Source organism: Dreissena polymorpha, chromosome 2 (assembly GCF_020536995.1).
Source record: "Dreissena polymorpha isolate Duluth1 chromosome 2, UMN_Dpol_1.0, whole genome shotgun sequence".
Classification (NCBI taxonomy): Eukaryota; Metazoa; Mollusca; class Bivalvia; order Myida; family Dreissenidae; genus Dreissena; species Dreissena polymorpha.
Genome location: NC_068356.1, coordinates 90,251,492 through 90,314,228, shown reverse-complemented (window position 1 = coordinate 90,314,228; position 62,737 = coordinate 90,251,492). Strand labels below are relative to the sequence as shown.

Below are 62,737 nucleotides of genomic sequence, written 5' to 3'. Positions count from 1 at the left end.
ACAATAACATAAAATAGGCAAGAAAAATTATGCATGAAGACGAATTTCATAAAATGTAGCAAAGACAAATTAGCGCCCCGAGCCGATTGTGACGAAGATGTTTCGTACATATTTTCCTACAATAACCGAAGCATTCGTCTTTTTATTAGGATCGGAGTTAGTGTTCGTGTGTCGTTTGAATAGATATCGTTGCAGGAATTTAAAATGATCCGTAAAACTAAATTTAGATTCACATCGCAAAAGCATGATATACATGCTGGCGAATTCGACTGTACATACATTTTCGATTTCAGAATTAAATATCTAGCTTATTTCGCATTTTTCGACACATGTTTTTCTTAACTTTTATCTTAATTTATATTGAAATATATGTATAATAAGTTTTTACACATTTTATATAAATTCTGAAATATTTGACAAAATCGTGCATAATCGCTGTTGTGTCATAAATTAAATGATAAAGATGCGAAGTAAATATATCTTGATCAGAGATACCTAATGTCTTAAAAACAATTCTAATTATTAATGTCCGGGTTGTTCAGGCCTTACAGCAGAATTGTACAAGGTTTGTAAGCAACAATTGGTACTTTTGTAATCTAAGTAAAGCATTTCAACGTTCGAATGAACTGTTGGTCATACGCAATGGACAATTACATGCATTCCCAAAGGTAACAGATCGTTATTATGATAAACGTGAGAAAACACAAGGCTAATATGTGTTATAATGAACTTAACTGAAGAGATTGATATTCCATTTTCGCTTTAAATTTTCTTGAAAATGCTTATGTTTTTCTTTCGTGGTCATTCTGTCGTGAGCCACTTTCTTTCTTTAATATTGGTCCCAAATTTGGGTGCCAACATGCAGAGTGACTTGTCATTATACTTTTTAAATCTTTTTTTCACCGCAGATTTTTCTTTCTTCCTTTTCAGTTGTCTGCTGATGACGATTTGTTGAAGAACGTCAAAAAGACATATTTTTGTAAAATAGTGCACGTCTTTTTAATTGTATATCATCGCATGCGAATGATCAATGCCCTTTTTGTAAACATAAACGTTTTAATTTTCTAATACGGCCTTTGACAGTTCGTAAATTATCTTCTAAACAACGGGAACATAAATGGAAAAGGTTATCTTTTTGAGTTATACAAATAAAAATGGCATAAGGCAATTAATTTAGTTTTCGGCGTTCGTAGTGACCTTCCTTCACATAAATGACAGACAGAAGAGGCAGAGGAGATATCACCAAAGTTGATACTGATAAGGCGCATTGAACAGGGAAATAGGGGACGTCGACGTTTCACAGAGACGTAGCAAGTTTAGTCGCAGTGACAATTGGGCTGGCGTGACGGGAGTTCTTTCACTGAGTATCCTAAATGGTTTCACGTTAATATATGGAATGCCTTCAGTTATCGGAAGCATCATTTACGTCACGCAATTAGTCTCTACAGATATTACATGCTTTAAAACTACTAATTTTCTCTGCGTTCTACATGCAACGTCTTTTCAGTGTTGTATATAGATCTGACAATCACTTGGCAATGAACTTAGCATAATTTATGACAAAACTTTGCCACTTTGCTTTAACCTTATGAAACTGAGTTTTCTACTACATGCGTACTTGAATTGTGCGCTTGCTTGACCATTTTTTGCGCATGTCAACCACTTTGATGACCATCTGGTCGCCACTTTTTTACGAGATAGGAAAAGAACCGAACAGAATGTAAAATATATGGCATACATTATAATTAGTCATAGTTTTCTGTTAAAAAAATTATCTTACTAGTGATTGCACATTTTTAACTTTTCCCCAACATGTCGCTGTTTAATATTCACGTTTTCCTTGAAATGCGCGATCGAATCCAGAGTTTGAGTAGCAATAAATAACATATGTTGTTATCACCAAAACAATTGAGCCTCGTTTTGAGAAAACTGGACATAATGCATGTGCGTAAAGTGTCGTCCCAGATAAGCCTGTGCAGTCCGCACAGGCTAATCAGGGACGACACTTTCCGCCTAAACTTGATTTTCAGTAAGGAGGGACTTCCTTGAAACTGAAAATACCATAAAAGCGGAAAGTGTCAGCCCTGATTAGCCTGTGCGGACTGCACAGGCTAATCTGGCAAGACACTTTTCGCATAGGCATTAAGCCCAGCTTTCTCAGAACGCGACTCAATTAGTAAGATTCAACAAAGCTACGTCCACGCAGCGTGAACACCAAAGCACCTGCTTGTACGTACGTTATCTCAAACGTTCTGCAGACCACGGACAGATCTCTAAAAGGTAGGGCGACTTTGTCTTAATTTCAAGTCTTTAATTATTCAATCTTGATATTTGAATCTCTCATGCCTTTTTTCCGATGACCATCAAACGAGCTTATTGTACAATATACTTTTTTTACATTCAAAATTAAACTGGCAAATTTCCAGGCTCATTTGTAACATATGTTTTGATTGGTCAGCTTTTTTTATAAAAAAAAACTTTGTTACTAGAGCCGCAACGATATTTAAATTGAACGCTTGCGCATTATATAGATGATATTTGTTGAATCGGAAATTTTATAGATTTTAATTGATAAGTGATCAAAGAAATTAATATTTTAACGAATCGCGATGCAACGAGTGACCATATTTCTTTTCTATAATCAAAATCGATATTCTACTTAAAGTGATATTATGGGCATGTTTCACTGTTGAATTGAGCTGAAAAGAATTAAACAGGTCAAAAGAGTTAGTTAAAATGTGGTTACTGACCACAATGCAACTCATCTTGCTACCAGTTGTTTATAAAAATATATTTTATATTCGATATTCTTACGTGACTCACCCAGTCCTGTAAGCCGAAATGATCCGTAAAACAAAATTGTGTCTTAGTGTCGTATGAACGAATCTGCACTAAAACTAAATTTAGGTTCACATTGTACATGCCTGATCAGTTGTCAAACGAAAGTGCGGTTGATATTCAAATGCATTATTTTTCTCTTTCCGGGATAATGTTTTAGTATGCTGATGCTGCATTAACAAATACAAGTGTATATGAAGTGAAAACACCAAAAATAAACATCGGTTGCGATAGACACTTATAAACTGTTAGATGCCCATAATATCACTTTAAACCACTACATTTTTTTTATTTCATGCTGTTTTCTGATAGTTGTACAATATTACAAATACAAGAAATACATTTGAGATTTTGGCGAGCACAATAATATCATGACATCAAATACGATGTCATTTCACAGTAAAACAGTGAACATTATTGATAATTTTCATGGATTTTGTTCACAGTTTGTATAAAAAATATTCATCTATTAACCACAAAAAAGTTAATCACTTGCAGACTGCCACATTTCAAAGTCAACTAGCTAACTAAAGCAACAAAAATAATGTCATGACCAATATATATACCCCTCTACAACAACATGAAAAGATATCGATTAATATATTTATTGAAACGTTATTTACCAGTTTAATATACTCGGTAGACTTAATCGATTCCGGGCATTATAAAATAATGCATCAAAAAGAATCGTTGGAGCTCTCGTTGGTATAATATAATTCCCTGATCCTAAAATTAGAAAACGGCCCAGCACACAAAAAACAACGGTTTTGCATTGCTACCGGAATGCATATGTATATGACTATGGCTGCTTAATTATTTCGCTTTAATACGTGATTCAGTCCTTTGAGAAATATTTTGCGATAAATGCGTAATGATAAGAAATGTATTGCGCATGAAGAAAATGTTATAAAGGACATCAATATATCCATTTACGTGTACAAGATTATTCGACATGATGTCATATTATTAAACCGTCGAACTTGCTCTCTGATGTTTCGTATATTTTACAAAACATGGCGCCATTAAATACCCTCACTGCGGGTAAAGTATAAAAAATCTTAATCAAATAGTTGCGATGATAAAACAGAACAATAAAAATAAAAAGTGATCAAACACGGCATCACTAATATAACAAGGGCTGTTTGTAAAACATGCAAGCTCCCCATATGGGCTGTCAGTTGTAGTGGCAGCCATTGTGTGAATACGTTTTTTGTCACTGTGACCTTGACCTTTGACCTAATGTAAGATATCATCCGGAAACCATTGTACTATTTCGAGTCACTGTGACCTTTGACCTAGTTACATGAAAATCAATAGGGGTCATCTGCCAGTCATGATCAATGTACCTATGAAGTTTCATGATCCTAGGCGTAAGCATTCTTGAGTTATCATCCGGAAACCATTTTACTATTTCGAGTCACTGTGACCTTGACCTTTGACCTTGTGACCTAACAAGAGCTGTCAGAGGACAGCGCGCCCAACTATTCGAGTGCTTGACAGTATAACGTTAGCCATCATGGGAAAATTGTTCATTTTCAATAATTTATTAGACGGTCTTTCAAAAATAAAAAAAATAAAAAATTGGGGGGGGGGGGGGTAGGAGGGGGGTATAATGTGGGATGTGGTAATTTATAAGTTGTTTAAAAAAAAAATTGGGGGGGGGGGTAGGGGGTGAGGGGTGAGAGGCGGTTATAATGTGGGGTGTCTGGTTGACCGCCCCTTCAATGCTGTTGGGGCTTAACACGTACACAATTTACTGAAAATGGTATTGCTCCTTTTAATACTCAACATTTAGGCCTATTATGAAAGTTCATTTTCATCATTATAAGCGGATGCATGGAATAGATACTCCGTGTCCGCATACGGAACGCAGACACGGAACGCCGACGCGGAGCGCGGACACGGATGCATGGAAACCCGGCCTTAAACTAACCAGGAATAAAACATTTTCTTTCATACCTAGTGATAAAACAGGACATTTCTGCAGTGAACAGCATTAAGTGGGGGTAGGGGGGTGGGGGGTGAGAGGGGGGTATAATGTGGGGTGTGGTAATTTATAAGATGTTTAAAAAAATGGGGGGGGGGTTGAGGGGGTAGGGGGGGGTAGGGGGAGTGAGAGGGGGTATAATGTGGGGTGTGGTAATTTATTAGATGTTTAAAAAAAATCTTTTTTTTTGGGAGGGTGGTTGGGGGGGGGGGTAGGGGGGTAGGGGGAAGTGAGAGGGGGGTATACTGTGGGGTGTAGTAATTTATTAGCTGTTTACAAATAATAAAAAAAAATTGGGGGGTGGGGGGGTAGGGGGGTGGGGGGTGAGAGGGGGGTATAATGTGGGGTGTGGTAATTTATTAGATGATGTTTAAAAAAATTGGAGGGGGGGTGAGGTTGGGGGGGGGGGCGGAATATAGGCTGGGGTGATGTTGTTGGGGGGGGGGGGGGAGTGAGAGGGGGTTTATAATGTGTGGTGTGGTAATTTATGAGATGTTTAAAAAAATAATTTTTTTTTTTTTTGGGGGGGGTAGCGGTGTGTAGGGGGGGGGGGGGGTGAGAGGGGGTATAATGTGGGGTGTGGTAATTTATTAGATTTAAAAAAAATGTGTTTTTTTTGGGGGGTAGGGGGGTGGGGGTGAGAGGGGGTTATAATGTGGGGTGTGGTAATTTATAAGATGTTAAAAAAATCATTTTTTTTTTTGGGGGGGGGTTGGGGGGGGGTAGGGGGGGGTAGGGGGGAGTGAGAGGGGGGTATAATGTGGGGTGTGGTAGTTTATTAGATTAAAAAAAAAATTGGGGGGGGGGTAGGGGGGTGGGGTGAGAGGGGGTATGGGATGAAGTAATTTATGAGATGATGTTTAAAAAAAATATTTGGGGATGAGGTTTGCGGGGGGGGGGGGGATATAGGTTGGGGTGATGTTGGTAAACAAGTATGCAAAATATAAAAGCAATATTTCAAGGGACAATGAAAAAAATAACATATGATCTCACACTGACATGAACAAATATCCTCTATTTATTAAACATGAAATTTAAACTTATTGCATTTGTTTCCCCTGTATATAAGATAGATATAATAGTGTATTACCTCCCCTGCCCTGCTTATATTTATATTAATCAACAAAATTAAACATTAACACAATATTTAATATACAAAATATACAAAATAATCTCATATTCTGATAATATTTTTACTGATCCACTTTATTTTACTCAAATGATGATTTTTCATTGGACTGATAATTATAGATTAAGGATTACAGACCACTTGCTTCAGTTATATTGTTCAGAGTTCGCCCGGTTGGCCGCGTATGCGTTCTTGAGTTATCATCCAAAAACCATTTTACTATTTCGGGTCACCGTGACCTTGACCTTTGACCTAGTGACCTCAAAATCAATAGGGGTTATCTGCGAGTCATGATCAATGTACCTATGAAGTTTCATGATCCTAGGCCCAAGCGTTCTTGAGTTATCATCCGGAAACCACCTGGTGGACGGACCGACAGACCGACAGACCGACATGTGCAAAGCAATATACCCCCTCTTTTTCGAAGGGGGCATAAAAAGTATTCAATAGTTAATATATGTTTCTTTCGGAAAATGGTGTATTTATTTTAGAAAGATAAATGGAATACATATCTAAGTTACAAGGATTACAATTATTTTACCCGACGACACATTCGCCCAGTTGTACAAAAAACGTGATTATATGGTTCCAAAATTAATGTATTATTCATCTTCGGAATGTATAACAAAATGTTAACAAATGGCCACCCTTTGATGAATGCTCTTGAAATGTGGCGAAAGAAGGTCGAATTCTGACAAGTGTCGTGAATTATTTGTTTCACAGAGGACATAAGTGACGTCAAAAGTCTTGTTAGTTCAGGGCAGTCTAACCATTAAATTCCACTTTAAAATCGATTATGTGGGTAGCTCCTCATTTCATTAAAGTAAATCAGAGTAAAAAGTAACTTTTTCAAAACATGGTAGTTTGACATTTACTCCGATAATTTGTTTTAATGTTTATTAATCTTAAATTCTTTTTTATTTACGATTGTTTACCCTTTCTTTCTCGATAACGCTTGGTAAGAACAAGATTTGCAATATACGTCAATGCTTTATCATTACCAATCACTCATTAGAGTGTGGCATAGACAAATTAACAAAAAACTTGATTACAGTACCTATTTCATTATCAACAATACGTCCATTTGAAACGGTTTCTGAAGGGGTAATCATTATTATTTTAATGTTTAGGAGTATTGTTGAAAGGTTAACCGGTTAACGGTTAAGAAATGGGTCAACGTTGCATTGAAAGATGTACATGTATCCAAGTTGGCAGATATTGGCAGATGTTGCCTATCAGGCTGTATGACGTAACGGTTTGGGTGTACTTAAAACCACTCGACGACCTGAGAAGGTGTAAATTAATGAGTTCTTGACACAAATAAAGTACTGTTTCTACCTCTTTGTGGTAAAGTCGATCATTTAATCGTTTCGTCACATTACATGGCAGTTAGGTTGCAACTGTTTCAGCCTTAAGATAATCATGTGTGCAGTTGTCATGTCTTATCAGGAACTCTAAAATGGTCTCGACCGAGTTCGATTGCAGGTCACATGCGATTAATTGAACGATATAAAGAGTCATCAGTGCTAGTTTTTATGCATACTTTATTGAACGGGCGTCTGCCAGGTGCATTTAGGCAGCGTTGTTAGAGGTATTTAAATAAATAATGTAATAAGTCAATAGAGCTCTTTATGTTATTTAGATACCATATAAATATATTGATATGACTATGGCTTCGTAATTATTTCGAAATATATATATTCAACTAAATGTTTACCAAAATATAACAGTATGATAAAATTGTAAAATGAACTTATGTGAGAGTGTACTTCCAAATGTATTATACCTGATAGAACGTTGTTGAGTGACTAATACGTAGATTTCTTTATTGGACTCGTTTGAAAAATAAATTTTCCTTCAAATATCCAAACGATCTTTTTTCTATTATTTTCAGATGTCCAAGTTAACTCTTGCAGTTTTGGCAATCGTGGCTATTGGGTCAGCTGGTAAGTTTTCCCGTGCAATATTTTGGTCCATATTCCGGAAATATAACTAAATACATGATAAACAACCCGAGACAAATCTGTCCCATAACCTGGCCAAAATACGCACGACAACAGTATCGACAATGAAACGTGACACGAAAGTCCGGGGTCTTACTAAAATGCTTTTGATTTGAGGTTTGAGGAAATATGTAGACATTCGCTAGCTTGTGGATTTATAAGCAAACCACGATATGCTCTTTGTCACGTTATGAGAGAGTTTGTGTTGCGGCCGATTAAGAAACACTTGTATAAATACTCAAGATCATACAGTTTATTATACCTCAGTCACTAAGAGGGACCGATCTCCGTCCGATCAGCGACCGACGTAATTTCCGCTCATCGGACTGAACGGCCGGTAATCGCACAGACACCGGGTCATTTTGTAGCATCGGGCGGCGTCCTGAATAATTTGAAGTCTCACTTAAAATTTTACCCGACGTCGGGCCCGGGAAGGAATCGAGTTGAGATCGAAAAAAGATCGGACAATAATGGCACGGTCATCGCCCGGCGATCGCCCGATATCGGATTCATTGTACGTGTATCGGCACAATCAAGGTTTTTCCCAGAGACATATACATCGGGCGGAGCTCCTCGTGCTTCACGTACAATGAATCCGGTGTCCGTGCGTTTATCGCCTGGGCGCAAGCCTGATGAGCGGAAAATACGTCATCCGCTAATCAGACGGTAATCGGTCTCTATTTTTGACGGAGGTATTAAACTGTGTCACTCATCGGACGGCGGACGGGTCCGACGTGTCCAGATGCCTTTAGATCGAACACATCGACCGGCGACCGGATTATTTGTGACTGAAGCATTCATGAAATGTCGTCCGATCGCAGTTTTCCCCGAAAAGATGTTATAAGAACATCATAAAAGTAGTTTTTCGCCCTCTTCTATAAATTTTACTCTTGATCTCACAAAAGCCCCATTTGCTTTAAAGGTGTAAATTTCTTTAATATAATTTTCCAATTCGTTGACTCTAGTTTTATCATGTGCGTATAGATTTCTTGCGTCTAGATAGAAATAGCATTCCTCTTCTACATTAATGTGATATAAGACCTGCAATTATTCAATCAACTGATCATCTGGCAATACCTATCAAACTTAAAAGTCCATCTTAACGTGGCCAAGGTTTTTGGAAATTAAATAATTCAATTTTAAGTGAACCTGATTACTGTACTAAAGTAAAGACCATAATCGAACAATGTATGCAGTTACATATAGATAGTAAACAAATTATTTGGGATTTTTTTTAAATATGAATTTAAACAAATGCCAAAAGAGTTCTCAAAGAAAAAATCACGTGAACGCAAAAATACGTTACATCTGCTGGAAACAGAGTTAAATAATTTACTTTCAAAAGAATCGTATACCGCACATGATAAAACTAAAAATAGTTTTTTTATAACTGGTTATTTAACAAAAGTAAGTGGCATTTATAGCATGTTCATAGCGCCTGTTTGCTAAAAAAACTAGCCCGAAAGCATTAGTGCTAAGAATTGTTTTTCAATTAAGCCGAGGACGCAATTACACGAATATATCGTGTATTGGCACACCGTGTACTTTCGCTTTTGGTCTTAATGGTTATCGTGAGGGAATGTGTATTGTTATATATCGTTTTGACGTGTGCAATTATTTGTATTGATTCACCGATCTTAATGGGTAAAGAATTCGTCTCATTTTAACCACAAGCTTTTGCTAACTTAAAAGCAGTTACTTTAAAGTTGCGTGTGTTATTGCTGGTATAATTCATTTTTTGTGTTTAATTATTTGCGATAACATTTTACGTGATTCTATTAACCATTTGAAATGCAATTTAAGTGTTTTACACCACTATGCTTGTTTTCGGTGATACAGTAGTTTATTTGTTTATTTTTTAAAATCGATACTTTAAGTTTTGATGTAAGTTTTATTGCTGCCAAAAGTTTCGAAATATGTATTCCCATTGTGTACACTATCAGGGAAGCGACTGTTGTTGATTTTAAGAAATGGACAGCGCTAGTTGTCTCCCTTTTGTGCTTTTTTTCTCAGGTGCTGTTTTTTTCAATTTAATGCTACAATCGATTAAATACTTTATTTTGCTGCTCATCAATACTGTCTAAAACTGTTTTTGTTTTTTTATTTGGATATACAGTAATCTTTTTGTTAGTATCTGATGCTTTAATTTTGACACTCAGTGGACTAATGTATGATTAATAACTTAATGAAAATGTTTCAACTGTCCACAGCGGCGATCCGGCGGGTATGTTACCATACGAACTGGTCACAGTACCGGAACGGGCCGGGCAAGTTCTACCCAGAGAACATTGATGCCAGCCTCTGTACGCACATTATCTACTCGTTTGCTAAGATGACCGGTAACCACTTGGCCGCCTTTGAGTGGAACGACGAATCAACGCCCTGGATGAAGGGAATGTACGTGCACTTTTAACATATATTAACCGTGCTCATGGAAAATGGGGCTTTATGCATGTGCGTAAAGTCTCATATAAGATTAGCCTTTGTAGTCCGCACAGGCTTATGAGGAACGGCGTAAAGAAGAGACTTCCCTCAAATGACAAATAATATAAAAGCGAAAAGTGTCGTCCCTGATAAGCCTGCGTGGACTTTAAAGGATTTTTATGGAACGACACTTTTCGTGAATGCATTAAACCCCGTTATTCCGAGAGTGAGGCTCATATTAAGGCTCTGTTCAAATACAATTTGAGACGCGTTATGAGAAAACTGGGCATAATGCTTGTGCGTAAAGTTTTGTCCCAGATTAGCATGGGCTGATCAGGGACGACACTTTCCGCTTTTATTAAATTTTTCGTTTAAATGAAATCTCTTTTTAGCAAAAATACAATTTAGGCGGAAAGTGTCGTCCCTGATTAGCCTGTGTGGAATGCAGAGGCTAATATGGGATGACACTTGACGCACATGCATTAAGCCCAATTTTCTCAGAACACGACTCAATTTGTATTTAGGCAACCGTATTGAAGCACATAGTACGGGTTGGTAGTTGTAAGTCTCGAAAATGAAAAGAATAATTTATGCGGCCATCTTATTGTTATATATTCGTGGATATTTAAGATCCTCGATAATTTTGAAGATCTTTCGGTCCGACCGTTTTTCCATTATGCATGTATAGACAAAATGCATATATTTGTACAATTCCATTATTTGCTAATGGAAATAAAACATTTTTTAAAGTAATAAGTGTGTCTGGACGCTCAATTAAATTGATATACATGTACATTACATATTTGACATAAATTATCTAGACTTCTTCACGACCGTATTAACTTACATCGACATCAATCAGAAAAGGATCTTTTATAAAAGCATATTGAGTTTTTGCTAGTTATAATCGAATCGCCTGAAACAAAACAATCCATTTTTGTTCGGGCCCACATTGACCACAATCAATAATTGCTGCTCGCGTTGTATTTGTTCATCGGAATATTCATCTATCTGTCTTTCTGTTGTATATCTGATCCGTCTGTTTATCTCGCTTGCCCAATCGATACGTTTCTTTGTTAATTGCTTTGTGTGTCTTGCTTTTAAAAGATCCATTTTTGGCACGAAGATTGTTGTCTAATGAATATAAATGAAATTGTTAGCTTGAGTCGCTGTTTGAATTATCTTCTTTCTAAAATCATATACGAATTGTGAGCTTATGTGATCACTATGTCCGGGGTCCTTCCCATGAGTCATGCGTCATGCGATTCGCGGTGTGCGTCATGGAACTCTTAAATTGTTACCATTTTACGGGATACATTTGTTTATAAATCTTGTTTGTTCATCGCGAAAATATCTAGAACACGTTTGAGTGCGGGTCTTGTGTGCCTAGAACGATCTTTTAGAAAAAACAACATATTACGGATCTCTCAGCAAATGCAATACTAAATATGATAAAATTTGGTCAGAATGTTGCTCGTAACAATATCTAAGCTATATTTTGACTCTGTGCATCATGTTTCAAAAACTAGACCATCAGGTCGAATTAAAAAATTAATAATGTTCAGCTCTTAAAGCCTCATTGATGAATCAATCTTGCTGATATTTGTTCAAAATGTTTAACTTAACAGTATTAATTTAATGTCTGAATCTGGGTGAGCGCTTTATGGCCATAATGACACTCTTATTTTTTTATCAACAACTAATGAATTTGACTATTTCTTCTTCAGTCAATAAAAGAGACATTTAATTGTCAGGTTGTGTGTTGCAAATGTAACGCTGTCATAGGAGCAGTGTAGTAAAAGCATGTAAAAACAGCGATGTGCATGTTTTGTTAGAAAAGACGTCAGAGCTTTTTTTGTTTTATGAATGTACGCGATTGTTTTCTAACGAACTTTTTAAGAAAGATACGCCTCGTTCTTGATGAGTTAGTGTCGTATCTAAGTTACAAGTAATATTTGAGGACCGTTCACGCTTTGTTTGAATAGTCGTTAAATATTATGGTAACAATGCTGTCAATGTTGCGTTCTGACGAAAACATTTTTCCTCGATTTTTAATTGTCATGTCTCTTGATATCGACATCACGAAGTATTTACATGAAAAGTAAATTATTTAATATATTCTAAAATATCCTACAAAATATTAATTATTTCTTTGAAGCAAACAACTAGTGAGCGGCAAGTGTTTGTGTTATCGTTCATACGTTATTTTCAATATGCGTAAGATAAACAATTATGATGACACGTAACAAGTTATCAATATATTTTATTTAATGATGATGACGATTTTTACTATAGCAATGCTGCGTATGACAAAATTACCACAACTGTGTAGAGGTTATTGTCTCGCTTTGTGAAAGGGAGGTCCCATGTATGATTTCCAATAGGCTAATCAGGGACGACACTTTCCGCCTAAACTTGATTTTCGGCAAGGAGGGACTTCCTTGAAACTAAAAATACCATAAAAGCGGAAAGTGTCGTCCCTGATTAGCCTGTGCGAACTGCACAGGCTAATCTGGGACGACACTTTACGCACATGCATTAAGCCCAATTTTCTCAGAACAAGACACTTAGATGTTTCCAACAACATGCACAAAGTAATGGCACCTTGCAGAGTCGGACTCTGCAGCCTCTAATATTAACGCATTCCAGCTTACCTTTAAGACCTTACAATCGTTAAGTGCTTCAATGTTTGACGTTGCTCGTGATGATGATGATGATGATGATGATGATGATGATGATGATGATGATGATGATGATGATGATGATGATGATTATAACGAAGATTTCGATGAAGATGGTAATGATGAATGTTATGTTGATTTGAGTGATGATAATTATTCTCATGCCCCAAGGTACGATCGATTCGCCGCTATCAAGCAACAGAACCCCAGCGTGAAGCTGCTGCTGGCAGTTGGAGGCTGGAACATGGGCTCGGCGCCGTTCACCGCCATGGTGGCCTCGGATGCCAACCGCCGCGACTTCGCCACCACGAGCATTGATTTCCTCCGGAAGAACGGCTTCGACGGCCTCGATCTCGACTGGGAGTACCCGGCGAATCGCGGAAGTCCGCCCGAAGACCGACAAAGATTTGTTGACCTAATCATGGTAAGTCGTGCCTCAGTGTATATATATGTGAGTATATTTCGTTAGTGTATTCGATTAAATAAAATGTTAACTATGCAATGTACGCCCTTTACTAATAAAAAATTATATGTTGGTTCCATTTAAGGGATAGATCTTGATTGGCTAATGTACCTTTCACTAGATATGACGCAAAGACGGAAACGGGAGTTTTTTTTTCAAAATGGTGTTTGAAAATACGTTTGGTAAAATTTATACCAGGTCGAATTTTGATAAGTGTGTTGAAGATGTTGTTGTCCCTCAGACCCTAAGACAGACGTTCGACCAGGAATCCGTACCTGCCGGCAAGGAGAGACTGCTGCTGACGGCGGCCGTCGGTGCCGGCAAAGACAAAATCGACACCGCGTATGACGTCCCGAAGTTGGCACAGTAGGTTTACGGTTCATAGTATATATGAGTCGCGCCTTGAGAACATGGGGTGTAATGCATTTGCGTAAAATTTCGTCGCAGATTAGCATGTGCAGTCCGAACATGCTAATCAGTGACGACAATTTCTACTTTTTTATTAGTTTTTTTCGTTTAAAGAAAGCACGTGGTTGCAAAATCCAGTTAAGGCGGAAAGTTTCATCCCTTATTTGCCTGTGCGGACTGCTCAGTCTAATCAAGGAAGAACCTTAACGCATATGCATTCAACTCCGTGTTCACAAAGCTAGGCTAGTAAACGCTATATTAACATTTACTATTTCGAATGAAGAATCCGTGCATATATGAGTCGCGTTCTGAGAAAACTGGGCATTATGCTTGTGCGTAAAGTGTCTTCCCAGATTAGCTTGTGCAGTTCGCACATATTAATCAGGGACGACACTTTCCGCTTTTATGACATTTTTCGTTTAAATGAAATCTCTTCTTACCAAAAAACAAATTTAGGCGGAAAGTGTCGTCCCTGATTAGCCTGTGCGGATTGAACAGGCTAATCTGCGACGGCACTTTAAGCACAAGCATTATGCCCAGTTTTCTCAGAACGCGACTCATGTTGTCTAATTGCAGTTCTAGATATGCAATATCAATTATTGATTTAACTACATTCCACTGTCTTAGTGGATTAAATTGAACATTAATTAATAAGCCGGGTCATTAAATATGGATATTAATGTTCACTCGGGCACGTTTCAATGTGGACTAGCAGCATTTTACATGCCCAGCGAGTGTTGTGAGATATGCATCCAAAAGACATCCGTGTACATAGACTATCAACTGTATGTATCTTGTATTACTTGAGGCGTTTTAACGATTCGTAAGAGATATCGACTAACTGCGTTACCAATGTAGTGAACTCATTTTCATTTAATAAAAATAACAAACGCTGTATTTCTAGTATCTGCCTTGTTCGAATATAGTTTTGTTTCTCGAATTACTAAGTCCTTTTCTTTTTTATAATGTTTATAGGTACACTTGGAAATAGGCCAATTCTTCCATTCTTGAACAAACCATTTATAAATTAATACCTTTATTAATTAATTCAAGGTCGCGATGGCGTAGTGGATGTGGTGTCCGCCTTACGACCTGGCGGTCACCGTTCAAACCCACGGTGGGAGCGTTCTTAAGATATATCTCAAAGACGTGTAGTACCAGTTTTACCCAGGAAACGGACTAGATAGGATGCTATCAATCTAATGCAATCGACCTTGAATAAATAGGTTACAATTAACTAAATGTATCATGTATCTCAGGTACCTGGACATGATTAACTTGATGTCCTATGACCTGCATGGTTCCTGGGAAACATTTACCGGGCACAACTCGCCTCTCTTCGCCAGAAGCAACGAGCAAGGGAACCAGACCTACCTCAACGTGGTGAGTACCTATCGTTCCCACTCGGCCCATCCCTGCAAACCCAGTTGGCGATACACTTTGTTTGATAATTATATTGTTGAGTACCACTCGTTAGCACTCGGACCATCTCAGCAACTGAGTTGGTGATTATGCTTGATATATTTAAGGTAAAATGCATTCACGCAATGAAATAATAAATTCGTTTGTCCGTTCTGGGCATATTTAATATGTAGATATAGTCTTCTAACTCTTTTTTTGTCAGTATGTTTTAGTATAGTCTGATATTTTAAATTTCAAATTTTAGTTAGTACTTAAATTTAACTGCACGTTTAGAATAAATCACCACAAAAAACGTAAGTAATACACTAAATTTTTCAATGACGAGAGTTGTTAACTCTTGCCAATTATACTTGCTCACATGTAGGCTAACTTCTGTTGAATTGATCCGGTGTTTTGTTGGGTTTGCATGATGCCAATACGAAAGAACGACACACAGTATAATACATGCCAGACCAAACAAAGGGCGATAATATGCCCCCTTTTTATCGTTCTGCATGATATATTTCTCCATGATACAGTTTCAATAAGCTTTCACACGTCTCGCACAAGGAACGACTCGGAAGCTAGTTGCGATGCAATTTTATTTCTCAAAAAGTCAATAAACTTGTTAACGAATCGTACATTACGTTTGCTGTTTTTAAGAGTACTGTCTCCGGGTTGAATGCATGAATACTTTTGCTACAGTTCCTGTTCTCGTCTCTTTCTCAGGACTGGGCCGCCAAATATTGGGTGTCACAGGGAGCACCCAAAGAAAAGATGAACATCGGTGTGCCACTGTACGGACGGACTTTTAAATTGCCCTGGGGGCAAACCAGCAATCAGATCGGGTGCACCGCTAACGGCGCTGGACAGGCCGGACAGTACACGGGAGAAGCTGGCTTTATGGCTTATTACGAGGTCTGTAGACAGCCGTTGGCGGATTACATATTTCTTTCAAAGCAGTGTATGCCCTTCTTAATAACTTTAAGTCCTTGGTGACTTAGTTGTTAATTTGGTAAATTCGACATCTTAAGCGTTGTTATCTGTCTAATTATAATAATCAACGGTAAAAAAAATATGAACGTCAGTAGAAGGATCAGTTGCAACATTTCCGACTCGCTCCTGAAAAACCGGGCGTATTGCATGTCCGTTAAGTTTGGTCTCATATTAGCCTGTGCAGTCCACACAGTAATTAGGGACGACTCTTTTAGCCTGAACTGGATTTGCAGTTAGAAGAGACTACCTTTAAACGAATATTTCCATAGAATCGGAAAGTGTCGTCCAAAAACAGTTGAGTCCAGTTTTTTCTTCAGAATAAGGCTCATCAATATAATGGGCCGTGCTCTGTGAAAATAGGTTTAATGCATGTGCGTAAAGTGTCATCCCAGATACGCATGTGCAGTCCGCACAGGCTAAACAGGGACGACACTTTTCGCTTTTATGATATTTTCTGTTTAAAGAAAGCCTCTTCTTAGCAAAAATCCAATTTATGCGGAAAGTGTCGTCCCTGATTAGCCTGTGCGGACTGCACAGGCTAATCTGGGACGACCCTTTACGCAATGCATTAAATCCCTTTTTCACAAAGCTCGGCCCTAATAATCTAATAATTTATACTGCCATCACTAACAGAAGTAGTATCACCAGCAGAATAATGAGCATCATATGCAGAATTATTAGAGCGGCGTTCTACGAAAACTGGGCTAAATTCATGTGCATAAAGTATCGCCCCAGTCAACACAGGCTAATCAGTGATGACACTTTCCACATGGACTGTACCTTTGTTAAGAAGAGACTTCTTTTAAACAAACAATTGCTTAAAAGAGTAAAGCGTCGTCCCTGATTAGCCTGTGCGGAAGACTGCACAAGCTAATTTTGGGTGAAAATTTACGCTCAAGCAGCTTTGCCAGAATGCGGCTAATTTACACCATCAGCATCATATGTATGATCATCAGTACCAATGACACCATCACTATTAATAAAAAAAATCATCATTAGTAAAAGCCTATATAAACACTATTATTAATGTTTACGATAAAAGAATTAACATAATAAAAAACATTTCATCATCGACAGATTGATTGGTATCAACTTAACAGTCATCATCGTTATAACGATTTGAATTATCATCAACAGCAGCAACATAAGCAGCAATATAACTTGTGCAGTATTGACATATTATATATATATATGCTCTGTGAAAAGGGGGTTTACTGCATCTTCTTTAAATGTCGTCACTAATTAGCACAAATTGCAGTTCGCACAGGCTAATCTGGGACGACTTTTTACGCACATGCCATAAACTCCATTTTCACAGAGCACGTGAAAGCAGAGTGTAACGGCCTATATATTCTGTCAACCCTTTTAGTGTCAAATTTACATTCACACAAACGTTTCCCACCAGTGTCTGCAAGATGTATATTTCTGCTTGCTCTTACTCGGCTTACACTCATGACGGTCAAGTGCATAGGCCAACTTTAAAAGAAAGCGGACAGTGGTCTAGTGGTAGGATGCTGGTCTAGGGATGGGAAGGTTCCTGGTTGAATCCCGCCCAGGGCACTGGATTTTTTCTGAGCAAAAAATTAATCCCACGCTTGCTCCTCCACCCAGGTGTATTAATGGGTACCTGTGAGGGAAATAAGTCAATGTGCAGTGGCTGCCTTGTGCGCCATATGTAAACGGACGACTTAAATCCCAGTGATCGGGGGGTTAATGTCGAAGTCGGCTGAAGATGCATATCGAAGCAGACTATAAACCCTTTAACCTTTAAAAGAAGGGTCGAGTTCGGTCGTTGCACACAGATGCGTATGTTGGAAGACGCGGAAATAAAGTTTATGACATCAATACCAACAATTTGATTTCGCATCGATCATTTGTGACGTCTGTTTTCTTTTACTTTTTCAACCCATGATATTTAATAATCGTAATTCATCAGTCATATTTATGAGAATTAAAAATGATTAATACAGGTCGCTTAGTAAATATCAATATTTGATCCGGGTCGAACCTGTTAATAATTGTGTTTTATGCAAAAGTGTCGCAATGATGGATGTGTGGTTACACTATTTATTTAATTTAATTAATCAAAACCAGCCTCTTTTGACTTAAGTACGTGTCAAATTGTGATCTACTGTTCCCTCTGAGTATCAATGACGCAAAATGTATGACTTTTATATTTCAATTAATTGGGCCATGCAGTGTAAAAAGGGTGTTTAATGCATGTACGTAAGTGTCGTTCCAGATCAGCCTGTGCTGTCCGCACAGGCAAATCAGAGGCGCAACTTTCCGCTTTTATGATATTTTTCATTTCACAAAAGTCTATTCTTAAAAAAAATCCATTTTAGACGGAAAGTGTCGTCCCTGATTAGCCTTTGCGGACTGCGCACTTTACGCACATGCATCAAACCATACTTTACGCACATGCATCAAACCACTTTTTCCACTGAGCGAGGCTCAATTAAATTCTACTTTCAGTGCTTGATCAGTGTCCAATGTCCTAGATTTAAAACAATCGACGTTCTTGTGTTTTATGCGTAAAAACAAAAAGATATGACACTTAACTTATTATAATCACGTTTAATTTACCTTTTTTTCAATATAACCCTAAGTTTGATATAATTATATTTTTCATAATATTATGTCATTATATGACAATGTATTGTCTTTGATTGTAAACCAAACAAGAGCCATTTTGTTTTGCTTTTCGTGGCAAATGTGTCAACATAGTTAAAACGAACCAATTAACTGGTTTAAATGGTCTCCGTCCCTTCATCTTTTGATAGCTGATGGTAAAAGTATGACTACTATAAGAAGGCAATTTTTATTTGACCATTCCCGTCTGTTCCGAAAAGGTTTATGATAGTGTACATTTGATATTTTAATAAAAAAATCAACACAAATTTACGGAAGTTTTGAACAAGTTTATAAAACGTGAATAATTGTAAAAAGCACGAATGCCGCCATGCATTTGATAACGACTCATTAAGATGATTTAAATCTCCGGCAATCGCATCTACAGTTGTTGCAGTATTGTCTGGGTTTTATTCTAGGTTGTCACTATAAAAATTGGCGTAACGATTGAAATCGTAGTCTTTATCCTAAACAAATCATCTACTCTATTATTTATAAACGTGTTGGGGCATATCACGTCGTATAATAACGCCACAGTTCGTGATCAATTCCATAATCGTGTTAGATCTTGACCCAACCGTGGACTGGTTCGAAAGATATGCAACCCGTATGTAATCGAATCTGAATTGGATATAATTCCGTGACCAAGCGTGGCAACTGTAGTTGGTCACCGGTGAACTGATTGTAACCGGTCGCAAAGCAGTGTAGCATTACGTAATGACACGTATCACATCGTCTTAGTCTCGACGACACGATTTATAACGTAATATCAATGGCGGCGTTCTTATCGGATCACACGACAGTAAGATCCAATCATCACAACAATTCTTCTTATAGTGATCAATCTAAGAATCGTGATAGCCTGATCGATCACTAATTCCACATGTTAAAAGTTATCTGGTATTTCCAATTTAGAAATGGATCTCTAATTTCCTATTAGAAAGTGGCGTCTTAATTCACATTTTGAAATCGAGCTCTCATTCCTTTTTTTAAATGACATCTAATTTCCCATTTTGAATTGCTCTTTTATTCCCCATTATAAAATTGACCTCTAATTCCCCAGGTTTGTGAGAAGCTACGAGGCGGCGCCACAAAGTACTACGACCAGGAAGGGAAGGTGCCATACTTCGTGCTAAGTGACCTTTGGTGTGGATACGATGACCCCGACAGCCTGAAAATTAAGGTACGTTACCATATGATCCTTTTTACTAACAACACTGTGTGTAATGCACATGCGTGAAGTGTCATCACATATTTATCAGGGTCGGTACTTTCCTCCTCAGCCAGATTTTCGCATAGAAAATATTACGTTTAAACAAAAATTAAAATAAAGGCATCAAGTGTCGCCCCTGATTAGCCTATGCGGACTGCACAGGCTAATTTAGGACGATACTTAAAGCCCATGCATAATGCCACGTTTCCGCAGATCGAGACTTATATTTAGTGTAATAGACATTTAACATGAATAATTATGTTTATTAGCAAGTCTCACAACGCCTAATCAAAATGTCTCAATGAGTGGTTCACTTTTTTGTGTGGTGCAAATTACAAACATGAAGTCATTGCGTTGCTGGTGTTTTGTTTTTACCATCTTCATATGTCTTTGTTTCTAAGAAAACAATAACAGAGTATTAATTGACGTACCGATAAATAATCAGTTTGCGGTAGTATTCCGCATCTTCAAACTACCATTTGTACTAAAAAGCACATATTAACCTTCGTTCATAAGAGAGCCCGTGGCGACTGCGCTAACATTTATGATTTTGTGTGATTTTGTACGAGTTAAATATAATTTTTAAACAGCTTCATATATTTTTTGAGTAATGTGAAAATAATGGGCACTGACTATGTCAATAGTTATACCGAAACGGGATGACCATGGATCTACGGCTAAAATGCAATACACAAATGATTAATATATGTCAATTTATGGTATTGATAGTACACCGTTTGGCTTCTGAAGTGGCCAATCAATAAACCGATCGGTTTTTGCATTAAACAAAAACAACATTGTTTTTATTTCCAATTCGAAATCTGCCATGCCGGTTATTGAGCTGCCAATTAAAACTATTACAGACGTACCCATATTCAAACCCTAGTCTGTTCCATTGGATATCATTTACCTCTGTGACAAATTTAAAGTAAATGAAAGCATTTAGCTGTGAAAATTTCTTTTACATGTATCTATTAACACACACACACACATATATATATATATATATATATATATATATATATATATATATATATATATATATATATATATATATATATATATATATATATTTTTTTTTTTAAATTACATTCTGTGAAATATATTAAACGAAACAAAATGTCTGTCGTATAAATCATGGTCACATAAGTTTCGAGGGGAATTGTCAAATCCTGAAATGTGGCTTTTGTCTGATTGATTATCGCGAGTGTTTGTTCACCACATGTTAGACAACATAATTACAGTTTTTAACCATCTAGTAAACATTGAGTAAGCGCCCATGGCGTTTTTTTTTGTGTGCAAAGCACGATTTATACAACTCATGTGAATGATTAATTTGTTTATTTCGATGAACACTAATGACGCATTTACGTTATTTGGTTAAACACGCGCAATTTCGAAATCAACAATAAAAAAAGAATAACCACACACGTACTTTAAATCTCCCAAGCCCTTGAAATGAATCAATGTTTCCGTAAATGTCAAATGCAAATGACATTTAAGCAGGTAAATAAATACCTCAAACAAAGTATTTTTTTGTTTGAATGTCGCACGGTTATTATATCTATTCGATGTACGGTAGTGCATTTGTCAATAAACAATATGAGTCGCGTTCTTAGAGAACTGGGCATAATGCATGTGCGTAAAGTGTCGTCCCAGATTAGCCTGTGCAGTCCGCACAGGCTAATCAGGGACGACATTTTCCGCCTAAACTAGATTTTTGCTAAGAAGAGACTTTCTTTAAACCGAAAATACCAATTAAGCGGAAAGTGTCGTCCCTGCACAGGCAAATCTGGGATGACACTTTACGTGCATGCATAAAATCCTCTTTTTACAGAGCACGGAATATATAACAATCTCTTGCCATGTTGGGAAACGACTGATATGTAAACACAGTTAATGACGTAGTAAAGGTGATTGAATACTATGCTTGTTTTGGTACCTATTTCTGTTGACTAGCTATGTAATTTGAATCAATAATTGTCTTTAACATTCAATACGTCAACACATTTATTTAATTTTGTATGAAAATGCATGGACACAACTGAGGTCTTGTCGACCACCCGTGTCTGCAGTCAGAAACAATTGAGTTGTATCATTATATATAGTTAATAGTATGGTATATATTCGATGGAATTCCCTGTGAACCCGACTAATATTTTGTGGCATCGAAAACATGAAGACGTATACACATTTTGTCCCGAATGAACAGTAATCGAACAGACATAACTTTGCCATTGCCGGCGTGAATACCAAACACATCCACAGCACTCTAATAGCCGCACTCTCTACTGATATTTCACAGGTAGACTATATAAAGAGTGAAGGATTCGGCGGTGTCATGGTTTGGGCCCTGGACCTGGACGACTTTTCCGGCATGTGCGGTCAGGGCAAGTACCCTCTGCTGAGGGCAATCAACGATGAACTCAACGCAGGAGCACCCGCCTCTACCCCTCCCGCAGGCAACACCTACCCACCTACCAACCCACCAACAACACCGACTACCACGGCGTAAGTTATGACGTCATTAAAAAATTAATACGTCTACATAAGCGCCTTAATTTATAACCTTATTTAATTTTGTCGAAGGACGCTCTGACTAAGCATGTGTACACTGTTCGTCCGTCATAACGTCATTTTTGCACCTGCCGTAAGCCATGGCAATATTAATGGACCTGCCATAAGCCATTGCATTACTTATGCATTTGCCATCGAATGATGTATTCATTTGCCGTAAGTTATGACTTCATTTAAGCATCTGTCGAAAGCCATGGCATCATTTATGCATTTGCCGGAAGCCATGGCATTATTAATGCATTTGCTGTTCATAATGGCGTCATGTATGTAATTGTCGTTCAAAATGACGTCATGTATGTAATTGTCGTTCATAATGGCGTCATGTATGTAATTGTCGTTCATAATGGCATCATGTATTTATTTTATGCTTTCCGGTCGTTAATAGAGAAATATCAGGGAATTAAAACTGATAATTTCACGGTTTCAAACAGTGAACATTAACAGTGAAAATTATCGATACTGTGAAATGACGTCATTTTTTTACGAAATGACGTCATCAACCCAGCGAAATTCTTTAGTTAAATTCATTTACAATTTATCTAAACGGTGAAAAAAAGGCATGAAATAAAAAGAAAATTTGCTGGATTCGGTGGAATATCGATTTTAATGCACTCGTGATCATAGAAAAAATATATATATCCATAATGGCATCATATATGTAATTGTCGTTCATAATGGCATCATGTATGTAATTCCCGTTCATAATGGCATCATGTACATTGTATGTAATTGCCGTTCATAATGGTGTCATGTATGTAATTGCCGTTCATAATGGCATCATGTATGTAATTGTCGTTCATAATTGCATCATGTATGCAATTGCCGTTCATAATGGTGTCATGTATGTAATTGTCGTTCATTATGGTGTCATGCATGTAATTGCCGTTCATAATGTCATCATGTAAGTAATAGCCGTTCATAATGGTGCCATGTATGTAATTGCCGTTCATAATGGTAACATGTATGTAATTGCCGTTAATAATGGCATAATGTATTTAATCGTCGTTCATAATGGCATCATGTATGTAATTGTCGTTCATAATGGCATCATGTATGTAATTGTCGTTCATAATTGCATCATGTATGTAATTGCCGTTTATAATGGAGTCATGCATGTAATTGCTGTTCATAATAGTGTCATGTATGCAATTGCCGTTCATAATTGCATCATGTATTTAATTGTCGTTCATAATGTCATCATGTATGTAATTGTCGTTCATAATGGTATCATGTATGTAATTGTCGTTCATAATGGCATCATGAATGTAATTGCCGTTCATAAGGGTGTCATGTATGTAATTTCCGTTCATAATGGTGTCATGAATGTATATACCGTTCATAATGGTGTATGTATGTAATTGCCGTTCAAAATCGCATCATGTTTGTAATTGCCGTTTATAATGGTGTCATGTATGTAATTGTCGTTCATAATGGTGTCATGTATGTAATTGCTGGTCATAATGGCATCATGTATGTAATTGCCGTTCAAAATGGCATCATGTATGTATTTGCCGTTTATAATGGTGTCATGTATGCAATTGCCATTCATAATTGTGTCATGTATGTAATTGCCGTTCATAATGGCATCATGTATGTAATTGCCGTTCATAATGGTGTCATGTTTGTAATTGCTGTCCATAATGGCATCATGTATGTAATTGTCGTTCATTATGGCGTCATGTATGTAATTGCCGTTCATAATGGCACCATGTATGTAATTGCCGTTCATAATGGCATCATGTATGTAATAGTCGTTCATTATGGCGTCATGTATGTAATTGCCGTTCATAATGGCATCATGTATGTAATTGTCGTTCATAATGGCATCATGTATGCAATTGCCGTTTATAATGGTGTCATGTATGTAATTGCCGTTCATAATGGTGTCTTGATTGTGATTGTGCCATTTGTGCACATTAAGTAAGTAAGTTGGTCATTAATATTCATGTATTTTCCATATGCCGTTTCGTCATGTATACCGTAGCCTTGCATCCTAAAATCCAATGCCGTACGTCATGTTGTCTTTTGTCGTACTAAATTTCGGCACATTCAGTGTGTTGTGAGGTCATTTGTTACGATATTACGTTCATAATGGCATCATGTATGTAATTCCCGTTCATAATGGCATCATGTACATTGTATGTAATTGCCGTTCATAATGGTGTCATGTATGTAATTGCCGTTCATAATGGCATCATGTATGTAATTGTCGTTCATAATGGCATCATGTATGCAATTGCCGTTCATAATGGTGTCATGTATGTAATTGTCGTTCATTATGGTGTCATGTATGTAATTGCCGTTCATAATGTCATCATGTATGTAATAGCCGTTCATAATGGTGCCATGTATGTAATTGCCGTTCATAATGGTAACATGTATGTAATTGCCGTTAATAATGGCATAATGTATTTAATCGTCGTTCATAATGGCATCATGTATGTAATTGTCGTTCATAATGGCATCATGTATGTAATTGTCGTTCATAATTGCATCATGTATGTAATTGCCGTTTATAATGGTGTCATGCATGTAATTGCTGTTCATAATAGTGTCATGTATGCAATTGCCGTTCATAATTGCATCATGTGTTTAATTGTCGTTCATAATGTCATCATGTATGTAATTGCCGTTCATAATGGCATCATGTATGTAATTGTCGTTCATAATGGCATCATGAATGTAATTGCCGTTCATAAGGGTGTCATGTATGTAATTTCCGTTCATAATGGTGTCATGAATGTATATACCGTTCATAATGGTGTATGTATGTAATTGCCGTTCAAAATGTCATCATGTTTGTAATTGCCGTTTATAATGGTGTCATGTATGTAATTGTCGTTCATAATGGTGTCATGTATGTAATTGCTGGTCATAATGGCATCATGTATGTAATTGCCGTTCAAAATGGCATCATGTATGTATTTGCCGTTTATAATGGTGTCATGTATGCAATTGCCATTCATAATTGTGTCATGTATGTAATTGCCGTTCATAATGGCATCATGTATGTAATTGCCGTTCATAATGGTGTCATGTTTGTAATTGCTGTCCATAATGGCATCATGTATGTAATTGTCGTTCATTATGGCGTCATGTATGTAATTGCCGTTCATAATGGCACCATGTATGTAATTGCCGTTCATAATGGCATCATGTATGTAATTGTCGTTCATTATGGCGTCATGTATGTAATTGCCGTTCATAATGGCATCATGTATGTAATTGTCGTTCATAATGGCATCATGTATGCAATTGCCGTTTATAATGGTGTCATGTATGTAATTGCCGTTCATAATGGTGTCATGATTGTGATTGTGCCTTTTGTGCACATTAAGTAAGTAAGTTGGTCATTAATATTCATGTATTTTCCATATGCCGTTTCGTCATGTATACCGTAGCCTTGCATCCTAAAATTCAATGCCGTACGTCATGTTGTCTTTTGTCGTACTAAATTTCGGCACATTCAGTGTGTTGTGAGGTCATTTGTTACGATATTCATGTGTTGATAATAATATACACTAAGATTCGCCAGTAATCGATAGTATCAATTCACAATTACGAAGTATCAACCAGTTTAACCCGCGTTATGGCTTCACATAACCCTACTATACTATTTTAATACCAGACGTTACTTTAAGGCATATATGCATCCGTGGCTAAAATTCTTAACATGCAGGACCATGCTATTTCGCCATGCATATGCTGTATGGATTTATGCGATTATATGTCTTGACTCCATATGAATGCATTTTCCGAATTAAAAAAAAAGTTTTGAGTAAGTTTGAGTAAGTATGTTTAGTAAGTTTCCGGAGTCTATGAGATGATGCTTAAAAATTGCTTAATGTTTTTTATTGCGCAAGCTTTTTGTTCTCGTTACGTATTTATTATGTATTGCAAAATACTTGTTTGTTGAGAATGTTGTTGCCATGTTTACCTACCTACCTACTGGTTTCAGATTATTACTTCTAAAGTTCTGTTTGAATCTTTTGCCTTTGAGTGTTTCAAATACCTATTTGTTGGAGTAAAATGTTGAATAAAAGAGCCGCGCTGAAAGAACCGGCTTATATAGATTTCTGCTAGTATATGTCTTGACTCGTTATGGATGTATTTTCCAATTTAAAAAATCCAAGTTTTGAATAAATAAAAAGAAAATACCTTTTATATGAAGTATGTAAGAAATATATTTTTCACGAAAGAAATTAAGTACAGAATTATGTAATAATTATTGCAATTATTAAACTACGCTTTACATAATGTAGTCACTGTGTACATGTTTTAACATCCTCACGAAACATGATAACATGTTTATTTATTGTGTATGTAAATTCATATAGCATTCACTTCAAACGCATGCTGTTATTGTATTCGTATGTAAATGACGATTGGCTTTTCATGGTTAAGTCTGAATAAACTATTCTGTTCTGTTATGTTTTGTATAGCCATGTCTACCTCGCTCAGTAATCTCTTCTGTCATGTCATCTACTTAGCTCAACTGCCCACGTCTGGTGGACAAATCCTCCGAGCACAACCCCAATTGTCTGGTGGACACCACCGGTCACAACCTCAACAGTCTGGTGGCAACCACCAACCACAACCCCAGTACCTGCCCCTACAACCAGTAAGTCTTCATGTGTGCGCTTTGTAGGGTTTGAAGCCCCTTTTATGCGCCTGCTTGATAAAGACCTTGTAAAGGGTTCAATGTATGCAATCAATGGTATGCGAGTACATAGTAAAACAATGCATAATTAAAAAATCCCTATTATTACATTGTTTGAATACGAACTGTATTCCGTTTATAATAAGGATTGCAAATAGGCATGATAAAAAAGTACAACGTAAGTAAACTTAATGTCATACTGACAAACATTCTTATTTTTGCATTGTCATTCACGTTTAGAAAAAAACATATATTAACTTTAAAATGTAATTTATTATCTTTATAAAAAGTTATAAATATACGCAGTAGTCTTAAACAGACAAGACACTGCTGTGTTTGTTGCCAGATGGCATCCGGTCTCTGAAACTGTCACTACTCACTTACCTGCGGTAGGCCATAAATGTCATTTATGTGCACTGTCCTTAAATAGCTAAGTATACAAACATAAATCAATCATAGAATTATTCGTTTACATGAACAAAATAATATAATTAGCATAAATTTAAACGCGATGCCACGTAATACAATCTCTGGAAGTCACGCGCTCTTTAAACAGGATTGGTTCCTTTTAAACTATTGCCTTATAACTTATTATAGTAAAAACAAAGAACTACTATCAAACTGTATCATCATCGTTAGGGAATCGTCTATACCGTCTTCAAATAAAGTTTTTTTTCTATTTTGTTTGTTTTATCTTCACAAATAATATCCTCGCAAGGAGTTGATGAACGCGAGGTCAAATGTTTTATTTAACTAATTGAAATTTCGAAGATGTCAACTTTTCTAGATATCCATCAAATGTCACGACCCCAAATATACTGCATAATTTATCGTATGCTTGTTATCATTTTTTATGCCAATAGCTTGTTCTGTGTTTACTTACTAAAGCTGTGTATTGAAATGAATAAATCAGCCTTTCTATCGACTTCTATATATTTCATTTATAAAGAAACCACACATTAGATATCGGAACCTCGGTAAAGTTTATGTCAATGCCATTTACTGGTCCAACACAAAAGTGGCATAATATAGTTTCTCTTTTAACCATCTCCTGTGTATAAATTGAAGAAAAATAGATGTGTATTAAACAAACTTTTCCGACCATGATTTATAGGAACGTGTTCGCATTTTTTTCTTATTTTTTTTAATATGTCAATTATTATTGTGAACGGTCGATTTCGCATTCGTAAATGTGTACACGATTCTTCTACTTAGTGTCCTCCTAAGGAAAATCCCAATTTATGAAAATCATACAAATAAACGCATTCTAGCCTCTTTAAAATATTCAATTTTATTTGATTCAAGTTCAGAGTATGTGGGAGATTAAAGTAAATAATTGTTATTTATCTACGTGGATGAATGTATTGAAAATATTATCGTCGATAGTTTTCAGTCGAAATTTTAAAAAGGAAAAACGGATTTGACCTGTAAACTTTACATAATTCATCAATATCAAATTTTGACATTTTGGATGATGGAATAATTTATCCATTCATTATATGTCTGTGAAACAATGGTAATCTGTATGTATTGCAAGCATATCATGTAATTTATTCGCATGTAATTTATTGAAGTAGCACGCATGTTGAAAGTCATTGAGATGTGCTTTAATTTAAATCCTTTTTTCACACAACACCTTGCTTAATACCTTTTTATGGAAATTTGTACGGAAATAACACTAAGCTAAACTGTCAAATTTGTATCTATTTTGTTTGCTAACAGCGTTAAACCGAGACAGAATATTCAAATGAATAAATAACTTTCTTACAAAATGTCATAATTGCCTTGACATCGCTGGTATTCGGCATATTAGCATTCTTCAGTGAGACACAACATGAAGCACAGTGTTTTATCTTAAATAGTATTACATTTAACGTGTATTTGTGTAATTGTTCATGTTTGGTAATTTTTAATTAATCCTATACAAACAATATGCAAACATTATATAAGGGAAACTCGTAAAGAATGCTTTATTTCTTATTAAATCCGCGTCATGCGAAAATGGGTCTTATACCATATGCGGCAAACTTATCTCCAGATCAGCCTGCGCAGTCTGGCCAGTAGTTATGCTGTCCGACATAAGGTAATGCAAGGTTTTGTGGTCTCATTAACGGACAAGGCAGCTCCTGATCAGACTATGAGAACACGGAGATCGGTCTCAGGCTTCGCCGACCGCATGTTGCATAAGACCCATTTTTTGCATGACGCGGCTTATTAGGTATGACATGTACATCTTGCACTCAGTTTCCGCTGAATCATTTAATAAATCGAACGAGCGTGTGAAATTAAAGAGCAGATGAATTACCGATATATCCGTAATGACATGATTGATGGTGAATGACGCGCAGTGATGGCTAGAATTCACAGAATCAATGTGCGCTTGAAATAGAAATGCATTTGAAGATAGATTAGTGGCCTTTAACATTGAATAAACATATGTTAAATGCATATCATTAATTAAAGAATAACACGAGTCAACCAAAAAATGAAATAGATATATCAAGCTGTGGAGTCCACGAGGTGATGCTTACAAATTGCTTAATGATTATTATTGCTCGAGCTTTTTGTTCTTGTCATGTATGTATTGTGAATTGCAAAATACATGTTGGTTGAGAATGATATTGCCATGTTTACCTACCTATCTACTGGTTGCAGGTTATTACTTCTAATTTTTTTTTTAGCTTTTGCCTTTGTGTATTTCAAATACCTATATGTTGGATTAAAATTTTGAATAAGAGAGCCGCGCTGAAAAAAACCGGACTTAATGCATGTGAGTGAAGTGTCGATCCAAATTAGCCTGTGCATTCCACATACGCTTATCAGGAACGACACTTTTTAAGCTAGATTGTCATTTAGAAGAGACTTCCTTTTCAGGAAAATCCCTACGAAAGCAGAACGTTCCACCCATAGATGCCTGTGCGGACTGCACTTGCATATATGGGACGATACTGCACGCACGCACAAATAAGCTCTGAGCGCGGCTAAAAAGCATTGTCACTGTTCACTTCCTTTTGCTGCCTGATCTCAATGTGTATTACTTTTAAATGTGTAAAGATACGCCATTGGAACTGTTTCCTCTATCCGATACTCGAGGGTTTGAACGTCAAACTGTTGCTTCTAACGTTTCTGTCTGATACGAGTTTAGAGTTTTGAGTCGCGTTCTGAGAAAACTGGGCTTAATGCATGTGCGTAAAGTGTCATCCCAGATTAGCCTGTGCAGTCCGCACAGGCTAATCAGGGACGACACTTTCCGCCTGAACTTGATTTTCGGTAAGGATGGACTTCATTGACACTAAAAATACATAAAAGCGGAAAGTGTCGTCCCTGATTAGCCTGTGCGCACTGCACAGACCAATCTGGGACGACACTTGACGCACATGCATTATGTCAAGTTTTCGCAGAACGCATTTTCTCCATGTGATGTGTAGCTTTGCTTTGCTTTGTGCTTCACGCTTCGCTTTCTTCCCCAGCGCAAGCTCTTCCCATTACAACAACACCCGCACCTGTAACAACACAACCAACAACTGCCGCACCACCGGTAACTACTACTGTATCGGCACCCGTCACAACAACAGGTTTGCTAAAATGAATTGCGGCTAGAGATGAATGATTGTTTATGCATTGTTATGTTAAGAAAGTATGATTACGTTTCTGTATAATAAGTTAACATTATACAAAATGTTTAAATAATATTGTAAAACTAATGATTGATTTAGCCATGGTGAAGTGGGTATGATGTCAGCCTAGCGATTGGGCGGTCACGGGTTCGATCCCCACTGTGGAAGTGTTCTTTATATCTCCCCCAAAGACACCCAGTACTGGTTCTACCTATGCCAAAGTCTCATTGAATAGTCAAGTTGCGTCGATGCTGAAGAGGAGCTCTGCATTTAATGGGAAGAAGAAGGATCTTAGAATCCTCTTTAAAACGATGTCTAATAACAAGCTCTCTATTGATATGCACAATGTCTCAGTATGTTATAAATATTTCCGGGTTTATGGTGATTTTAAATAATATATATATATATATATATATACTCTAAATCATATCCTATTTGCATATTGCAGTTTCTTTTGAAATCAGACGCCCACATGTGTCTTCTAAACTACACAATGTATTCTATGTTTATTACTGCCATATAACCATGCTTTGGTGCGTATTTATCGTTGCACATCTGATATTTTCTTTCTTGCAGCCTATTACAAATGTGGCATTTGAATTCCATATTTTTCGTTTCACTGTTTAGTGTTATTGATCAAATGAACTTTCATGCATTTTCACTTCCACATTTAAAAATTTGAATTGAGTTTTCTTAAATTAACCCATTTATGCCTAGCGTCTAGAAAAAAGGCCTTGACAAACAGCGTAGACCCAGATGAGACGCCGCATAATGCGGCGTCTTATCAGGGTCTGCGCTGTTTGCTTGAAGAAATTTCTGTAAGAAATATTCTAAATATAGAAATAAGTATACTAGACATTCCTAATTTTGGAAATAAATTGATCCAATTTAGAAGGAATGGGAGAGTCTACTAGGCTTAAATGGGTTAAATTAACTCACGCATCAGTCCGTCCGCCTGTCTTTCAGCCCATCACAGCAATGGCAATCACCAACATCACTTGACCATGGTCTCGTTCACGGAGTTCGACTGCAGAATTAAGGCGGACGGTTACTACGCGCACCCCACTGACTGTACCCAGTACTATATCTGCGCGGCACAAATGGCCTTCCTCACCGACTGCCATCCCGGCCTCATGTTCAACGAAGCCACCATGTACTGCGACTTCGCCGACCACGTGAACTGCAATTCCCAGCAGGGAAACCAACCACCCCAAACGCAGCCACCACAAACGCAGCCACCCCAAACGCAGCCGCCACAAACACAGCCACCCCAAACGCAGCCACCCCAAACGCAGCCACCATGGACACAGCCACCCCAAACGCAGCCACCCCAAACGCAGCCAATACAAACGCAGCCACCAATAACACAGCCACCGCAAACGCAGCCACCGCAAGCCAATACCAAACCTCAATGTAAGTATTTGAACGCTGTTACTTGAAAAATTAGGAAACTGGTCGCATAATAAGTACCTGCATACCATCAAGTTTGGGTTTGGACGGCCGCCGTCAATAAATCCTTCGTGTGCAAGGCCGCTAACATAAGGTAGAATAACCTCAAATATGGTAGGCCTGTGTTCAATATTAACGAGTTCTTGAAAACCGTTATTGAAGTATCGATATGCCCAGAAGCCCCAAAAGCTTTGTGGTAGGCCTATTTATTTAAAATATTTAATATTATTTTGACGCTTTTTTAATAATCAATGAAACATAAGGCCGATTCTCGTAAATCTTCCTGTATTGGTTGCATTTTGAACACAATGCTACTTTTCATGTTTAAACTTAAATATATCAAACATAATAGTAAATACATACAGGAAAAGATGTATTCTCGTTGAACGATCGAATTGCATTTTAACGAGTGGTAATTGAACAACATTTTTCAAAAAGTGAAATAAAACTCTTTTTAAACATGAGTTTAATAAATATGCGTTTATTCACCAGAAGCAACTCATTTTCTTTTTCAATTATTCGTTTGTAATTTAATTAACAAAAATCATATGCAAAAATACCGTTAACGTCATACGTTTGTGCATTATAACCTCAAAATATGCGTTAAACAACGTCATACATGAGTATGATAGAGAGAAAAATAAAAATGGAATATTACGCTAGTCAATTGTTCCAAGAGTTTGTATCAGTCCAGTGGCTTTTGTGATGACGAAATAGCACAAGCCACAAGACTGATATAGTACAAACTCTTGAAACAATCGACTAGCGTAATATTCCTTTTATTATATACAACAACTAACAAAAACAGTTGACAATTTTTTTTTGCTTAAACAAAACTAACAAAACAATGACTAAAACGGTACGCCATAGTGTATTGAAGACGCGTATGAATACAGTTTATGTAAATTAACGTGTAAACATTTGAACCGGGAAAGCACAGGTTTGCGACAAATAATCCAAAGTTTATAACAAATAAGTTGAAAACTTTAATCCAATGTTTATAACAAAAAAGTTGAAACGATATGCACTTCCACTTCTATTCTTCCATGTCATTATCGAGAAATGACGTCACACGATGTACTAAGTAATATATTTCGTAATATAAAAAAAACGGGTTTCCTATTTTCGGAGCGCGTAATGTGACGTCACTAAATGAGTCGAAGAAAGTAGTCCGGCTAGTATGGTAATAAGGATCGGAAAACAGCGAGTAGCATAATACGGGATTTATTTCAACGATTGATACAACCTGTATTTTGTTAAAAGCATTAAACAGGTATATTATAAAAACAAATATTTGCGTCGTTGTCGCAAAACGATGTTGTTTTTTTTATTTGTCGCGGTTGTGAATCGCATTTGTCAGCGAAGGTGTCTGAAACTGATATACCGATGTATTTGCTGGAACATGTTTCGGGCATTTTCACTCAGTGAGAAAAATTAAACATTGATATTTTTTACCATAATCGAATAGTTTCACTCATAAATTACATATTTTAAAATTAGAAATTATCGAACAAATGTTATTGAGTACGGATTTTCTAAAGTGAATAATATTACACAGGATAATGCATTTAGTGTCACTCAGAGAAATACTGATTCAATAATACCCTTTACTGTATGTTTTAACACATCACTTCCTTATATTGTTAAAATGTTACACAAATACTGGGATTTATTAAGATTATCAGATAAGGAAAGTGTTTAATCCCTACATTCATTTAAGCCTATTTTGGCCTATAAACGACCTAAGAATTTAAGTAACAGTCGTGTGAAATGTTTAGTGTCTTATACAAATACTCAAATACATTTATCTGGTAAATGTAACCGACGAAGATGCACACACTGCAATAATATTAACATATGTTCAAAATTCAATAGTAGTGTTACTGGTTTATCGTATGATTAACACTGTGATGTTGATTGTACTTCACGTTATGTTATATATCTGATAGAATGTAAAAATTGCTGTAAACAATATATTCGGCAAACTAATCAAACTGTAACCCGCAGAATGAATAGCCATAAATTTGATATCAAAAACTGTTCAATTAATTTTATTTCACATGTTGCTACACATTTTTGATCTTCTCACAATGATTGCAGTTTATCTGATTTCTCTTTTGTACCTATTGATGTTGTTGAAAACAATATAGACCGTTTAGGCAAAGAAACATTTTGGATACATAAACAACTTTGATTCCTAACGGTCTGAATAATAAATTTCTTTATAACATATAAGCATAAATCACATATACATTTGATGTTTGCCTATTACACTGTCCTTTTATTGTCCATGAAAAGCATATAAATAGTCAATGGGCACATACCACATTCGTCGCAAAGTCGGGCTACAAAGACCTCGTGAAGAGGCTAGTAGGACCTGAAAATAAACTCTGATATACACACATACACCACACTCGTCGTTTTGTTTTCCAGCGGTTAACCCGACGGATTTCTGCAAGGGCAAGCAGGACGGCTTCTACAAGGATCCCGTAGACTGCTCAAAGTTCTACCAGTGCTCCTTCGAGATCTCCTACCACGAGCCTTGTCCGTCCGGAACCTATTTCAGCACAGTGCTGCAAGGCTGCGACTGGATCGCCAACGTGCACAACTGCCCATAAAGCATTCGGCAATATGATGTGAACGCAATAAGTCATGGCTTCACAACAATCAATGAGTTGAATTGGCTGTTTTGATGTTGATTTGAAATGATTTGTGTAACATTTATACGAAAATTAGTCGATTAATTGTACTGAAAAATATAAAGTTATCAAATAAAACATTTATAAATAAGAGTCCTCGAAATGTCTTTGAATTTATTGTTTTACAATAGATGTCATATCATCACCAAAATAAACGGTTGTAATATTTTGATATCGAACAGTCGTTTACGATGTAAAGTATCTGAAAATCCTCTAAAATATGACTTATCCCGGACCTGTTTGTGAGGCGTAAGCGTCCAAAATTTAAGATCGATTCACCCATTCATCCTAGAATATCTTATACAATACGGATGGTATGTAAGATGGTAAAAATGTGTTTTATAATACTCTGACTGTCGTTTGTATGAAAAAAAAGATATAATCTTTCATCGAAAATATAGTATTAAATATGCCACCCGCATGACATGCAAACATTTTTCGGTACATTAAATGTCATTAATGCCATAATCAATCGATAAAAGCAATCCCGCTTTGTAAAAATTCAGCTGAATGAAAATATTGCTTTTTTGACATCAAATTGCTTACGGCGGCCCAGCTAGCAACACGGTAGAACTTGTTCATAAGAAGGCTGATGTGTGTAAACTAGTGGCGAACAGAAAGCATACTTGGTAAACATATTTCAGCTTATTTATTTTCGGACTTACAATCTAAAACATGAATTCAATGCATAGTTTTCGGCTTTACTATTTTAATACTTGTCATACAGCGGGAATGAATAACCGTTAATTTAACAACAGCGACGTTGTGAGATATAAAAAGCTATAAGTTGTTTCGTGTCATAATCGTTTTAAAGTTATAATTAAAGATTTAATGCCAAAAACATTTCCTTGCTTCATTTAATAATAAAGATGCATCGCATATAATGTCTCTTTACTATGCAATCCGTTTTAAAATCAAATGGAACCTCTTTGTCAATATATACACTACTTTTTATACTATGGCACTGTTTTCTCAGTCTTAAAAGTTCTGTTGTTAATGACTGCTTTTGACAAATTTCCAATGGCATTTAAATTATTGCTTTCGGAATTCCCAAATCAATTTTTCGTTAAAAAAACTGCTTTTATTTAATATCTGTTTCGGTTATTGTTTATTAACACGGCCTAAGCATCAATGGTTTACAGCTGTTCATTTTTTTAAATCATATATACGAGTTCGTTACCCTGGACATGATTTTTTTATAGGTTATATTTCAACCTGGTCAACGCTAATATATCTCATTTATGCTTTTACGACAACAAGTATTAAAGTGGGTATGCACGATTTTGTCAAATATTTATGAATTTATGTAAAATGTGATAACAACTTAGTATACATATATTTTATGTACAGTCGAAATCGCCAGTATGCATATCATGCATGTACGATGTGAATCTTAATTATGGGCTTTTTCACTGTTGAATTGAGCTGAAGAGAATAACAGGTCAAAATAATTAGTTAAAATGTGGTAACTGACCAATTATCTACTAATCATCTTGCTACCAGTTTTTTATAAAAAATATATATTATTTTTGATATTGTACATGACTCACCCAGTCCTCTAAGCCGAAATGATCCGTAAAACAAAATTGTGTCTTTGTGTCGTATGAACGAATCTGAATGAAAACTACATTTAGACTCACATCGTACATCGAATCATTTCTGTCGTCAGTTGTCGAAACGAAAGTACGGTTGATATTCAAATGGACACCTATATAGTGTTAGATGCCCATAATATCACTTTTAATTATTCTACCAAAAAATCCTTAAAAAATATGGTGACTCCTTACTCTTTGAATGTAACATCAGCAATACTATCTTACATGAAATTGCAAACGAAAACATATTTCTGTCTGATGTTCTATCAGCGTGGAGTGATGTCGCTCATAACTTAGAAACCCAAAACAGCAGTAAAACAATTTTATGGAACAATAAAGACATAACTTCAAACAATAAGACGTTTTTCTATAAAGATTGGTTTGAACGAAGCATTAAATATGTCGACCAATTATATGACTACAGAATTAAGGATTTCTACTCTTTTGATAATATATGCTACATATACGGAATACCTTCAAATAATTTTCTGAAGTACTACACACTAATCAAAAGCATACCCATACATATTAAATCTGAAATCAATACAAATAATACACCATGTACTCAAACAACATTTGTAGAAAACATACTTGGAAGAAAAAACAAAACAAATAAAATATTTTATACACTACAAATTAAAAACCCTACAGAAAACTCCAAAATCCAAAATAAATGGCAAGACCTTTTTGTAGAAAATGAACTTAATTGGAAACACATATTTACCATGCCATATAAAGCAACCATTGAAAGCACACTGAGAAATTTTCAATATAAATACATCCATAGAATTATAGCTACAAATAAATATCTCTTTAAATGCAAATTAGCTAACTCAAATCTGTGTGACTTCTGCAGTGAAAACATTGAAACTATAGAACATCTTTTTTGGGAGTGCAAACACATCCAGCCTATTTGGAATCAATTAATATCATTTCTTGAACAACAGCAACTAAACGGAATTAACTCATTGAAATCACTAGACGGTAATAATATTGTGAATTTTATGGTTATATTGATGAAATATTTTATCTTAAACATGAAGTACAAAAAACAAGTACCAAATTTTAATTGTTTTGTCCATAGTCTTAAACTAAAAATCCAGATTGAGAAAGAATAGCCCTCAGTAATGACACATTACAAATCTTTGAACAAAAATGGAATCGGATTAAATTCTCATAATGTTTTGTCCACTTTTATACATTTCACTCTAATGTTAGTTTATCTTTCTAAAATAGTTTTGTTTATTTTTTTTCAATCTGACAAGATCATTGTGAATATAAAACAAAACACACAAGTCCAGTATGCTTTCTTCCGACTTTATACAACTCATCATTTTTCATAACTATTCCTCTGTTGTTCTTTTCTATTCTCTTTAAAAAATATATATATATTAGCATATCTTGTATAACATGTCTGAACTTTATTGCTTTGTACAATCACTATGTTGTATGATCATATACATGTTTACATTGTATGTATGATATTGAATAAAAAAATAAAATAAAATAATATCACTTTAATAGATAACTTTGATTTTTTTAACGAAATTCTTTTTGAAATATAGCATATTAATATGGTGCGTCACTTCGACTTTTTCAGATATGTAAATATGTGTTTTCTTAAAATGCACATTGCAACTCACATTATAACGCAACATTTTCGTTCCTTCAAATTATTTAAATATGCTTATTCAAATATATATTATATTATAATAATTATCCTAAATGTTAAGACTCCTGCCAAATTCCTGTTTATTCTGTAGGATCCCCATAGCAGCCCAAGTTACTTCTTAAGCAATGGGTTTATAAATAAACGAGATATTATTGAAAAATCAAAGTATGCTAAATTATTAAAAGTGTTGACATTGTTAAAATATAAAGACATAAAATGACAATGTATTAAATGCGTATATACGCAGAAGTAAAAAAACAACAACAACACAATAAACACGTGGCGCTAACGTATGCATATGTTGGGTAAGAAAATGTGATGCACTAAGACGTCATCCAGTTTTGCATTACACAATTGATATTCAAGCGTTTAATACACTAACATTACGATATTGAGAACAAAGCAACAAGTGCCGATACCGTGAACATGTGTCATTGGTCACGAAATTATATGATTAGACATATTAAACATATCTTGTTGTCTGTTCTACATAACACATGTAAACAAGCGTTGTTGCTAAAAAGCAAATAAAAATTGTTACATTGTAATGGTTTCTTTTCTTAGTAGTATTAAAACAAATGTAACGAACAATGTATGTTAACAATATTCTCAACTAAAAAAATTTTATGGTTCGTTTTGGTTGCCTGAAATATGTGAACTTGTGTGGCTAGTAGTTTTTGTAGGTCTAATCAGATAAACTGGGTATGACCTTTGTTACTTAGTTGATGTACATTTATGGGTTTACCGACATTTGACGAAAACTGACCTAGCTCAAGGTCATGGAAGGGTCGACGGCAACGAATACAGACTTGAAGCCAGCAGCCTATTATTGTTCTTATTTTGCAGGGTCTACTTGACTTACCAATATAATTCCATTTTTCAAATACTGTTGATGTCTTACTGTCTTTTGGAATTTGAAACTCTTACCATTCTCATCGTAAAGGCACAATGCTACAGGTTACACGAATTCGGAATAAATTGTACGAATGGGATGAAATATGTTTCGAGTTATTTATTTACAACATTACGTCCAATATGCGTAATACAGAAAAGATATAATGGATTGCCAAAATGATATTCATGTTCTGCTTTGATAATACTAGTATTCAAACATAATTTAAATAATTATACGAATGAAACACTATGTAAGAAAGTTATTTTGTTTTAGAACTACAGTGACAATATGGCATGTACGCTTACGTTTGTTTGCGCTTCTTTATTTATGAGACGCAAAATATAAATATCTACAAAATATTTATAAATATGTGTACGAAAAGCAGCCGACTGGTGTTCCAAAACTAGATTCGTGTATACATGCCCTCTATATACAATAATATACAAATCTTATCGCTTAAAGATAACATAAATGTCATCCAGGGCAAAATCATAGTTCTAAAATTATAACGTGACGTTAACATTCATAAACTCGTTCAATAGAAGTTTACTACGTGCTGAATGGATCCATGATTTGTCCATCTAGAATGTACTTTTCAGACTGTACGTTTCATGCTCTAAATGATGCACCATTAAACGTTATTCTCTTCTTCTATCCCATTTCGCGATCATATTCACTTATTTTCGCTTCTGTATGCTTATCGGGCACGATTAGATATCAATATACATAATTGTTTCTGCATATGCGGATCTTATGATAAAAATAATTTAGAAGATCAATTTATTTTTGGAAATCTAGAGCCTTAAAATAAGGATAAACTATAATGTACAACATAATTTGCCCGTTACATTCCTGTATCCATTTCTTGTATATGATTTCAGAATAAAATAATCTACATCCAACTGCGAATTCGATGGTTACTTAAGATACTTAATGCCATTCCTACTAAATAGCATAATCTTATAAGTGGCTGTCTCATGACAGCTTTTGATAGTCAAAGATAATATAGTATGGCAAGCGGTTCGACGCATAATCCCAAGAAACTAGGTTTCTCATGAGAACCTAGGTTCTCATGAGAACCTAGGTTTTCAAATGAGAACCTAGGTTCTTGTGAAAACCAAGGATACCAAACGAGAACTTAAGTTCTCAGAGTGAGAACCTAGGTTCTCATGAGAACCTAAGTTATATGTGTCTATGAGAACCTAGGTTCTCACGAAAACCCTAGTTTCTCATGAGAACCTAGGTTCTCAAGCGTAAACTAAGGTTTTCAAATATGAGAACCATGAGAACCTAGGTTCTCATGAGAAACCTGGTTTCTTGAGATTTCATAAACCTAGTTTCTCATGAGAACCTAGGTTCTCATGAAAACCTAGGTTCTCATGAAAACCTGCTTTCTTGGGATTTCATAAACCTAGTTTCTCATGAGAACCTAGGTTCTCACGAGAAACCTAGTTTCTTGGGATTATGCGTCGAACCGCTTGCCATAATTAATCTCCAGTTGTTTCCTATTGCTTGGTACACGCTGGCGGCATATGTGTAAAATGATAAGAAATAGGCGTGAAACCGTGAATGTTACTCCCCAAAAACATTTTTTGAAAGATGTTCACACAATGCTCAGTAATATTCTACGAAACTTGTAGGAAACTTCTTGAGGAATGAAATTAGTAAAGTAATCGGTCGACATTGGTCTGAACACGTTAATAAGAAATTAAACTGTTTATGAAATTCATCTTTAATTGTAAATATTATTTTGAGACTAAAAATTTAAACAAATTCAGATCAATCGTTACATAATACATTGTTACAGCATTAAATGAGTTTCAGATATTCAGTTCCCTTGTTTGGGCCTCAAACGACTGTACGGTACAGTTTTCTATTTTAAGTATGTCTGTGATATACATGTAGTAAGCAATCATTATGGTATAAATACAAGTTTTATCTCTATTGATAATGTGTAATAATGTATTATTCAATCGTAAGATATCGGCAACACTGCAAGAAAAACTTATGCACTTAAGACTTTGCAAACATATTTCAATAACTTGAGATATCTGCAAAATTAAAGTTCTTAACGGAGTGTTTTCATTCTGTCCATCCCTTGTGTAATCATATGTGAACCCCATTGATCCTGCGCCATGAATAATATGTGTCCCGTATTCCAAACGAGCAAGTTTACGCCGTCCGATGCGTAATTCTGAAAACCTAGGTTTTCTGAAAACCTAGGTTCTCAGAGAACCTATGGTTCCCAAATGAAAATCACGGATATGGCAAGCAGTTCGACGCATAATCCCAAGAAACTAGGTTTTTCATGAGAACCTAGGTTCTCATGAGAACCTAGGTTTTCAAATGATAACCTAAGTTCTCACGAGAACTTGGTTTTCAAATGAGAACCTAGGTTCTCATTTGAAAACTTGGGTTCTTGAAGCAATGTGCAATCTTCAAGCGAGAACCTAGGTTCTCATGAGAAACCTAGTTTCTTGGGATTATGCGTCGAACCGCTTGCCATAATATAGCCCAATTAGTGCTTAATATCTCTCTCTCTCACTCTCTGATACATCCCTAAAGCACTCTATGACGTGCCGTGTTATAATCGTTACGTATTGCAGAGACGAGTTCAATTGGTAATCGATGGATGCAAAGTTGCAATGTCAGTTATTTTGTGCATACACTTGGAGACTTTCTAACGCATCACTTAATCATATCAAAATTATACATAATAGCTCCCTCACTTTTGAACGGCTTTAGTTGAAATTTGGACCAAGAATAATTCAACACATATATGATTCCTGAAAATTTAATTGAAATTGAAAAACAACAGAATATATAAAACTTAACAAATTAAAAAAGTCACTTAAAAAGTCAAATTCGCAAACTCGTACAACGTTAAAGTAAAACGCATAAACTTACACGTCTAAATAACTGACAGGCTTGCAACATGCCAATCGAGCCTATTGTTTTTCTTTAATTATTGTAATGTTTTTCTTGTGTACAAACTTACCTAGAATTATGAAATTGAAATTAAATTGGAATAACATGTTTATCGCCTTTTACCACACTTGGTGATTTTTCTAATGCAACACTTTTAAAACTTTCATATCTCAATAATGAGTAATTTTTTTTTTTTAATTGCACATGTGATCATTTGACTACAATATGTGCAAGCTAACGATAAAATCATTCATCCGTGACGATCGGACTCTTTTAGCAAGTGGGAAAGGTAGCCTGTACAATGCAAAGTGCGCGTTTGCGCTCCTTAATATTCATACGAGCTATATTGTTTTGTAAATGAATTTTATGTTTTTCTTGTGTACGAACCCACCTAAATAAAAATAATAAAATTAGAATTAAATCGCGTTTCAACCTTTCCACGTGCAAAAATATGGAACCACACCTACCCACGTGCTAAAGCGTCCAATCGTCATGGATGAATGATTTTAACTTGAGCTTGCAGAGAATGTAGTCAACTGATCGTTTATAAAAAAAATAATTAATATCTTTACTCATTACTGAGAAATTCAATAATGAAAAGTGATGCGTTAGAAAATTCCCCAAGTGTACATTTAAATAATTGCTCTTGTGTACTAAACGTTTGTGACTAGCACCGGATACATTAAATACGTGCGCTATTAATAAAAATAATTAATTCGATTGCTGTTCGTGCCTTCGGAGTGTTTGCCAGTAAGGCTTTATATAAAACCAGATATGTATATCACCGCCGGATGATAATAAGCTTGAATTAGTTGATGTTAAATTCGATATTTTCCATACACTGAAGCAACTAAAACAATATGAAGTATAACACAATTCTGCTTTCGTTTTTACCAATTCAGTAAATGACACTGCACGTTCAAAATATACGTCAATTTTCGATTGACACATTGATTAATAACCTATAATTCTCATGAACCACTGAATACTGTTCTGTAATTGCATGTAAAAATACCCGTGGAAAAAATAATACATAATGTCGATAACTTAATCGAGTATTATAACAACTGTTATATGCAACATAAACCTATTCCGACTGTTATATTATTCATTAACCTAACATAGTTCAACTCTAAAGATTTATAATATGCATACGTCATTAATATTATGTGTTTATTGATCGATTTTATTGCATAAGATTACCACCTAAAACATCAAACTTGTTTTCGACTGAAAACAAACGTTGCATTTGCATTGGACACGAACAAACCCCTAAAGTAAATAAAACGTTTTAAAAAGATGAATGTTTAGCCTAACGCCTCCGCGTATGCTACTTTATGCACTAATGATGGCAAATATTTGCAGATAATATGAATTCGATTATTTGCACATATCGTCTGCGTCTAAGCCAAACTGACTGGGAACCGTCTGAAGACCGAGTGGAATGACGAGTCAACATATTGCGCAGAATGTGACCCCAAGAAAAGCTATGTTACCATAAATAAAATATTAAATGTGTTCGATATTACATTGGTATTACATCCGTCGAATGGATTTTAAAAGGGTAATTTATTTTTTAATAAGAATGTTACAACTGTAAAAATGGTATTTAAATATAAATTGTTTAGTTTTAATAGCAATTGTTCTACAGTTCGTGAAAAATATGGCTATTTAAGTTGTGTGTTACTTTTTTGTCCTAGACATATGACCATTTTCTCAGCTTATTTATGTCATAAATTCATCCCGCTTGTGAATTGCAAATAGTTTTGAGAACGATTTATACGCGATGACACAAAACAATGTGACACAGACATGTAGTATATTATTTGTCATCTGATGATTAAGACCTTATTATTTGACACTACAATAACCTAATCTAGCACAGGAGGTAACGACAACTTAGACACGACGTATGACATACCTTCCGTTGTATGATTACATGTTTGACAATAGCGGGAAACATATTACAATTGTTGACATTGTAACATATATATATATATATCATATTAAAAGAAATCCTGTTTCAATTGTTTCTGAATGTTTATGTGAAACGAGAGCGTCAGTATGTCTGAAATAACAATGAATTATACAAATTACGAAATTAATGATGACACAAAGTACTCCACACCAGAAAACCGTTGCTGATTTTGCGAACATCGCGTTAAGGATATGACCTAAGTGGACTCAAATGAAATGAGATTTTTTTTGTCCTGAAACGAAATAACTATCATCACGCTTACCTGACGAAATAATTTGTTCAAATAAATGCAAGGAGGACATTAGATTAAGGTCAATTTTCCCGATGCAGACACACGTAAAATATTGTTTGGAAACCTACAGATTTCTGTAAGTCACGTTTTCGTGTAACTGCATGTAAGTGAAAATGAAAAGAATTAACATCGGAAAGTGATGCTTATGCAAAGCTAATATACTTAAGGGCAAAAGTGTTTTAAAAAAAGGCTTACAAAAATGGAATATGTGCATTTACAGTTTCAAAGTTGTTTGATTATTGCTTGTTTTGCACTATAGTGTCTTATATTGAATGAGCTAGTGGTGGATTTGCTAAGTAGCAAAATATGAATTTTCTTATAGAAATCTATAGGCATTGAAACGAACAAGTTCAGTTTAATTGTTGTTATTTGATCTTACATGAGGATAAATCATATTTACATTTTGAACCATGTACTGTTGCTGTATACATTTTTTTTACAAACTTTAAGCGATATGAATTGCGTAACGACCTTCGCTCTACACGGGAGGCGGCACGATGTTACCCTCCTCTTGACAGACCGTAAATCAAAGAATAAAACATGTAACGGTACAGGAAGATTAAAATTGATTCTACTAGTGTCATTTGCTGCTCTACATGTATTTTTCTCTCATACTAAAATATAAACATTGGATTTAAAGTACTTCGGTCTGTTATTGATTTCCCTGTTTTACTGTAGTACTTCATGTTAAGATGTTAAAAATGAATCGTGGTTTTAAGGAAACCAATGATAATATAAACAACTGCCTTACATGCTAAATATATGTCCTGATGAAATACATGTAGTTTACATGTTATATATCTCTGCAAGTAAACTTTTTAAATTGTAATCCATGTACCTTTCGATGATCCTATGTACATTTTATCATCCTGATTTTAAATGTCAAGTCGTTGGTAAACTTTTTCTTGCGAATGTTTTGATGAAAGACCATATTTGTGAACAGTTTGATTAAAACAGTTCATGGAGGTGTCACGAAAGTATGCCATGTGGATAAATTATTAACAAAACACCGGTGTGCAATCCATTAATTATCGTTCTACAATGATTTGAACACGTTGCATTCAACCCCCAATCTATTCAACTCAATCAAGTGCCTTGTCATACGGAGGGACAACAAGTCATATAATTACATGATTTTAAGAACTGATTATCACTTTAATTAATCAACATTTGCTAACTATATTTAACTATAGAATACATACATCGCATTTAGCCGTCTGGATTACGTGAAAACTTGTTAAATGTTGTATACTGCACAAGCTCTTTGTCCTTTTTTGCGGGGCATTGTGCATTGCTAAATGCATGTTTGTTTAGCATGTAGTTGTCATGTTTAAATAGATAGCATGTTGTTGTTAATACGATTTAAAAAAATCTACGCTATTGCCTTTGAGGGTGTCCAATGTGTATTTATTGGATTAAAGGGTATCACAAATTTAAAATGATTGTTTACTTGCGTGTTGCATCCTCAGTTTTTATTGCTTTCAAATATGCTTATTGACAAGTTTAAAATTGCATAATCTACATCTTTGCATTACCGAGGGTTTAACGTGAAATTTCTTCGTACAACAGTTACAACAGCTTCAGGGTCAATTAATACACGCTTGGTATGTTCTACTAAAATTTATGAAATTGCAATACAATAATCGTCCTTACCCAGCGCAAGCTCCTCCCCTTATAACAATACCAACGTGCTAATTAACAACAATTAAGCAACATCTTTCGCACCATCTGTAATACCATAAATATTTGAATACCCAACAGCCATTGGTTGCTTAAATGAATGATCGTCTAAACATGTGTATAACCATACCATGATATCGTTTTTGTAGTATTAGTAAAACTGCTGCATAAAACAATACAATCATGTTTAAAAACAACTAATTGATTATTTTTGCATCAACATTGATCATGTGCATTTCTTTTGACAACGGGCGTCAAAGACTCTTCATTTAAAGTAGACAATAATAATAACTGTCATAATACCATGTTTTTGGCGTTGAAACTCGTTTGCTTCATTGTCTTACAAGGGTATTTGCTAGTTACCAGTTGTAATTTCAATGAACTTACACAATTCAACGATTGGTTGACTTTCAGAAAGCACTCAAACATACAAACAGCATTTTAATGATGAAAAGCAAAACTGGGGCAATAGTTCTCTCGTTATAATGTATTGGTTTCAAATGATGACATAGTAATAGTTTGTTTAACTGACCTACACTTTAGGTTTTGATTGATGTTAATAAGCATGTGTTTTTCGTTGAGATGGCGCATAACCGGTTGTTTCTCTGTTTTACATTATTTTGTTTCATTGAATTACTCTATCAACATTAATAATTGTGTTACATTTATCTTGCACCGTTTTTTAATACAGTTTGCTTCACTTAAATTCATCGTTGCCGATCAGAGCTTTCGCTCCCCCTACCGGATCTTCACATCAGCGGCCTATCAATACAATATTTCGGGTGACTTTAATCAATTAAAAGAAGAATGTTCTATTCCACCGCTTTAAAAAGGGTTTTCTTTCAATTAATGTCACATCAGCGAGGTCCATCTTGGACGTCTGTCTTGCAGCGAATTGGTTCGCATTTGGAGTTTGACTACCGAGTGCAGGCGGACCGAGTCCCACTTCCTGTTCCAAGTACTACATCTCCGCGGCAAAATTGGCCCCTCTTACCAACTGCCATTCCGTAACGACGCCACCCTGTACTGTGTCTTCCCCGACCACGTGGACTCTAATCCTCAACAGATAAATGCCTGTTATATGCTTTTGACTCACAGTAGCATGTTTGCTATTTTAAACCTATTTATTTTAGCTCGATTGCATAGAAAGCCTAAGGCTTATTTTAAGCGATTTAAAGTCCGTTTTCTGGGACTTGAACCAGTACTTGGTGTCTATGAGGGAACTCTAAAGAACGCCCCCACGACGGGGATCGAACCCGTGACCTCCCGATCGCTAGGCGGAAACCATATCCACCACATCACTGCGACTCGCATGTCAACATATTTGTTGACACTATATACATCGAATGTTTGGACTACACACCCGGAACTTTTCACAATTTCAATAATAATAATTCATCTTTTACTACACCTATAGAGCAAGTGAACTGCAATACAGCAAGTGCTTGTAATTCTTCAGTGATTTCATTCGATTTCATAATTTTATGAACATGCGATAGAAGAAGTTCCAAATTTTAGAAATGGACCACTTTTAACACTATCTTTTTATTTCCAGTTTTATGTTTAATCCATGTTTATAACAATATTTAACATTTAATTGAGGTAGATAAAATTGTATTTACATTGAAACGTAGGCGTTCGGCTTTCCCTTAACGTGATCTGTACAACAAAACTTGTTTATTATTTCCAAAGCATTCTACGTATAATGCAGAGATTTGTCACGTGTCGGCAACATGTCACACATTATGTCTTCGATATTCAATACTAAGCGTCCACAGCATTTGCAAACAACAATCTTGCTACTACAACAACGTCGGCAACCAGAGCTGAGAAACAAGACAACAAGGAACCCACTCCAACAATCCATACCAATCCTAAATGTATTCAAGCTATGTTACTTGAATAATTACAGGAATTATTAAACATAAAGTGGTATCAGAGTGACAAATTCTGGAAATTAGCGCTCTGTTTGTATCTGCATACTGTAAAGTTTGGTCATGGACGGCTTGTTAATGTTCTATTTTGAATAATATATGTTATATAATTTCGCTCCTTTGCGATTATAAACGTCTGAGGCCAATTCAACAGCCAAGGTAAATTACTGGTATGCCTGTTGTTAATATTAACGCTTTTTCTTAAGTCATTAATGAAGATTGGAATCGATATTTATGTTTTTGTTTTCAGTAAATAATGATTTCCATAAACCATATAGTGTTTGATTCTTTACTGACAAATGTTACGCAGTATTTAACGGTTTGCAATGGCGAAATAATTTATTCAGGACAAAAGCACATTCAGTAAGTTTTAAAGCAATGTATTTAAACGTGATTCTATTAAATTATTTGTAATATTGTTTTCTTTCAATCATAATTTTGATGAAACATCTGAAAAATGGGCATACAATTGAATATCTCAGATCACTTCGGCCCTGGGCTTTAAGGTTTGTACTAATCATTTGAAAAATATAATAATTATGTATATGCTCTTATAATATTCACCGCATTTATCTACTTACGATTGTTGCATTTGACACACAAGGATTCCTTACTGATGCCATTTTAGTATAACTTCAACATATCAAAAAGTGTAATATATAATAATTGTTGATTTCGATACATAATTCAACAAGTGGTTATGTACACAAATCAATGAGTGGCGTAGCCACAATTTTTTTGTTTAACCACACATTAAATAATGATTCGATTATCACCAAAGCAACACAGTTTAGTTAAGCGTTACCTCGGCATGATGATATGATGTAAATTCAAAGCAAAAAGTACCGACACAGTAAATCAAAAACAAAATGAAAATGGCAATTACACAACGTTTTGTTTTCCTATATGTATCTTCACAAATATAACTAACGAAGAAGGTATGTGGACAAGCTTCACAACTTAAAATCGTTTTTTTCTTGTCGGCTGCGGTTGTCTGAGTTGTTAGTTGTTAACAGTTTTGGAAGGTCTATTCACATAACCTAGTACTGATATGTATTTCACAGTTGATGTGATTTTATGGTTTGACCGACATATTACAAAAACTTACCGAACTCAACGGCGACGGATAAGCCCATGAAGCCTTTGGCCTAAATAATGTTATTAGTTTTCAGGGTCTATTTTTCCATCAATTATAATTTAATTTTTATTGATGATGTTTTATTGTCTTTTGGATTTTGCACTCTTACCATACGCACGGTTAATGCAGAATGCTTAAGAATGGAGTAAACCATTTCTCGCATTGTTTATTGACGACATTATGTCCAACATGCAAAATATAAATAAAGACATCACGGGTCGTGCCACAATGAAACTATCAATCTATTTTCAGATTTGTTTCATTCAAACATAGTTTTGAGTACTTATACACATGACACACTCTGTCAGAAAGTAATATGTTTGGATCTGCAATGAAGTTCCGTGCTCCTTAATGTAACCAACAACATGAATATCTATGGAAATAAATAAATATATATATATATGTGTGTGTGTTTGTTTATGAGCCGATTGGTGACACAAAACTGTACAAAAATATGCTTCCTCCCGTATACAATAACAAAGACAGCTTATCTCGTAAACGTAACAACCGATCACCCAGAGAAACGGGTAAATTGTAAGATTAATTCTTGACGCTGACATTCGCCCAGAAAAGGTAAAATACTAGCTTATAGATATTTGATTTGTTTATCTTGAAGGTTCTTTCCCTTCAAGCTGGACGTTAAAAGATGAAATGAGGCACCATCAAACATAATAAGCTCCTCTTTCAACTTCATTTTTACCATGTCACTTATGTTTGGTTTACGTACATATTTTCCTGTAATAATACATAGAAATGAATATTTCTGCATTTACCGATATATTTTTATCAAACAATAGTGTAACAAGAGCACATATTTTAAGCTGAATGTACAACATAATTTGCCCATATATCACTGGATATATTTCTTTTATTTGATCTCCGAATGCTATTATCGACAGCAACCTTCAGTCGATGATTAAAGTGACTAGAATTAATCGGAATGTTTTTTTTTTGTTTCACAAATGTCACTTCTATTACACTGCGCAATATTAATAGAAGCTGCCTCATGACAGCTGCTGATAGTCTAAGGTAATGAATGCAGTTTAGTGCTTAATTTATCTCTCTGATTAATCATTTAAGAAGTCAATGACATGCCTTGTCATAAGTGTAAAGAATTGCAACACGAATTCAATTGTTAATTGTTAGAGGAAAAATGGTAATATCTGTTGATGCTAGCATAAATTTTAATTATTTCTTGTACTATGTGAACCAAATCGTTTGTGACAAACATGGTATGAATCCATTAAATGCTCTAGTATGAAAGTGGTATTTTAACATAACAATAACTGTTTTGTTTAGCGTTCCTGTTGAGTGATAATGTGCTTAACTTCTAATATATAAACTTCGATTTTTTAATATTATTTAACTAATGTTTCTATTTATAACCATATTTTGAACACATACTTCAAGTGAAGAAACAATTTATAATTGCATGCTGGAAGTACATTACACCGCGCTAGGAACAAGGAAAAACGTAATAATGTTATTATTATTTTTTGTTTAGTTGCATTTGTTTGTACAGTATTTAAGTTTATCACGGCAGTCAGTTGACCAACTCATACTTTTGAATGTTGAGCTGGTTTACGTTTTCTAAGTTGACATCATTATGCGAGTAACCGACAACTACCCTATTTGAATCATAACTAAGGGAAGAATGAACGGAATGATTTTTTTTTTACATAATTCCTGCACAAATCGTGATCCTTGGCTTTGTCAAACTCTCTGCCAACCGAGATAAGAACGCTTTACAATGAGGTAAGCGTGCAAATACTCTCATCTAAAGAGAAGGTAATAGTTATATTGCGTATAAAACACGGCATGTATCAAACTGTTGCTCGATTTATCGATTACATCAACAGTCCGTTTTTTGACATATCAATGATACAATCATTCAATAGAGGAACGTTTATTTGCAAAACAATACTCTTGATTTATTGTTTATACTGTTAATTATAAATATGATCACGTATACATGAAAACAGCAAACGCTTTGATGATGAAATGTTTAACAAGGAAATAAAAAAGAAACGCATGCGATTATTTTGATACATTAAACTAAAACAATAGACGGTATAAAGCAATTATGTTTTAAGAACATGACACGTTACGTTCAAAATATACGACAGTATGATAGTGAAACATTGTTATATTACTGAACATTGTAATTAAAAACTGTCTACTCTTCGTCCTAAATTGCATTACATGTAAACTGTGAAAACAGAGAATATAAATTCGTATAAAAAATAAGGAATATACCAAATGTATATAAAGCACATTTACAAGCGGTTACATATAGCATAAACCTCTCATTGTCCAGCTCTTAAGCTGTACCGTTTACATAAAACATGAATATGATGTGTTTATTGATTTATTTTATTGGACGATATTAAAACATCAAACAAAAAAAAGTTAATACAAAAATTTCATTTGTATTGCAAAAGTACCAAATACAAATACACAGTTGTGTACGGTTGATGCTCAAGCCTTAAAGCAACGCGTATGTTACGAGACCAAATGGATCAGTATCGCCCTAATGAAGGCAAATTATGTCTAGATGATGTATACCCCAACGTGTGCACACACATCGTCTACGTCTTAGCCAAGCTGAACGGTTACCGTCTAAAATCCTTAGAATGTAACAACGAGTCAACAGACTTGATGTGCAGAATGTACCGCAGGAGAAGTCATGTGACCTTGAATTTAATATACAAATTTGTCAATGTATATTTTATCCGTTGAATGCAATTTAAAAGAGTGTAGTTATTTTTTATTAACACAGATGACACGTAAAATACTTTATTTCGAGGTGTTCGCAATGGTATGTATTTTTGTCACAGCGATATAATTTTAATCGTTGTTATCAAAATCCTGATAAAGACGGCCTTTTTTTAGTTGTGTGTAATTTTTGTTGTCGGTAGAATAAGACCATTTTTTAAACTAACTTTTGTTTACATGTATCCCGATGGTATATGTCACACAGTTTTCAGACGATTAATGCACGATGACACTCAACAATGTGACACAGACATGTATTATATGGTTTGCCATCTGATGAAAAATACATGATTATTTCATTATTATTGTCCACAAAATTACATTATTTAGGACAGGTGGTAAGGATAAAGTAGCACGACTTATGACATACCTTCCGATTATAGGATGACAAATGCTGGTAATATATCACAATTGTAAACAGAATTATAATTTTAAGGAATTATGATAATAAAAGATATCCTGTTTCGATTGTTGTTTAATGTTTATGTTTAACGAGTGCGGTTGTACTTCCGAAATTACAATGCAATATACCAATCACGAAATTAACGATGACAGAAATTGCTCAACATCAGAACGTCATTCCTGTGTCTACGAACATCTCATGGAGGATATAGCCATAGCCGAGTCCCACGAAATAATTGTCATGATTTGTTGTCCTAAAATGCGATATAACTATCATCATTGTATCATCTGACGAAATAAAAAATGTAATACCATGATGGTTTCTTTTCTTAGATGTATTAAAACAAACATAACGAACAATTTATGTGAACCATATTCTCAACTAAACTTTTTATGGTTTGTTATGGTTTCCAGAAATATGTTAACTGTGGCTTGTAGTTTTGAAATGTCTAGACACATAAACTGGTTCTGACCTTTGTTACAAAGTTGATGTACATTAATGGGTTTACCGACATTTGACGAAAACTGACCTAGCTTAAAGGGGCTTGTTCACTCTTAAATTGCATTTTTTGAAGTTTTTCATTTAATGCTTTAAATTCATAAATTTAAACATCGCAAATAACGTGCTCCAGTATAAAACAAAAATAAAGTTAAAATAAGAAAGAAAAAAGTAAGCCGCACCAAGGCTCGAACCACTGACCCTTGGATCGGTTTTTTCCCCGACTAAATATAGATTTTAAATGTAAATTTAAATATAAACACGCATTGTGACAACAACAACAACAACAAATATGGCGGAATCTGTATTGTCAAACATGGAAGAGAAGGTAAAATATGTTTTTTATTGTAAAACTCAATAGTGCGTATGATTTTCTTTTTATAAAAGTAGATTAAAATAGTATAACTGATCAAATGATTCGTTTTCGTTACATAAGTATATGCATATACATCACAGAACGCGTTAATACTGATTCTCTCGTTTACACTTGAGTTACAGACAGAGACTAAAATTAAAAGCCAAGTTGAATACAGAATTAACTTTAGTATTCGCGCAAATAAATTAAATTTATCATTAGCCTTGGAGTACTGAGATCATTTAAACAGCACAGTATCTTTTTCTTTCCTCATAACTGACAGTGACAACATTATTTGTTGGCAGGCAATTCAAGATGCTGTGCATTTATTGACATATTCATTATTGTGTGTTATATGACAACGACATTTATTATTAACTAAAATGCATTTGAATGGTACTGGTAGTTTATTAATTTAAACCCAAAACTCATAGTTAACCCTTTAAGCGCTGGAACCAAATTTTGAAGGCCTTTGCAAACAGGTTGGTTCCAGATGAGACGCCACAGAACGTGGCGTCTCATCAGGATCCAAACTGTTTGCTATTCTGATAGTATTCTTTGAAAAAAAATCGAAGAAATGGCTAATTTTAGAAATTCAGCGGATGACATTTAGCAGATGACAAATTTCCCAGCACGCAAAGGGTTAATGTATTTATATCAGTTTCTTCTGCACAGCTATTTTATAAATAAACTGAATAACCAAAATATTTTTGAAAATAGTAACACAGTTTAGTAATTCATGGCATCAAATGCATGTATCTGGCGCCAGACAACTCGCCCCAATACCAACTTGCCCCAAAACAAACTCGCATCAAAGATATGGTCACTCGCTCCAACCAAGAGACAACTCGCCCCAATTTATTTTCGTGCATCTTATTGTTTCTTTATTTAAAGTATTTTATCTTTATATTCTTTGTTAATTTAGCAAAGCACGTATATATTTTGATAAATGTGTATTTCAACAGTACATTGTATTTTGAATAAATCAAATACAGGTCATCTGAAATGCATGTATCATTATATTTGTAAAAGCCAAGAATATTCTGGATATTCCTCTTTTTTCAATTGTTTTGAATATCCTCAAGATTTGATTTCCTGAATGTTGAAGAAAACTTATTAGATAATAATACCACATATTTACAACTCACTTTTTTAATAGAGACCATAAATAGTTTTAAAAAGTGGTTTAAATTGTGTATTTACTTTTTCAATAGGATACAACCATAATTAAACCAAGAAGTTTATGAAGAAGGGATCACTGGATTTTGTCACTTTGGTACAAGAAACAGAAAAGGTATACTTATTTAGCTGCATTTTTTTCTGTTGATTTCATTTGAGAATATTGAAATAATTTGTAGATAATGTTTTCAGATATTCAGGCAAGTTGAGATTTCATTAATTTTTTTTATGTCATTTCACAATATTCTTGAATGGAAACAGAAAAAACACAGCTCAACGCACTAATTGTTGATATATAAAACAAAGTCTTTGTATGTAAAACTGTGTTGCTACATGAGCAAAGAATTTAAAAAATGATCCTACACTACACTAGGTGAATATTGAAATTTTACAAAAAAATCTGACAGGAATGTTAAAAAATGGTGTCATGAAAAATAAAAAATTCTATATGTACATGTAGCTACATCTTGTGTCAAATTCTTAGCTTTATGTTAAAAACATTTATTGTTAAATGCAGAAATGTCTTTTCAAGGATATCATAGACCACCTTACTTATACGGAAGCATAGGAGCTGTTGAAGGAAATTGCTGCCAGACAGTCAACAGTTATCACTGACAGCCTGTCCTGGCCCAGCTGGGACCATCCTCAAGCTAACCATGATGATGTGTTTGCAAGAATTGTCCATTTGGTAGAACATGATGAAGACGAGCTTTGTTGTGGCATGGCCTGACAATACTGTACAAGCCAGAGACCAGTATCTTTACTGTTGTTGAATATGACCCATTTTTCATGTTTATTTTTCTGTGGGCCTGTTTAACAGAATTAATAATGCACTTTATCTATTTCAAATATGTTATTTTTCTGTGGACTGTTTAACGGAATTATTAATGCATTTTATCTATATCAAATATTTTATTTGTCTGTGGGCCTGTTTAACCGAATTAGTAATGCATTTTATCTTTATCAAATATTGTTGCTTGTAATATGAATATAGAACACGTAAAACTACTCATGTAATTGTCTCAGCTTAAAATTAAAAGTGTAGAAAATTTAACTCATTTACTGTCGAAACAGTGGCCATTATGTTCCTGCATCTTAAAAGTTGGACAATAACAGCTAATATATATATATATATATATATATATATATAGATTTAGCAAGGGGTTTTGAGTTTTTTATGTGTTCATATTTTTCAGAAAAAGGGTTAAAAGTGGTGACTGATCCTCTCACCCTCCTTATCCAGGAAACGTTTCGGAACAACGTGTTGGCACTGAAGATGTGGAGGACACAGATTGATCACAGTACATCCTTTGGATACATGAACACCTTTAACGGGACGACAACAAAACTGTACCTGCCTTTTTTTTGAAAGGAAGTAGTTAATAAAATTATTGTTAACAGCTTTTTTAGTCTTGTTGTTTAAGAATGCTTGCAACATTTAAGTGGATAAACGGTTGTTTTAAATTTGAAGCTTCAGTAATGCATTCTTTATTAAATGATGTAATCTTATTTCTTTCAATATAGTGTAAATAATAAGAACATAATTATCCTTTGTATACAAAATGAAAACCAAGTTTACTGTTCTATTAATCATTATTTATTTATCTTGTTCTTTTGTCAGAAATATTACAGGGGCATACATACAGTATTCCTTAAATAAAAGGGGCAGTTCTTAGAAAATTAACATGTATTTCAGCAATGCATATTCAAACTTTTTCCACATTTATAACCAGCAACAATATGTAAGTATTATAATGTAACACAAATTAATACTATGAATTTACTACTGATTTTGCCGTGCCTGTCATCAAATAAACATGTTTTACTGAACGTTTCTTAAAAGATGTTATGTGGACGACTTAATCAATCATTTAATAAATATTTGAGCCTCGCTCTTGGAAAAGGGGGTTTAATGCATGTACTTAAGGTTGTCCAAGATTAGGCTGTGCAGACTGCACAGGCTAATCAGGGGCAACACTTTCCGCCTTATCTGGATTTTCTCTCCCTTTCAACAAAAAATACAATAAAGCAGCAATTGTCTGCCTGATTGGTATGATCAGCACATGTTAATCTCGTACGACAATTTACGCACATGCATTAAGCCCCATTTTCCCAGGGCAAGGCTCACCTATTTAGGTTTTAGCTGTCTATATGCTCTTTAACTTTTGAATCATGATGCAGTTTCATATAATAATGTATTATGAGTCGTTTTTAATTGATGCATATTCTTTTGTTCAGTGTTGAACTCAACATGTATTATAATAAGGTGTTCACTTAACATTCTTGCAGTAATGTTTTGCTGTGTAATATACATGTAATAATAAATCAAAATTGAACAAACTAGCTTCTTATTTCTTCATGTTATTTATTAAAACATTTTAAAACAAAACAACAAAATCCATAACATAATGAACACAAAACATAATACTCTATATTCATGAAACAAAACTATAATTGATAACATTTTGAATAAATGTTTCCAACTTTCAACATTTGACAGATCAAATTATTTCTGAATTCCACCAATTTTTTTATTTATGGATAAACAGCACTTTATCATCTTAATGACAGTTTATGCAAGGCTATTACAATAAATGGTTGTTTATAGACTGATAAACAATGGAAAACAATACATAATCTATATATAGCATTGTGCTTTGATGTCATTGTTAATGGAACATAAACAAATGTGGTGTGCAGCACGCACTCAACATTGACTATGGTAGCTTATACCTAAAAGAGTCAATAATTCCTTTTCATAGTCTTTACTTGTGACAAAAAATCAGGAAAATGCTGAGCCCAGTGTTTATTTAGCTATTTGCCAGACAAGGTTTTCACAAATTCTTCTGTTTCAGAGTGACCTATGATCAAATACTTTGGATCCTCTATTTTAATAACAAAACAATTAATTCACCATGTTTGATCATGGGTCTCCCATAAAAAACTTAACACAAATCATGATACATAACACCTATAAGAGTCAACAATTTCTGTTAATAGTCTTGACTTGTGACAAAAAAATCTGGAACTTGGCCCATTGTTTATGTAGTTATTTGCCAGACAAGTTTTTTACTTATTCTTCTTTTTCAGAGTAATCTATGATTGAATACTTTGGTTCCTATATTTTTATAACAAAACAATTAACAAAATTCACAATACCGTACACACTTAAAACTCAAATACATATTCTCATGGCATTTCAGGGCACTTGTATGCTATGTTCATCAGTATTTTATCAATGATATTTCTGCCCTATGTTTATAAGCAGTTCACTTATTAAAATCACATTTTATCACCATGATGATGACAGGACAGTCGACCATAATGTCACACATTTGGTCACGCCTTCATATTACACAAATAAATTCAAGCATCATTTCAAATACTAAAGTCATCTTCTGACTGAAAAAACAGCAAGGGTCACACATGCACTTTTATACTCAATGGTATACATACTATAAAACCATGCTGCCAAATTCACACAACATGTTCCTACCCATAATCAGTTATCATTGATTTCAGCTTTGTCAATTTTTTAATTCATAATAATGGTATGTTGAAGTTATTTAAAACAACATAGTTACATACACCATGTACCAATTTGTATGAGTAAATCTTCATATTGTTTCCGGGTTGCTTGGCCTTGACCTATTGGATATTGCAGCTCCTCATTAGCCGCAGGTGGATATATAAGGGGCAATTGTAGAGGCAATCAGCTTTGGATAAGCTGAATCAAAAAGGAACTTTGATCGAAGGGTTTTTTCCTTGATGATCTCTGTGTACTCAGTGTACGTGTATCCCTTCTTTTCATTGATTGGCACCACCGTCCAATTGTTGGCTGCCTTCAATTTACTCTGAAATAACATATAAGCATATTTGTAATTTTGAAATGTACACTAAAACTTATCATGAAATTTGCTTGCTATTTTAAACATTATTTTATTCATATCATGCCAATCAGGTAACATACCAATACTTTTTTGGGCTACTTGATTCACCAGAATTAACTTATGAACCTACCAATACTTTTCTGGGCTACTTGATTCACCAGTATTAACTTATGAACCTACCAATACTTTTCTGGGCTACTTGATTCACCAGTATTAACTTATGAACCTACCAATACTTTTCTGGGCTACTTGATTCACCAGCATTAACTTATGAACCTATCAATACTTTTCTGGGCTACTTGATTCACCAGTATAAACTTATGAACCTACCAATACTTTTCTTGGCTTCTTGATTCACCAGTATGAGCTTATTATATGATGAAGTTATCATACTTGAGTCACTAACTGACAATTACTGTACAACTAGAGATTGGAGGAGAATGGTATTGAAATAATTTCATGACCAATCACCATGCAAGTTATCTGAACGGTTCAGAAAACAAACCAGCTATCGGATATCCTCTGGTTTTCATAACATAAAAAGTTTCTGGTAAAAAAATGATAAAGCAATTATATTACCAATGAACTTTAGGAAGCACATAGAATCTTATTGAATATAAATATATTATTTTATCAATTAAAATATGCTAAGACAGGGTTGTTTGCATACTCTAAGTAAGCTGTTATCTCTCCAATTCCTGACACATGACCAGGTGTGGTACTTCCTTGTGACACAAATGACAGGCCAGGACCTGGCGGGGGCTGATGACCGTGCATAGGTGAAGAGTTTGTTGTTCTAACATTATGCTGAACAGTCAAACTTGCAATAGTTTGGCCGGCACGTCTTCCTAAATACCTTAAAAAGAAGGTTTGTATTAGATTATAAAATTGATCACATATCAATTTAAAGAAAAAACAAAATTGATGTTAAAATCAGGGAATAAACTGTATAATCATATCATGATAATTGATTACATAATATAACATATACATTTGCATACCAGTATATTTTATAATATAATATATACCGAATAAATAAATCATTCATAATTCATCATTTATCATTAATTTCATGCTTTATTTGACTCGTGTTGGAGTGTTCCTTATAAGTTATAACGAATTCATTAAATTGATACGAACATCTTGGCATAGGGGCATAAAGGCTTATTTTAAAACGCGCAATGAACACATTATGTTATCAGTGCGTATCTGGTTTCGTTGCAGAGTAAAATATCCATACAATAAAACTAAATACCTATCCAAACTTTTGCTAAAATTCCTTTGTAAACAGGCAACACTTGCCAAAAACTAAACGTAGCTTCTAAAATATGACTTACAATTCGTGTGTTTAAGCCATTACCCTGTCTTTGTCTCTTCCAACGATACTCCTATGGTTCTGCAAACACTCAGTCTTGTCGCCAAGATTGAATAAATTCGAGCGATGTCGCTGGCTCCGGCTTTTGTTTCTCTTTTTTTATATTTTCGATCACAGAAATGAGATGCATTGTTTGTAAACCAAAAGCGGATAAGCGCAGCGCGCATGCGCAGGCTGCATTCTGGTATACTAGTTGGGATCCCATTCACAATTTCTGACTAAAAATAACTGATTTCGCGTCTGAGACGCTTTATAATTTTCAGGTTTTCAAAACGTCAAAAGTTGCATTTAATGGAAATTTTAGAGCATGGAAACAATTTGGTATTTTTTTTTAAAGCAAATATCATAACTACAATGAAAATTTGCAAATCCGAAACAATTTTTTTTCAATTTTGTCAATTTATCAAAGTGTGAACAAGCCCCTTTAATGTAATGGAAGGGTTGACGGCAACGAATAAGGACTTGAAGCCAGCGGCCTATTGATGTTCTTATTTTGTAGTGTCTACTTGACTTTCCAAAATAATTCGATTTTTAAAATAATGTTGACGTCTGACTGTCTTTTGGAATTTGGAAATCACACCATTCTCATCGTAAAGGCAGAATGCTACAGGTTACACGAATTTTGATAGACATTGTACAAATGAGATAAAAATATGTTTCGAATTGTTTATTGACGACATTGCATCCAACAAGCGAATTATACAGAAAGATATAATGGATTGCCAAAATAAAAATAATATTCTGTTTCGATAATACTAGTATTCAATTATAAATTAAAAAAAATAATGTAATTTGTTTTGGGACTGCAATTACAATCTTGCATGTGCTCTTATCTTTGTGTGCGCTTATTTATTTATGAGACACAACATATAAATATCTACAAAATATGAAAAAAATATGTGTACGATTAGGAGCCGACTGGTGTCACAAAACTAGATTCGTGTACACATGCCCTCTGTATAAAATGATATACAAATCGTATCGCTTAAAGATAACATAAATGTCATCCAGGGCAAAATCATAGTTCTAACATTATAACGTGACGTTAACATGCATAAACTCGTCCAGTAGAGGTTTACTACGTGCTGAATGGATCAATGATTTGTTGATCTAGAATGAACTTTTCAGAATGTACGTTTCATGCTCTGAATGATGCACCATTAAACGTTATTCTCTTCTTTTATCCTATTTCGCCATCATATTCACTTATTTTCGCTTCTGTATACTTATCGTGCCCGATTAAGTATCAATATACGTAATTGTTTTTGCATATGCCGATCTTATAATAAAATAATTTAGAAGATCAATTTATTTTTGGAAATCTAGAGCCTAAAAAAGAGGATAAACTATAATGTACAACACAATTTGCCCGTTACATTCCTGTATCCATTTCTTGTTTTTGATTTCAGAATAAAATAATCTACATCCACCTGCGAATTCGATTGTTACTTAATATACTTAATGCCATTCCTACTAAATAGCGTAATCTTATAAGTGGGTGTGTAATGACAGCTTTTAATAGTCCAAGATAATGTTGCCCAATGAGTGCTTAATATCTCTCTCTGATTAAGGACTCTATGAAATTTATAATCGTTAGGGTTCCTTACTGATGCCATTTTATTATAACTTCAACATATAAAAAAATTGAAATATGTACATATATGATAATTGTTGATTTCGATAGATTATTCCACGAGGGGTTATTGACCAAAATCAATAAGTAGCCACAATTTGTGTTTGTTTAACCACACATCCAATAATGATTCGATTATCACCGAAGCAACACAGTTTCGTTAAGCGTTACAGCGGCATGATGATATGATGTAAATTCAAAGCAAAAAGTACCGAACCAGTGAACCAAATTTCAAACCGAAAATGGCAATTAAATGACGTATTGTTTTCCTAGATGTATCTTCACAAATATAACTAAAACGAATATATGTGGACAAGCTTCACAACTTGAAATCGTTTTTTTATTGTCTTCTGTAGTTGTCTGAACTTTATGGACTTATGTTGTTCACAGTTTTGAAAGGTCTAATCACATAACCTACTACTGACATTTGTTTCGCAGTTGATGTGATTTATGGTTTGACCGACATATTACAAAAACTGACCTTACTCAACGGCGACGGATAAGAACATGAAGCCTTTGGCCTTAATAATGTGATTAGTTTGCAGGGTCTATTTTTCCATCAATTAAAATTTAATTGTATTAGTGATGTTTTATTGTATTGATTTGGCACTCTTACCATAATCACAGTTCATGCAGAATGCTAAAGAATGGAATAAACAATTTATCGGATTGTTTATTGACGACATTCTGTCCAACCTGCAAAATATAAATAAAGACATCACGGGTCGTGTCACAATTGAACTATCAATCTAATTTCAGACTTGTTTCATTCGAACATAATTTCAAATACTTATACACATGACACACTCTGTCAGAAAGTACCGTTAATATGTTTTGATCTGCAATGACGTTCCATGCTTCTTAATGTATGAGACCATCAAAACATTAAAATCTATAAAAAAAAAAATAAATATATATATGTGTTGGTTTATGAGCCGATTGGTGACACAAAATTGTACAAAAATATGCTTCCCCTCGTTTACGATAACAAAGACAGCTTATCGCGTAAACCTAACAACCGATCATCCAGGGAAACAGGTTAATTGTAAGATTAATACGTGACGCTGACATGCATACATTCGTCCAGAAAAGGTAAAATACTAGCTTATAGATATTTGATTTGTTTATCTAGAAGGTTCTATTCCTTCAAACTGGGCGTTTCAAGATAAAATGAGGCACCATCAAACATAATTTGCACTAATTTAATTTTTATTTTTCCCATGTCACTTATGTTTGGTTTTCATACATATTTTCGTGTAATAATGCATGTACGTAGAAATGAATTTTTCTGCATTTACCGATATATTTTTATCAAAATAGAGTGTAACAAGAGCACATATT

The 62,737-nt window shown here is 34.8% G+C and overlaps 1 protein-coding gene and 2 long non-coding RNA genes across 7 annotated transcripts; 2 read left to right on the top strand and 1 right to left on the bottom strand.

The window, feature by feature from the left end:
• The first annotated feature begins 2,176 nt into the window (after nucleotides 1-2,176).
• Nucleotides 2,177-35,272, top strand: LOC127868019 (chitotriosidase-1-like). Of its 3 annotated transcripts, none has more exons than XM_052409575.1 (12): nucleotides 2,177-2,280; nucleotides 7,849-7,900; nucleotides 10,168-10,354; nucleotides 13,234-13,486; nucleotides 13,767-13,891; nucleotides 15,193-15,316; nucleotides 16,064-16,252; nucleotides 20,025-20,144; nucleotides 22,480-22,685; nucleotides 27,242-27,372; nucleotides 31,995-32,441; nucleotides 34,911-35,272. In XM_052409575.1, the coding sequence occupies exons 2-12, from the start codon at nucleotides 7,849-7,851 to the stop codon at nucleotides 35,093-35,095; spliced, it is 2,019 nt and encodes a 672-aa protein (XP_052265535.1). In that variant the 5' UTR covers nucleotides 2,177-2,280; the 3' UTR covers nucleotides 35,096-35,272. The 3 variants fall into 3 exon arrangements, with proteins under 3 accessions (XP_052265535.1, XP_052265537.1, XP_052265536.1); XM_052409576.1 differs by lacking the exon at nucleotides 2,177-2,280 and adding an exon at nucleotides 7,447-7,545; XM_052409577.1 differs by lacking the exons at nucleotides 31,995-32,441; nucleotides 34,911-35,272 and adding an exon at nucleotides 30,882-31,015.
• Nucleotides 35,273-53,236: 17,964 nt separating this feature from the next.
• On the top strand, nucleotides 53,237-56,841 carry LOC127868021 (uncharacterized). Of its 3 annotated transcripts, none has more exons than XR_008043851.1 (4): nucleotides 53,237-53,292; nucleotides 54,534-54,613; nucleotides 55,031-55,252; nucleotides 55,742-56,841. It is a non-coding gene; the product is annotated as an uncharacterized LOC127868021 (long non-coding RNA). The 3 variants fall into 3 exon arrangements; XR_008043853.1 differs by having other exon boundaries at nucleotides 55,695-56,841; XR_008043852.1 differs by having other exon boundaries at nucleotides 53,288-53,324.
• An 83-nt stretch (nucleotides 56,842-56,924) lies between these two features.
• LOC127868022 (uncharacterized) lies at nucleotides 56,925-59,982 on the bottom strand. The gene is made up of 3 exons (XR_008043854.1): nucleotides 59,726-59,982; nucleotides 59,059-59,244; nucleotides 56,925-58,352 (listed from the first exon to the last, which is right to left on the bottom strand). It is a non-coding gene; the product is annotated as an uncharacterized LOC127868022 (long non-coding RNA).
• Nucleotides 59,983-62,737: the final 2,755 nt, after the last annotated feature.

Bases quoted from the DNA above. Each gene is read 5' to 3' on its own strand.
- LOC127868019 (XM_052409575.1), top strand. From the start codon at position 7,849: ATGTCCAAGTTAACTCTTGCAGTTTTGGCAATCGTGGCTATTGGGTCA. The intron at 7,901-10,167 runs GTAAGTTTTCCC...AACTGTCCACAG, and splicing joins CGTGGCTATTGGGTCAGCTG to CGGCGATCCGGCGGGTATGT. The intron at 13,487-13,766 runs GTAAGTCGTGCC...GTTGTCCCTCAG, and splicing joins GATTTGTTGACCTAATCATG to ACCCTAAGACAGACGTTCGA.